The following is a 72,089-nucleotide window of genomic DNA, read 5'->3' on the forward strand; positions in this document are numbered from 1 at the left end:
CCAATGAGTTTCTCTAGATTCCTTCAAGATGGAAACTGCAGTCTCTCTTGGAGAGGATTGACCACATTCCAGAGACACTGATTCACGCCACTCTTGTGCTGAATATCTATAAATTTAGGCACTCCATGAAGACAAACTTTACATGGACAAATATGTGATATCATATGTACTGCAATTTTATAAATTCTCTAGTTTTCTTTTTTCTTTAGTTGCATTCTTAAAGTAGAATACCAGATTGTCATACCAGATTTTAAATTCCTTGGAAACAGGAACTGTTTCTAATTCATCTTTGCATTGCTTATACAACCAAATACAGTATCTTACACATAATAGACACTAAATATAAATGTGAAAGAATTGAATTGTGTAACATTCCTTGGCATGGGGGTAGGAAGCAGGAAGTGACCACTTCCCAATGACTTGAGGTGGCTATTATGATAGTCTTTCCCTTATGCCATGTTGCCCACAGTAGTATACATAACAACACATTTGCCCACAATGGAAAGAACACTACTTTTGGAGTCACAAAAAACTGGATTCAAATCCCATATTTGATGCTTACTAGCAGGCCTCTTTAACTCCTTGAGTCCCTTATCTTTAAAAATGATAGAGTTGAAAAAGATGATCTCTTTAATTCCTTCTTTCTCTAATTAAAAAGTAGATAATGAACAGTATTTATTGATCTTGCATTCTAAGTTGATAGTTTCTCCAGTTAGAATTAAAATACTATAAGGAACAAAGCCTAGAGATTCTGCAAGAGACTACCATGTTGATGAGCCATCTGTGTCACCAAGATTTACAAAATGAGTAGCAACAAACAAAGGATAATAAAGGGGTAGGGTTATTATAATTTTTTTTAAATTAGAAGTTACTTGAATTTTAGGTATTTCATCAATAGAATAAATTCAATCCATTCTAATAGAATTAAACTGCTTAAAGTGAAGAATTCTAAACAAACACAATTCTAAAGGAAAGATTTTCTTTTTAAAAGTCTCACACAGGGTTTGTTTGTTTTGTTTTGTTTTGTTTTGTATTTCAAAAGAAAATACCAGTCATTTTTGTGCAGACCAGGATGAAAGATATTTGCTTCAGTGTGACCACTAACTCAGAGAGAATCAGAAGAGACTATTACCCAATCTGCAACCATCTCTCATGTGGCCAAGTCATGGGATCATAGAATCATAGATTCAGAGCAGGAAGAAATCTGAGAGATTATCCTCTCCAATTTTGCTCAGAAAGCTGAAGAAACTGTTCCCCAAAGTTGTAGTTATGTTCTGCTAGGAATGGTCCAACATAGACCCAGTAACTGAAACTGAGTCTGAGGCCAGATCTTCCTGACTGGAGTGCAGTGCACTGGCCCAAGCTACAGACTCCACAAAACCATAGATTAGGTTTTATTAGGGAAGATGATTCCTTCAAGACTTGTACTACAAGCTATTATTGCAGTAATAGGTCAAAAAAGATAAAAAGCCTATGGTTTTCATCTACAAATCATTTGCTCCCAAGGGACTCAAGCTGGTTGGTGGCAGAGGATGAAGGAGCTCCCTGAGGAAACTTCTAGGGAAGGAGTGCCTAGGAAGTACAGGGCAGAGTTGTGATGGACCTGGAACAAGGGACTGGGATACTGATGCAGATTTCCCTACCTGGTGGGTTTCCAGAGATAAGATAGATCACCTTATAATGTGACTAAAGACTGGGGTGGATGTAAGTAGTAGCACCTGGAATTGATATCCTGGAGAGATTTTTCAACCCTCTGGAAATAAAGTCTTATGATTAGGAATGTGCCCGGAGAATGTCTTCATTGCCCACCTTGCTGCATTCATTGTGCTCTTCTGACACCTTTTGGAGAAAGTCAAGGAGAAAGAGAAGGAGGAAGAATAGAAGGAGGAGGAGGAGGAAGAGGAAGAAAAGGAAGAGGAGGAGGAGGAGGAGGGTTCCAGAAGCATAGAGAAAAGTTGGAGTGGAGCTGGGGCAAGGGACTGGTATGCTCCAATAGGGGTCCCAACCCAGCAGAGCTCCAAAGGTAGGACTGAACAAATTGGCATCCATTTTCGCTGCATTCTAGGCAAACCTAAGGACTAGGCTGGAGATAGTTGCTGCTCTGGAAAAGGGTGCAAGAGAAGAGCTCTTGACCTGATATTTGAAGATTTGAAGATAATTGAACAAAAAGAAGGGGTTGAACCAAAAGTTTGGGACACAATGTTTCTTTTTCTGAATACAGAGAAGATACTGAACATAGAAAGCTGCCCCCAGCTGAGATTTGGAGTGTCACAAAGGGGAGCTTTTTTTTTTTTTTTTTTTTTTTTCCTTAAGACCTGTTCTTTGGGTTTCCTGACTTGCAGGATATTGTGTCCTTTGTTCCTTGTGGTGGAAAGTTGAGGGAACAATGTCCCATGGAAAAGATTGGGAAAAAGTTTCTGTTATAATTCCACCTGCCCCTTTTCTCTTCCTTGTTCTAACACAGTTGGCTCTGGACACAATATCAGATTAGGCCATTTTTCCTTTCCACCTTGTCCTGTATCCTTTAGGTGGATCAGGAGAAAATTTTGATTCTTGAATGAAATCGAATAGAATGGATATGTAGTTATACACATATGTTGACATATACATATTTTACTATATTACATATAGTTTTAGTTGTAGTGCGTTCTCATATCACTCTTCAGCTACTTCTGTTTATGAAATCTGCAGTTTGCATAGACTTAAGAATACTGTACAGGTCAGAATCTGTTGTCAGATTGATTCAGCCAAATCAGAATCAGAAAATATACCCCCTTCATCAAAACCACTAACTAATAATAAATGACATTGATGATCATGGATGTTTTGAAGGTATTAGTCTGTATAATAGCTTTCTTATTGAGTCTAGTTGCTAACCTAAATTATACACTCTTCCAGCTATTTCTACTCCATGGAACAATTTGCTGTGAATTGAATGGCAGTGTAGGTTCCATGGTCTTACAGTTTTGTTTTGGTTTGGATTTTGACTGTATCTGTTGATTTTGCCTATGATAGAATTTCCAATTGGGAATTTTTTCCTATAAGTGCAGATAGTCAGCCTGCACTGAAACCTAGTTAGACTTAGATAATTGCCCCAGCTACTGAAGTTAAATAGCTTGCCCAAGATCACACAGTATGTGAAAGAGACACACTGGAACATAGGTCTTCCTGATTTCCAGTTCAGCTGTCTCTCCACAGTGGGCCAGGCTAATCTTGAAGTTGTTTCCCCTTTCTAGGTCTGAAAAACGAGATTCCTTTCATGATCTAGGACCTCCTCATGACTTTTCAGCCATCTTCCAGGAGTCCTCAAACTACGGCCCGTGGGCCAGATGCAGCAGCTGAGGACGTTTATCCCCCTCACCCAGAGATATGGAGTTTCTTTATTTAAAGGCCCACAAAACAAAGTTTTTGTTTTTACTATAGTCCAGCCCTCCAACAGCCTGAGGGACAATGAACTGGCCCCCTATTTAAAAAGTTTGAGGACCCCTGAATTAAATGACTCTCCACCTCCATATTCTTTTCAATCTCGCATCACTATTCTTTCTGTTCTTTAAAAAAAAGATGTTCCATCTCTTGGATCCAGGTATGTTCTCTGGCTATTCCCCATTCCTGGAAATGCGCTCCCTTCTCACTCCTGACTCCTAGCTTCCCAGGCTTCCAAAATCCCACCCTCTATAAGAACCTTTTCCCAATTCCTCTTATTCTAGTTATTTTCCTCTGTTAATTACTTCCCATTTGCCCTGTAAACATCCTGTGGTTTATATTTATTTGCTTGTGGTTTCCTCCACATGATTATGAATTCCTCAAGGCAGGATAGTCTTTTGCCTTTCTACCAGCAATTGGCAGAGTGCTTGGCACAAAGTAAGGACTTAATAAATATTTATTGACTGACTATTATCTGGTAAAATTGGCAGGATAGACTCATGGGGAACATAGAATCATAATACTGAAATCTGGAAGGGATCTTTTAAAATGGTCTAGTAATACGGTCATGGATTTAGATCAATAAAGAACTTTAGGGGGCAGCTAGATGGCTTAGTGGATAAAACACCGGCCCTGGAGTCTTGGAAGTCTTGAGTTCAAATTGGACCATTTTACATTTTCTAGCTGTTTGACCCTGGGCAAGCCACTTAACCCCAATTGCCTCACACACCAAAAAAATTCAAAAAAAAAAACTTTAGACATCAAGAAGCCTATGACATCAGCCCAAGGTCAGCCAAAAAAAAAAAAAAAAAGTAATGAAGCTGATATTGGACTCTCTGATTTCAATTCTGATGCTTGGATTATTTCTTATAAATCAAGTGCAAGATCAGTCAATCTAAAAGTACTTATTAACCATTTAGTCTATGCTAAGCATTTTGTTCAGCTCTGACAGTACAAATAAAGATACAAACAGTCCTTACCTTCAAAGCGCATGCATTCACTTTTTGATGTTCACATAGTTTATTAATTTCGGAGCTCTAAGGCAGATTTTTGTCTCTAAATCCAGTGTTTCTCTCTCTGTACTTTGTTGATTCCAGGAGGAAAAGCACCTAGCAAATGGGATATCTCTTCAATCTAAGGTAGAAATATATATATATATATATTTTTTCCTTAGAGGAACCCTTATATTATAAGAGTCCACTTTTAGGGTTTAGAAAAAGGAGCAGCATTTTTAATCCCAATAATAGATAGTTTCAAACTGGGTTACTGAATTATCAGATCTACAATTGTGGTTAATTTTGTTTGCATCACTCTCTACCATCAAGCATTAAAATGGGCAACAGTTCTTGGAGCTTGAAGGGAACTCAGAAGCTATTTAGTTATGCACATTCATTTTACAGATGAGAATACCAAGGCACTGGGAGAAGAAGTGATTTTTCTAAGAAGACACACATAATAAATGACAGGAAGAATTTGAGTAGAGGTCTGCTAATGACAAAGTTGGTTCTCTTTCTTTTTGGCTTGATTATATAAATGTGTGTGCATATACATACATACACATATATACATACATACAAATATATATATATATATGAACACACATACACACATATCTATACTTTTTTAAAATTTGCATATTTTTTCTCCCTCTCTTCCTCCTATTATATTGTAAGCTTGTTGAGGACAGGAATTATCTTTTGCCTTTTTTTGTATCCTTAACAATTAGCATAGTGTCTAGCACATAGTAGGAATTTAATTATTAACAATTTCCATTGTACTATATGGCCTCTCAGATAGATATGCTACCTGCTTCCTTTCTCAATATACCTTAAATAGCCAGGTTTTAAAATGTGTCTCTTGGAAGACATATGAGGGCTTCTTTTCACTATTACCATTTAAAATCAACACTCTAGGGAAGATAAGGGTTCTTTCAAATAACCTAACTGATAGCACAAAATAGGCCCTTAATAAATGTTTATTGACTCATCTCAGGAAGTCAAATTTGTTAGGCTCACAGTTCCCTTATTTTCCCATGTTTCTTCCCCCACACTCATCCTAGCTCAAGTAGTTTTCTTCCTCTTGTACCTCCTTTGCCCCTCTGCCCAAGCTTTGCCAGCCTATGAACTTACAAACATGCACATAAATTCAAACACTAGCCTTTGAGTGGGCTGGAGGGCCACACCCTTCAAAGACATATGATACTGGATGTTGATAAACTGTCTGTGAATGACTGATAGTCAGGCACAATGTCAAATGATTTCTGTACTGATGGACAAAGATTGTCCCAGTATTTTGTCATACTGCATACTGGTGCTACTGAGAAAGTTCATGGCCTGAGAGGTAGAAAAGAAATGAAAAAGATGCACCCAAAACAATGATTTACACAGAGAGCTACAAGTTGAAAACTGTGCAAAAAATGGCGGATCAAATACTTCATACTCCAATGACTCCAGAATTCAATTTGATTCCTGATTTAGAGTTGTTTCTTCAAGTATCTATTATGTTCTACTGTATGGAGAATTTTGTCCTCAGTGACACTTATAAAGTTTAATTAAGACACAATTCCCTATTATTATTCTGTAAGAAATGACCAGCAGGATGAATAAGAGAGGCTTGGAGAGATTTACATGAACTGATGCTAAGTGAAATGAGCAGAACCAGGAGATCATTATATACTTCAACAACAATACTATATGAGGATCAATTCTGATGGAAGTGGCTATCTTCAGCAATGAGAGGATCCAAATCAGTTCCAATTGATCAGTAATGAACAGAACCAACTACACCCAGTGAAAGAACACTGGGAAATGAGTATGGAACACAACATAGCATTTGTACGCTTGCATTTTTATCTTCCCAGGTTATTTTTACCTTCTTTATAAATCCGATTTTTCTTGTGCAACAAAATAACTGTATAAATATACATATATTGTTTTTAACATATACTTTAACATATTTAACATGTACGAGACTACCTACCATCTAGGGGAGGGGTTGGAGGGAAGGAAGGGAAAAGTTGGAACAGAAGTTTTTGCAAGCGTCAATGTTGAAAAGTTACCCATGCAAATGTTTTGTCAATAAAAAGCTATAATAAAAAAAGACACAATTCTTCTCTTCATTTGGCATATATGTTACCAGGATACATTTTTGTTAAGAGAAAGAGATGTAAAAAGTGTCTTGTATAGTAGGAAAAGTAATACATTTATTAGCAATAAATAAATTAGTTATAAGGCTTAAGTTCATATATAAGCTCAGTTATTTACTACTCATGTGCTATAAGTAAGTCACTTAGCCTCACTGAGCTTCAGTTTGCCTTTAATAAAATGGGGATGATAATACTTCTACTAGCTTTCCCCAACAGAATTATTGAGAATACCAGATTAGAGAATGCTTGTAAAAACAATAGCAAATGTGAGTCCTTATAAGATTCAGAAGAATGGAAAGCTAGACTATAATAAGCAAATGACTTCCCAATCTCAATTTTCTCATCTGTTCAGTGGGTATAATAATACTTCTCTCATGAGGTTGTTTTGTGGAAAGCACTTTTATGCTGAAAAGCCCTCTATAAATATGAGCTATGATAATGTAACAGAGTTAACCTAGAGACCTATGAGTGCCCTAAGACAGTCTTCTTTGACTATGTCTCTTGGGACCTAGAACCCCGTGTTCTAGATTATGCCCCATGAGTCATTCTCTCTTGGAATTATGAACAAGCTGATAACTGTTTACCAAGTTATTTATTTGTCAGCTGGTATTCAATTTCCAAAGGGCTATCAGTGCTTTGTCATTGCCTGTTAAAATTGCTATCACTCATTTTTTTTTGTCACAGATTGAGTTATTTTCACTTTGAACCAGTGACATTTCTGGAATTAACCTCCCAAAACAATTAGGGAGAACTTTGCTTTGCTAAATAGCTAAAAACTTGGACCTTGTCTTTGAAAATGCATGCCTTAATTGTTCTTGTTTCTTAAGGTAACACTCCCAATGAGTGAATTTATGAAAGTATTATAATTTATGAAAGTTTTATAATTCTGCCATGGTGGATATGGTTCTTGCTTTTTTTTCTTCCAACTTACCACCACTCCCCTCCCAGTGTCTTATGGGATCACATCTCTTCCCAGAAGAACTTTCTAACCAGAGCAGAGGCAGGTTCCTCTACCTGCTACCATACCCTGTCCCATTCTCTCCCATACTCACTCTAGCTTTCCCCAAATAATTTTTTTTTCCTTTTCTTTCTCTTTCCACAGTATCCTCTGAGAACCTTTTTGTGTTTAGTATATTTGAAAGATCACTGGATTTGGAGTTAGAGGTCTTGAGTTCAAATTCCTATGTTACCACTTACTACCTATTAAACCTTGGCAAAACTCCTTACCTATTTGGGCCACAGCTTCCACATATGCTGTTTGATTAAATGACCTCTAGGCCTTTTTCCAATTCTTAATTTGTGATCCTAGGAACTTTGCTATTTCTTCTCATATTCCTTTCATCATATATTGCTTCCTAAAAGCCCTCTTTCCTAGCATAATTTTGCAAAAAGTATCAGATTTGTTCTCAGAGGATCTGGCTTTTCATTTCATCTCTGCCACCAAACTACCTGACTGAGCTTAGGTAAGTCACAACTTCCCAGGATGTCAGTTTCTTTATCTATCAAACGAAGGGGTTGAACTATATATCCTCGGAAACTGAGTCTATGATCCTTAAGGTGTGCTATCTTTTGAGACCTTTTCCAAAGTTGGCACTCTTCTCACACACCCTGATAATTAACCAAAAAGAGAATTTAGCATATCCTTTGCTCTTGATTATTATTTTCAGAATCCATCTGTTACTCAGCAACCAGTTCTCCCTCTTTAAAGTTCACTTCATCTCATCCATATTCTTATTGTCATCTGTGAGTGTCTAGGTCATAGATGACAGTAATTTACCCAATAAGTTGAGGGCACTTCGTACAGTTTTCTCTGCTCCAACCTGTGCCTCCTAAAATCTTAACCTAAATTTCCAAGTTCTCTTTCTCCAGTTCACTTCAATTATGTACATAAGATTAACCCTCTATGACCACACCATTCCCAGTGAATTTTTGTCTCAAGTGTTTGAATGTCTACATGCAGTTATGAATAAAGCTAAGAACTATGAATTCATAGATCTTATTACACAATGTTGAACTTCATCTCTTTAAAACTTTTAAAGATATTAGGCTATCACACTTACAAAGGTGACTATTAGATTTTTATAATTTAACCAGCTTGGGAAATTTACATATATTTGTATGTTTGCATATTTGCATGTTTGCATATTTGTATATTTGCAGTTCTATTTTAGGTATCAATATTTCAATTCATCTTTCACAGTTAAAAAATAAATAGGACAATTTCAAGCACCCCCTTCTTTCTAGCTGTCTCTCTGTCTCTGTTTCTGTCTCTTGTGTGTCTCTGTTTGTCTCTGTCTCTCTCTCTCTCTCTCTCTCTCTCTCTCTCTCTCTCTCTCCCCTTACCTCCCTTTTTCTCTTTCTCTCCCTTCCCCTCTTGGATTTCTTTCTTTCTCTATTTTGCTTTCTTTCTTCCTTTTACCTTCCTTATCGCTCTCTGCTCTCCTTTCATCTCTCTTTCTTTCTCTTTCTCCCTCTTTTTCTCCACTCTCTTTTTCTACCTCTCTATTTGCTATGACAGGAAATGCATTTCTGACACTTTTAAAATGAGCAATCATATGTATAATCAACTTGGTCAAAACTTCCTTCCTGGTAACTGCAGCACTTCCTCTGCATCTGGATTTGAAAAGAGACCTAGAAAAACAGAAGAGAGACACTGAAATTGTTGAAGAAGAAGGAAAAAAAATGCCCTGGCTTTAAAAACCAAACAAGTGATTCTTCAGTATCATAGCTGCAGCCTTTTTTAAAGAGGTAACATTTCCTTCATTTTTTTTTTTGTCTTTTGAATGTCTAATTTAATGTTTATATTCCTCACCTAGAGTATTTTTAGGAAGAACCATTGCCAGCTCATGAGATAATGTTTCCTTTGAGTTTCATTGCATGTTTTGTCCTCTCTCTCTCTCTCTTTTTTTTTAACATCTGCAAGTTCTGACAATAGTTCAGCAGGTGCATTAGGAAGGTCATTGTTGGGGCAAGGCAGGGTGAGGGGGAGGAAGGAGGCAAGAGAGATGTTTCAATGGGAGCAGAGGAGGTGAGAGAGAGCGTAACCTTTCATTCACAAAGCGTTCATCATTTCTTCCCTTCAAAGTTGAGAGCAACACATCAAATAATTTTGAAGATTTCACTAAAGGAAAACTTGTGAGTATTTAAATCAGCCTGCTTTCTTTGGAAATTAATTTCTTATTTGATTATTGCATAGAAATCAGAGAGAATTTGGTGTTCTTTTTTTTTCCTTGCTCAAAGTTAGGAAGATTTTTAAAAATTCTATATTAGTGTAAGTATTGATATAGCTTTCAAGTTTTATGCTGTTTTGTTTGCTCAGTATACGCCAAAGAGCTAAATAGAGAATGATTTAAGATGCATGCATTTCTAGGGGTCTGTTTATTGAAAACAGAGTTGTTAAAAAGAATAGCTTAGATTTATTCCAATGAAGTCACCCTTACTTATGTTTTAGAGGAATGTAAATAGAAGCAATAAGTCAAATATTTGAAAATTATTTATAATACAATGGAGCATGGTATCATGATATTCAAAATTAATTTTCTTGTAATGAATGATGGAATCCTTTATTTATTATATATGCAAGGAAGAATAAGTCATGGTTATCTCTTTTGGTAGAATTGATAATATTAATCACTTAAGAATAATAAGTCATGCTTCAATTTTTATTTCAATAATTAATGTTTGCAATTGCCCAGCAATATTGATGTTAATAATTAATGGAAGTTTTAGTCATGTTACATTGTTAATACAAAATATTTTATAATCTCTAATAACTGAATTCACCAACATTTTAAGCACCTTCTATGTTCAAAGGGCTTTGTTACTAGAAGTACAAAGATGAAAAAAAAAAAAAAAAAAGAGCTCCTGCCTCCAAAACACTTTCCTTTTTGGCGAAGTGGAGGAGGTAAGCAATATATACTCAATAAGTCTGATACCAATTAGGATATAAGTACAAAGGATAAATTAGAGGAAAGTAAGATATTTATGGAGTTATTTCTTTCAGCTGGAGGGAGCAGGAAAGACTTAACAAAAAAAGTACCAACATCTGTTTCTACTGTGGCAGAGATTAATTAGATGAATTGCTCACAAAGTTACTTTGCACCAGTTTGTCATTGTTTAATTTTTATATTGTGCAAAGCAATGTTAAATAGCAAATATTGATAGATTTTAAAGAAAGTGAAATATTTCCTAGATGATTGTTCATATATTAATTTGAGTGACAAATACTTAAGATGGATATAACTGGGATATGTAGAAATAGCAAGACATGGAGCTGGAAGGGATCAGAAAACATCTAATCTATTCACTAAAAAAAGGAAACTGAGGACATAAGAGATTAAATAATTTGCCTAAAGTCATGGGTACTAAGTGTCACATCTGGAATTTGTACCCAGGTCTTTCTTCCAACTCCAATGCCAATGCCCTTTTCACTAAAACATATGTGTTTAATTTATTTATCTGCTAGATGTAGCTTTTTTTTTTTTTTTACCAATTCTTTTACAGCTTGGATTTATAGTCATTTCCCACCCCCACCCCCCCTTTATTGGTATTGTTAACCAGAAAAGAGAGGCAGAAAAATTATGACCAAATCACAAAAGTAATTTCAGCCAAGAGTGAGTTAGACTGCATAATTAAGTTGAGATATAGACGATTTAGAAACAGAGAACATACTGACAAGTTCAGATAGCGTGTCTAAATCCCAAGGAGAAGTATGGCATGGAGAAAGGGGAAATAAATTGATGGGCTGCCTTCAAAATAAAATATTTTAATTTCTACTCCATCTTGGAGGATTATTGGACATAATCCCTAAACTGAGCATTTTGCTGATTTTGAGAAGTGTTTCTTGCCCTTTAATGGACCAGTTTTGTCTTCTAAGCACAAGATTTCCTGAACTTTGGCTGCTACATTTCATAGGTATTTGGCAAAGGAAAAAAAAATGTCATTTTGTGATTAAAATCTCTTCCTTCTTTTACTTACTGTTTACCTAGGGCATGGATTTGGAGGACCATGATCCTGTGATTCTGAGAGAAGATAACAGGGGGAGAAGGCGGAAAATGAAACCACAAAGTGCTGGTATGAACTTATCATCAATGGAATTCATTCCTATAGAATTTGTCCTGCCCACCACCCACCCACTCACCAAAGTCGCTGAAACAGTGATCCTGGAAGCAGCTGGAAATTGCAGTGTGGAGCAGGTGAAGGCACAGGTCTGGATGCAGGCCGTGGAGACTAGTATGACCATGGAATTCTATCACCAATCATCCCCAGAACAATTTCTCCTGCTGTACCAGAAAAAGGAACAGTGGTATGAGATCTATGACAAGTACCAATTGATAGAGACATTGGACTGTGTGAAGTACTGGAAAGCCTTCCATAAGAACATGGGTCAGATTCATGTGGTCCAGAGGCAGCCACCCACAGAGGAAACATGGGCATTCCAGAAGCAGCTAAATGATCTGATTGACTATGATGTCACTGATATGAGCAATGTGCACGATGATGAGTTGGAATTCACCCGGCGCCGGCTTGTCACTCCACGGATCATGGAGGTGGCCAGCCGAGACCCCAAACTCTATGCCATGCATCCCTGGATCACTTCCAAGCCACTCCCCACATATTTGTTGAAAAAGATTGTCAATAATTGCATTTTGATTGTCATCCACCGAAGTACCACAAGTCAGACAATCAAGGTCTCTGCAGATGACACCCCAGGTACAATCTTACAGAGCTTCTTCACCAAGATGGCTAAGAAGAAGTCACTAATGGACATCCCTGAAAGTCAAAATGAGCTGGATTTTGTGCTTCGGGTCTGTGGCCGGGATGAGTACATTGTGGGTGAAACGCCAATCAAGAATTTCCAGTGGATCAGGCATTGTCTCAAGAATGGGGAGGAGATTCACCTTGTGCTGGATACTCCTCCTGACCCAGGGCAGGATGAAGTGAGGAAGGAGGATTGGCCACTTGTAGATGACTGTACAGGAGTCACAGGCTACCATGAGCAGCTCACAATAAATGGCAAGAATCATGAGAGAGTGTTTACTCTTTCCCTATGGGACTGTGATCGAAGGTTTAGGGTCAAGATCAGGGGCATTGACATCCCTGTGCTCCCACGGAACACGGAGCTAACGGTCTTTGTGGAAGCAAACATCCAACATGGACAGCAGGTCCTTTGCCAAAGGCGAACCACCTCTAAACCTTTCACAGAGGAGGTGCTCTGGAATGTGTGGCTTGAGTTTGATATCAAAATCAAGGACCTGCCCAAAGGGGCTTTACTGAACCTTCAGATTTACTGTGGGAAAGCACCATCCCAGTCTTCCAAGGCTGCTGGATCTCATGAGATTTCTAGCTTTGAAGCCAAAGGCAAAACTCAATTACTCTATTATGTGAATCTACTGTTAATAGACCACCGATATCTCTTGAGGCATGGAGAATATGTCCTTCACATGTGGAAGATATCAGGGAAGGGAGAGAACCAAGGAAGCATGAATGCCGATAAGCTTACATCAGCAACCAACCCTGATAAGGAGAATTCTATGTCAATCTCCATTCTGCTGGACAATTATTGCCACCCCATAGCCTTGCCTAAGCACAGGCCCACGCCTGACCCTGAAGGGGACAGGGTACGGGGAGAAATGCCAAATCAGCTTCGAAAACAGCTAGAAGAGATCATAGCCACTGACCCACTTAACCCACTGACTGCAAAGGACAAAGAATTACTATGGCATTTTAGGTATGAAAGCCTTAAGCATCCCAAAGCGTATCCTAAGCTATTTAGCTCAGTGAAGTGGGGGCAACAAGAAATTGTGGCCAAAACATACCAGTTGTTAGCCAGAAGAGAAGCTTGGGATCAAAGTGATTTGGATGTTGGGTTAACAATGCAACTCCTGGACTGCAACTTTTCAGATGAAAATGTAAGAGCCATTGCAGTTCAAAAGCTAGAAAGCTTGGAGGATGATGATGTCTTGCATTACCTGCTGCAACTAGTTCAGGTAAAAATATGTTTGAATTATTAAAGGAAACAGTCTCAAAAACTTTATTTGCATGCACACAGGCACCTCATTCATCAGTTATGAAAATGCCTGTTGTAGGACTGGGAGGGAAGCAGCATGTTGTTATGGAACGGGCAGGACAAGTTTTGATTCTTCAAAGAACTTATTCTGTCATCTAGAACCAGACCCTTGACATCTCTGTCCCTTAATTTATTCTTGTGCAAAATGAGGAGGTTGAACTAGATCAGGAATTCTTAACCTTTTTTTTAATGCCCTGAACGCTTTGACAATCTAGGGAAGCCTCTCAGAATAATGTTTTTAAATGTGTAAAATCAGTGTCATTAAAAAGGAAACTAGTAAGATTGAACTACAGAGTAGTTCTATTATCATGGGATCACAGATTTAGAGTTCAGAGAGACATGCTATCTAGTCCACTCTATTCTATAAATGAACAAGTGAATCCCAGAGAAGTTGATTTGTGTAAGGTCACCAGCAGATTCAAATCCAAGGTTCTGGCTCTAAATCCATTAGTCTCTCTACTGTACACCCTGTAACTATAGTGAAATCAACTCACCAAATAATAAATTATTCTGTTTGTTTCTTACTGCTCAAGAGAAGATGGGGTGAGTTTAGGTGAGGATTAAAAGATGATGCCTTTATAACTGTAAATTGCTATATAAATGTGAGCTATTATTATTATAGAGTAAATGGGGCCATCACCTTCTAGGGGAATTAGATTGATAGTAATTCTTCACTTTGATTCACCCAGAATATCAGTGTGGGATAGAAATAGAATGCAAGAGCAGCTCTCTTGGTTCTTCTACCTAGCTATTTCATTTTAGCTCAGTTTTCTTATCTGTAAAAGTTACATTAAATGCTTGTCTATAACCCGATATCAGACTTTATTTGGCAATGAGTTCTTCCAGAGATGTATAAGGTACTTAAGATTTAGGAGAGGTGCAGCTAGGATGGACAGTGGATAGAGCAATAGCCCTGTCAAAAGGACCTGGAGTTCAAATCTAATCTGAGACACCACCTGTATGACTCTAGGCAAGACATTATTGCTTCAACAATAATAACAACAAACATCTAGGGAATATTGTAGGGCAGCAGAAAAGACCACTAGACTGAAAACCAGAAGTCTTGCATTCAGATCCTAGTTCTAATATTTACCAGCTGTGTAGCTGTAGGAAAGTCCCATAATCTCTTGGTGTCCTTATATATAAAATGTAGAGTTGATTTCTAATGTCTCTTTCAACTCTGATATTCTATAGCTATGATTCTAAATAAATGCTGTACTCAGGTCAGTGTTAATAAGTTTTCAGGGATGGAGAAGTGGGAGTAGGGGAAGGGATATTCTTTGTAAGTGAGAACAAGAGATAAAAAAAACTGCCATTTGATGGCATTCATCACAAACACAAATTGTCTATACCAAATAACAAATTACATTTATTAATAAATTATTTTATTAACAATATCATATCTTATAGCCAGAAGATTCATTGGCATAAAAATTTTTCGATCAGAAAAATCTTTAGAGACCATCTAGTCCTTATCCCTTATTTTAGAGGTGAGAAAAGAAGGCAAAGTTAGGTGGAAGAGTGATTTGTCTAAAGTCAGGCTTCAAGAAGTTCATCTGAGTTAATCCCCTACTTACAGGCAAGTATGCTGTTATCATCCCCATTGCAAAGATATGATAAGCACTCAGGCCCAGGGAGTTTAAGTAACCTCCCCTAGTTAACATAACTTGGTCAGTGATACAGGTGGAATTTGAACTCAGTTCTTCTCCTTTCCTGATGCATTTATCTTTTCCACTATGCTATACTTCTTGGCCAAGTACTTATTAGGGAGGAAATGGAAGGACTAATGCAGAAATTAGTTAATCTATATGTTAGGCAGTGAGTTGCCAAATCATCCATTTTTGCAAGTTGTTGCTAAAGTTTCCAGCCAAGCATAGTAATAACAGTCACATTTATATTGTACTTTAGGATTTACAATGTACTCCTTTTAAGTCAGTATTATAAGTATTGTTATTCCCATTTAACAGGTAAGAGGTTGAGTGATTTGTCTGGACTCATACACCAAAGCTAGTGTCAGAGGCAAGACTTTTAACTCCAAGTCAGATTTTTTGTTTCTGTCACATCACCTTGCCAGCAATTAAGGGGTTCTCATTTTTGGCTATTATATTTCTATCTTTTCATTATCTTAAAAACATTTCTGTAAAACATTTTTACATATCATCTAAGAGCATCCAATGTTATTTTTTTATTTCCCTCCATCCAACAATTATTTAATTGCAGAATGTTAATAGCACAACAAAAATATCTTCTTATTTTGCTGTGCTATACAGAATTATCTAAACTCTAAATTTTTTTCAATTCTGTTCCATGTCCAGGGGCCAACTTTCTCGCATTAGCTGTTTTGTGAATAAACCTTGCAGAACTGGGAATTTTATGGTTTTTTTTTTTCAATTTTGCCTGCTTGGAAATTAAAGAAATCAAGAAATAATGATGTGAAAAATTCAAATTAGTAGGCACAATTTAAATGTGACTTTGACCATTAAAAAAAAAGTGCTGCACTATATTTTCAAGTGTGTTTAAATTCCTATTACCTGAATAAAATCCTCTCCAAGTTGAGGTTTACATACTGACTTCATAAAAATGTAGTATCAACTGTCACATTCAACCAAGAAAGATTTTTTAAATACCAGAATGAATGTACACACTATTGGAATGAATGACTTATTACATTCTTAGAGCCAGCAACTTCATTGCAGTTAAATTTGCATGTAATTGACCACACCCATGAAAAGGTTGAGGCTTTGTTGTTTTGTTTTAAAGAAATTTTGGCACAACAGAAACATGTTTAATAAACCACTTTTAATCATTTACAATGTGGGAGGAAACAATTGCACCAGAAACCCAACCAAATTTTTGGTGCCTTCTTATGGACCCTCCATACCTGTGAAAAATAGGGGATGGTGAGTTGGTATGATGTAGGTGCTTTCTATTCTCTTTCTTTTTGAATAGAAAAATTGAATAATCTAAGGATATTTATAGAGAAACCCTTCAAGAGATTAAAAATTAATAATATATTCATGCAACAAGGTAGCACTGGATGTGGAACCTCAGACACTAAATGTGTAACATTGGACAAATCACAAACATTGGACTCTCTCAATTGCAACTTCTCCAATTGTAAAATAGGAATAATAATATCAGTTATAACATAAAGTCTTTGTGAGGATCAAATAAGATAACATAAGTAAATTACTTTGCAAACCTTAAAGCACTCTAAAAATTATATTATTTTTATTATTTTATGATTATGATTAAATTTCCTTGGTTCTCTATATGTGGTAGAGATAGATATGTATGTGTTTACAACCCAGATAGCACTTATCTCTTTTTTTTCTTTTTTTGGATCTTTTAGCCACATTTATCTTTTCTCTTCCCTCTACTCTCTCTTTTGTTCTTTAAGTCAATGATAACATTTATATAGTGTTTATGAGTTTTAGAAAATATCTTCCTCAAGAGAATCATTGTGAAGAAGTATCATTATACTGCAGAATTCGAGGTAGGTAGTACAGGTGTTATACCCATTTTACAAATGGGGAAATCAAGATTTTGAGATATGAATTTTATATCATATAGCTTGTAAGAGTACGAAGATAGATTTGAGGTCAATTCTCCTGATTTCATGTCTAATACTTTAGTGTTTCATACAGCCTTTCAATCATAAGAGTCAACAATTCCCTTAGTCAAACTGGCTCTTTACTGTTAGAGGAGAAACTTTCTTTTTTGGCATGGTGTGACACTTACTTGAAGTCAGCAGATGCAGGTGCTATTACCAGCTCTTCTGGTAATAAGCCAATTGCTTGACCATAACCAATTTACATCAACTCTTAGGGTCTTATTTCTCTTATTTTTAAATGAAATGGGACATATTGAATGCTGTCAGGTATCCTTTAGCTTTAAAATTCTTTGATTTTATTCTCTATAGAACAAAATATAATTTCTCTACTTTTTATTGTCTCCTTTGGAATATTACATGGTTTACATTTAAGAGTTACAAAGTTTCTTTCTTACAACAATCCTGTAAAGTACTTGTGCTGAGATGCCTGAAACTTCAGAGTAGAAAGAATATGTAAAGTATGTATATGAGCCAGGACTCAAAGTCCTGTCCCATTTTCCACCGCTCCTTCTCTCCTTCTTTGTGTCATAGTCTTTCACAAGATCACCGTGATTATTGAAAAAAGACCCAAAAAATGAACAAAACACAGAGAACTCACAATAGCACATAATCAATAATTTCTCCTTAAATATAAATAATATATTTATAAATAACCAATAAATAATTTCTCCTTCCTGGAATCAAAATATCAGTGTCTGGGATGTGGACTTCCTTTGGAAGGAGAGACGTCCTCAGCTTCTTTCTCTCACACATGTTCCCCTCTTATCCAATCTAAATCTTGCTGATTCCAGTATCCTTTCCATTACATGAAAAATTCCATAAAGGCAACTTTCTAAGATTCCTGTATCCATGGAGCTTCTAGGTTAGTAAAATTATGCAGTCTATACAGAAATAACTATGATATAGTTTAACAAAGTTTCTCATGAGTTCTGAGGAACAAAAGATCATTACCACTTTGAGGATCTGAGAAGGCATTTTGGGGGAAGTTGAATTTGTCCTGACCTTTAAAGGATACAGAGGATTCCAGGTATATGCATCAGAAGGAGCAAAGACAGAAAGACAAAAAAAAAGCATTGCACTTTGATCTCTTCCCATATCTTTATTAATCTATCAACACAGTTATTGAGCATTTTTTTTGTGTCTGGTAGTTTGCAAGGCACTAATGATGAAAGTACAAAAATGAGGAAGTTCCTGCCCTCAGTAAATCCATTCTTGGACTGTTGGGGCATGAAAATAATCAAAACTTTTTAGCTCCTTGCCCATCCTCCCTGGACCTGCCTGTGGTTGCATAGTGTTCACATGCACATCCCACATCTCCAAGAAAGAAGTGAACTGAGAGTAAATGAAGAATGTCTTGAAATAAGCTGAAGACAAAGCAGGAGCAGACAGTTCAGCTTTTTTCTTGCCTGAAAATGAAATCTATGAACTTAACTTTGTAGTGAGCCTTTAGAGACAACTGATTGGTAGCTCTTGATCCCATGTCCTCGTGGTGTGGAGACAGGGACAATAGACTTCAGTGAGGAAAAAGACCTGAGAGACGCAAGTATGTAATTCTTATACTTGTGGGACAATCAGGCACTAGTCCCAGGGAAGAAGGTCACTCTGAGAATTTATAATAAACAGTATTTTCTCAGTTCTTACCCCCACCTCACTTTTCTGTTCCTCTTGCAAAGCAGAAGCCTACATCAAAGCCTCAATGAGTCAAATTTTGCCTCTCTCTCATTTGCTCACCTAGAATCCTACAGTCCCAACTTGAACAAATTGAAGTGACCCCAGAACAAAAAGGAAATGACCCTTTTCTGTCTTTCTGTTAGCATTTGTTAGAGATGCAGGATGAAGCCTTTACCACTTGTCCTGGCTTTTAGAAGCCTAGACCTCCTTTTGGTTTTTAGTTATTTCTTAACAAGAGGTAAAGGAATCTGTGTAGTTGGATGCATTGACATATGCCTTTATATATCATGAATAAATGCATAAATGTGTTTTATCTTTAGGCTGTGAAATTTGAACCATACCATGACAGTGCTCTTGCCAGATTTCTGCTGAAACGTGGTTTGAGAGTAAGTATTCTTGTTCTGCTAACAGTAGAGACTTTTTTTTAAAAAAAACTGGTTTTCTTTTAACCAAGACAGCAACACAAGAATAGTATGCTATCACTTTACAATTTAACTTTAACTGTTTTCCTTTAACTGAGGTAGCATGATCTACTACAGAGCTTCTTGATTTTTTTGCATGAGAAATTTTTATGTGACTCCTGGCATATGATATATGAAAAAGGTTTAAAAGCCAAACATTTCCTGATAATAAATCATAATTTCATGACCTCCACATTCAGTCACAAGACCCCATATGAGGTAAACTACAGTTTGAGAAGTTGAAATAGTATCCTACTATCTTAGAAGTATCTACTAAAGCCTTCCTTGAAGCCAGAGATAACTGAGTTTAGGTCACATAGACTATGAGCAAGTCATTTCCCCTCAGGACTTTCAATCTATAAAATGCAGAGAATATGATGACCTATGTTGGTAAAGGGAATTTCCTCACCTGGGAGTTCCCTACACCAATGAGATCCTGTGTCTAACCCTTATCTCTTTCATTTAATGACAGACCCCAAATGTCACTCATATTAATCATCTTCAACAACTTTTTTCCCACTCTCAGAACAAGAGAATCGGTCATTTCTTGTTTTGGTTTCTAAGAAGTGAGATTGCTCAGTCCAGACATTACCAGCAACGATTTGCAGTGATCCTCGAAGCCTATCTGAGGGGCTGCGGCATGGCCATGTTAGAGGATTTCACAAAACAAGTTCAAGTAATCAGGTTGCTACAAAAAGTCACTATTGAGATTAAGTCACTGTCTGCTGAAAAGTACGATGTCACTTCCCAAGGTACAATTTCCATGCTTTTGTTTCTCTTTTCAAGTATTCCAAGAGGGATCCTCTGTCACCTTCCTTATTCTTAAAAGTATACCTCTTCTTAATACAAAAGAGAAAAAAAAAGTTTTTTCTAAATTCTGTCTACATGGTAGGGAGGGAGAGAGAAAAAGGAAAAATATTTCAGATTTTTGAGCAAAGTTAATATCTATGAAATGGCTTTCAAAAAATGTTCTACCAATATAATACTCAAAACATAATCCTTAAAAGAACAACTGCATACAAAAGGAACACACATTATTACTTACTTTTTCACATTTTCTTTCCTATATTTAAATAGGTATTTATTTTAACTCCTCCACATCCCAATTTTCTGGCCTTTTTTTAAAAGTAAAAATTTGAGAATTTTTCTTAGTCTTTAGTTTCATACACTAGATCTATGTATTCAGAACTTCCAGATTCATGCTGCGATTCCTGGTGAACCTATTTCTGATATTCACTCCTCTTCCAAATTATTTATGACTGAGGAGCATCAATCCAATTTATCATGACTTCTCATCTATTTGATATTGAGACTTTGACTTTGGATTGATTTCTCTAAGTGCTAAAAGCAAACAAAAACAACATCATAGCAATGTTAAGTCATCCTCTAACTCCCACCCCCCCCACTCACCACAATTTCCTCTTTTTTAAATTGTTTACATCAGTCATACAAGTTTGCATTTGATAAAATCCTATCTGTTTTCCTATCAGTTCTTAAGCCTCCAACTACCTTATCTCTTACTTTTGGCCTACTCCCACCTCTCAATCACAAAATAGAAAAAAAAAAAAAAAAAAAAGCTGCTGTAGGTCATCTTTTAGCCTCCTTCCTTCACTGTGATTTAACTGTTTATAGACCTATGTGATGAGAGGCAAGAGGGTTTAGTAGAGAGCTATCTTTGGACTCAGGGAGACCTGGATTCAAAGGGGACTCACATACTAGTTGTGCAACCCTGGGCTACTCTTAATGCAGCAACTAACCTCTGAATGTCTTAGAAAATAATTCTTCAAAACTATACCTAGCAGAGAAGGTATCAATAAAAATGGGTAGAAAGAACTTCCTTTTCATTTGGGAGAGAACTCCCAATGAAACGTGGTGTAGACTCATTAAAATATGTATGCATTCCTTCAAGGGAGAGAGACCATGTTTTTGGTCTTTCTTTGCATTCACAATACTTAATATATTGCCTGACACAGCAAGTCCTTAATAAATACTTGTTGACTTGAATTGTTGAAATTGCAGGTTCCATTCTTTATCCTTATAGACCTATATACGTACTTACTTGAATGTGTATTCTAACTATAAAAATACTTTGTGTTTTTCCTCATTCCCACCTAAAAAGCAAATTCTTGCAACCCTTTTACTTTCTCTTCTCCTTTGTCCTTTACAAGCTCAAAACAGATCTTCCCCCACCCCCATCACCTTGTATTTTTGTCACTTTACATTTATTGCTATTGAACTTCATCTTAATAGATCAACCTCACTGCTCTAGCCTTTTGATATCTTTTTGGATCCTCTCTTTCCCATTTTTGAGTCATCTAAAAATCTGATAATCTGTATTCTCTGATTTTGCCTTAGTCATTGATAAAAGTTCACAAAGTAAGCTTAGTAAAAAATTTTCATGTTATTGAGTGCTGGTAATGTTGATGAATTCTTTTTTATTTCTCATGTGTCAACTGCAGTTATTTCGCAACTTAAACAAAAGCTTGAAAACCTTCAGAATTCTAATCTTCCAAAAAGTTTTAGAGTTCCCTATGATCCTGGCCTGAGAGCTGGAATACTCATGGTAAGTGTCCCATTGGAGTCTGTCACTTTGAAGTTATCTGTGTTATGTCTTGTTTTGGTCCATCAGTTCACATGACTGACACATATCTGAGAGGGGTGAAAAGCAGTAAGAGTGTTGACTTTAATCTACTTTAATCACTGGTCAATGAGAAGCATTAGTCTCCATGCATACTATAAATGTGGTATCATGTAATAGTTTTTTTTCATACATACAATTTCAGTGAAGGCTTACTCTAGAGTTTAACCCCAACATGCAAGGAACTCCAACCACTCTGGGAGGCATGAAAAAACAGATCTAGCTAGACTGGGTCTGTCACCTGAGGACCAGCCTGGTTAAAGATGCAGAGGCTTATTCTCAGAAAGATGGCCACTGGGGGATAAATTCTTTCAGTCACAGACCTCATAAAGATCTCCTGAGAGGGCAGAAACATAGACCTAGATATTGAAAGGAGAAGTACCTACGCTGATGAATGCACAGTTCCTTAGGAATATAGTACTATGGCACAACTGTGGCTACAAAAACTGCACTCTCAAGTTTTTCAGCTTGAAAGGATAATAACAGGTCTTCTGTTCCTCAGGAAACATGGATATTATGAAAATGACTGGGTTCTCTTTCAAAAGATCTGGATTTACGTTTCAAGTCCTCTACATAATAACTCACTTAATTCCTTTGAGTCCATCTCTTTTGTAAAATGGGAATGATAATTCTTATGAATTATAAGAACATAGAGTTTGAGTACTACAAGTACAAATTATTTAGGCCTATGCCTTCCTTTATAGATAGAATTTTGAAATTCAGCAAAGTGAAGTTGCTTGCCAATAGTCTTGCAGATAGTAATACCTATGTCACTGTTTTGCCTCTCTTAACAACCCAAGATTGCACTGGCTTTTCAATACGCATATAATTGAACTTTGGGACCCCTAAAGCTTCAAGATCTTTTTTTTTCAGGCAAAATATTCCTAATCATTTCTCTCCCATTTTATATTTGTGAAGTTGATTTTTGAACACCACAAGGTTTTACATTTGCATTAATTGAAATCAAACTACAAAAGTTTAATTAGAGAGTAAGAAAAGTAAGTCAAGACACTGATTGTAGATTACCTACTCAAAGATATTAGCCTTGAAAAGAGTTGTTGTTTGTCCTTCATTCTCAGAGGACCATGACATCAGGGAGGTAATGCCATGGAGAATCAGAGATGGAAGGGACACTTTGCTAAAGAATATAAGATCAAATGAGATAAGTAATTTAGGTAGAGATGTTTATCTTGGCAAGAATTAATCATCTCCTCATGTGAGACAGAGGTAGAAAAGAAGATAGGTGTGTGTGGGGGGACATCTGAGTAATGTGAGATTAAGGGGGGGAAGAGGAAAGAGCTCTTGGAAAACAGCTTCGGTTTTTTTTCAATATTCACCATGATTCTCAGCTGAGAGGATGTGGTGATGGGGAGTGATGGGAAGTTTGAGGAGAGATTAAAAGATTTGGAAAAGTTGCTGTGGTCAATTTGATTATGAATTGATTAGGGAGATATAAAAATATTGTCTGATTACAATAAGGGCCCAGTTGAGATTGTACAGGAATACTAATTAATAATTTAGCCTTTATTAAAAATCAGACAACCTCATTCACATTAGGTAGCACTTTGAATGTCAGAAGGACATGAGAAGTCATAACTAACTGAATAATTCTTTTTTTTTAATGAAAATTAAAAGCTGTTTTTTTTTTCCCAAGAGCATCCTGCTCATCTAATTCCAGAGAACAATAATATTCCATCAAAGATTGTGTTTCCCCCCATTTATTCTCTCTCCTTTTACCCTGTCTTTCCTCAAAAGTGTATTGTTACTGATCACTCCTTGCCCTAATATGCCCTCTCTTATCACTCTCCCTCCGCCATATACCATTCCCCTCCTATTTTCCTGCAGAGTAAGATAGATTTCTATACTCCTATTGAACATATATGTTATTTCTTATATGAATCAATTATGATGAGAATAAGGTTCACTCACTCCGCCTGTCCTCCCTCTCTTCTCCTCCTCGTTTTCCCCTCCACTTTGCCTCTTTTTTTTAATGGCAGATAATTTGTTCCATTCCACTTCTCTTTTTCCCTTCTCCAATATGTTCTTCTCCATCCCTTAATTTTATCATTAAAAAAATATTATCCCTTCATATTCAATTCACACCCATACTCTCTGTCCATATATATATATATATGCCTTCTAACTGCCATATGAGAACGTTCTAATGAGTTACAAGTATCACCCTCCCAAATAAGAATGTAAACAGATAAACCTTTATAGGTCCCTAATGATATCAATTTCCTGATTATGAGGAATTCTTTCCATGACAGACAGGAACTATGTGGAGCTCTTCTAACAATAATAGGTAAACAAGAATCTATCAAGAATAATGAGCTGCTTTTTAATGAAAAAATGTATTTTCTAAAGGGGTGGTTTTCATGCTAGAATAGACTATCCATGAGAGTTTTGGCTCTTTCTTCTCTGAGCCATAGGCTTGCAAAGGGAAAAACTCCTGTTTTATATTCATAGAAGTGGGAAACAAAAGAGACTCTTTGAGACTTTCCATTGAATCTATAAGAATTCCCTGTTGGCCTCTAGCAGATGGACCTACTTATTGGCATTAGGGTACTTTGGAAACTCACAGCCAGATATTGAGACAAAATATCATTGGAAAAGCAAAGTGTTCAATGCTAGGAATCAGCGTAAAGGCAGCAGGTAAAGAAGGTAATAGCAGCATGTGAGATCCTTTAGGAAAAGTGTATGAATGAAGAACAAAAGAAATTGGCCTAGAGCCCTAAAGAATGTCCTCAACCCATCAGAGACAAGAAGTGAAAAATACTTTAGGAAAAGAAAAAAAAGTGGAGGAATCATTAGAGAGATTGAAAGTAAACATCCCATTTTAAAATTTCATCATATTGTTTCACAAACATTCAATTTTTTTCCCACTCTGTACTAACATACAAGGTAATTTGGGCACAATAAAATCATAGTCAAATCTAGTACATGATGAGTTATCATCATAGATAAATAATTTGAAGAAGATAAGGTGAGAATGGAAATTAGATGAGTGCATTCTTTTCCCTCTTATGCAAGAAATATGAAATTAAAAGACTATCAAAATGGTTTTATTTAATGCTTGAAAACAATTTGATTGTTGAAGTAGATGTAGCTATTCATTATTCAAGGTAAGTGCCCCTTCATTTTAATTGCTAATGTAAGAGAAAATCTCAGCTCTGTGTCCTGAGTAATTACCACAAATTCTAAAGGCTTAAGGTCCAAATTAATAAGATTTAACTGTAAAATTTTCTCTTGACTTACCTCTTTGCTGTCCTTGTTAATCTGTTATAAAGATAATGTAGTGTAATAGAAAGAATCCAGTGGAGTCTAGAGAGCCCTACATTTGAATCCTACTAGAGCAAGGACACATATTCAAACAAGCAATCAAGCAAATAACAAGTATTTATTAAACACTTGCTATATGCCAGAGCTGGAGCTAAGCACTGAAGATACAAAGAAAATACAAAATAAGTCCCTGCCCTCAAGGAACTTATATTCTAGTATGGGAAATACCAAGAACATACAAAAATAGCTTATAAGATTTATACAAAACACATGGAAGATGACCTTAACTAGAAGAATAATATTAATTTGGGGCACTAGGCCTGATGTTGGAACTGAGTATTTCAAGCTATAAGTTTCAGCTTCTTCATGTGAAAAATGAGAAAAAAATATCTGTAGTATTTATATCACAGATCATTGTGAGAATCTAGTGCTGAGGTAGGAGAAAAACCCAAGTTCAAATCCAGTTTCAGACACTTATTAGTCATGTGACCTTAGGCAAGTAAAATCTTTTTGTCTCAGTTTCATAAAATGGGTGTCATAACAGCCCTACCTCCCAGAGGTTGTGGTGAGCATCAAATGAGATAGTGCTTAGCACATCTGGCACATAGCAGGTTCTTACTAAATGTTTCTTTCCTTCTTTCTTACTTCTGTAAAATTTAAACATACTATTTACACATCAATTATCATTGGTTATCCCTTCTCAAATGCAGTCTTTTCTTTAAGAATTCTATTTGAAAATGACCAAAACCTACAAATATAGCATGGATGTTTATAGGGGTTCTTTTTAGAAGGAAAAAAAAAAAGGATTTGAAGATATATAGAGAGAAAACACACATTGTGTTTATATTCCAAGATTCCATTTTGTGTATGGAAAACATGTGAACTCTTGTTACAGATTGAAAAGTGCAAAGTAATGGCGTCCAAGAAGAAGCCTTTATGGCTTGAATTTAAATGTGCTGATCCCACAGCCCAGTCCAATGAAACAATAGGAATTATTTTTAAACATGGAGATGATTTGCGTCAAGACATGCTTATTTTACAAGTAAGTTATTTTATATTTGTTGTTGGGGAAGGTCAAAGGACTCTAAGACTAGCACAGTTCAAGTAATTAAGTATTGGTGAATTTTTTTTTTTGATAATGACTTTGTAAACTATACAACGAGGCCCTTGGCCTTCTCAGAGTGTAATTTAGTAAAGGACTTATTTTTATTCATATTAGAGATTCGTTTCTCAACTGTGATTCCCAAATAATGAATCATACCATCCTCTCCACACCCTTGTGCTGATTTTTTAAACACCTAGTTCACAAAAGCACATATAGATAAACACACATGTATCACTCCTAACACCTACCCTCAACCGTATCTCAACTGTATAGCTATTCCACATTCATCTGTGTTCATGTACATCACCTACATCTTCTCCCCCATGACTGATATTCCCCTTTTTATACACACACACACACACACACACACACACACACACTCATACTCATATATGAGTAGGTGTGGAAGTTAAAGCTTTTTAGAAGTCAGTGGATTGATAAATGAAAGAGAGAAAAAGGGTGAATAGGGACATGAATGATTAAATAGGCAGATAATAGAGGAAATGGAAGATCAGAAGGAAGACGATTATTAGTCGGTGAGGTAGTCACAAATATGAGAATTGTCTTAAATATTTCTATTTAAAGGAATACCCCTTCAAGCTTTTAAAAGTTATTAAATCTAAAAACACAATCTTTTGAATCTTTGAAAAATGACAAAAACATGATTGTTTTTCTTATTCCAATTACTTTTTAAAATTAATATTAAAGGGAGCAGCTAGATGGCACAGTAGATAGTGAGGAGGACCTGAGTTCAAATTCAACCCTCAGATACCTAAAAATTACTGTGTGACTCTAGACAAATCACTTAACCTCAGTTGCTTCACCAAAAATTAATTAATTGAGATTGAAAATGAATGAAGTACATACATTTATCCAATATATACTGATGCAACTTAGTAAATTGGAGAGGGTGAGAACCTCAAAGACAAGACCTGGGTTCAAATTCTATCTCTGATTTATAGTAGCTATGTAACCCCTACAACAACCCATAGTAGATATGTGACCCTCTCAGTGCCTACAGAACCTGTTAAAATTATAAGTTGCCAATCTACAGTTGTAGAGAAGGTTTCCTAATTGAATAGTTATATAGACTAAAAGTTCTCCAAATGTGATCCTAAAATTCTGGGGGACCCCAAGACCCATTCAGGGAGCTCAAGAGGTTAAAACTATTTTCATATCTAAGATGTTTTAATTTTTGCATTATAAATATTGATAGATATAATCCATATAAATACAGTTTCTCTGGGAGAATCCTCAATAATTTTTTTAAGAGTGTAAAGGGTTCCTCAAAATGTCTAAGCACCACTGCATTAGACCAATGAAATCATGGATCCCAATAATAATAAAAGATTATTGGTTTCTTTGGTCATCCAGAGGATGAGTGTCTGACCTTTAAAAACTGAAGCAATCATTGTTTTTTGATGTTGTGGTTACACTTAGAATTAAATAGAACTAGGAGAGAGTATTTTACATAGATTTAAAAATGAATAATTTCTAGGATTTTCAAAAATAACATAACAGGAGTTCAGGCAGCCTATTCTGCAAGACTATTTCAAAATTTATATTTGATGAATAATGTAGAAAGATTTGACCTTAAGTACAATGTAACAGTTTAACTTTGTGTCATTTTTTTTCTGCCATATACCAGGTTTGACAATGTGATTTTTTTTTTTTAAAGGAAAGGCAAACAACGCAAATAAGTATGCATTGTATAACACTTGTGTTTTCATCCCTAGATTCTTCGAATTATGGGATCTATTTGGGAAGCAGAATCTTTGGACTTGTGCCTGCAGCCATATGGTTGCATTTCAACTGGAGACAAAATAGGTATGCAGAGCCTTCGGGAGCTAAACCCATCATGCAGCCTGGGGGGAACAAGTTATGGCATTTTCCAAATTATCACATAGAAACTTAATAATGGGGGTGGGGAAGTGGTGTAAGATAATATTTATTCACGAGACCATGAAGAAATTAACATGGTTAATTGACATAACTTCATGATATGGATATGGATATATCAAATATGCTTGAAGAAAAAAATTGAAATGATCCAAAACTTTGTGACCCTACATGAAGATGTTAGTAAAATTTACTCCCTCTTTTTTTTAATCTCACCTCTCCCAAATTTTTACTCAGATTCTACTGTAAATTAAAATTTTCTCTTTCCCTTAATATTTAAAAAGAACAGAAAATATTTGCTATTTATTACTGTTATCTCAAGTTCAGATTATCAGAGAGCTATTTATTACTCACTTTACTTTTATGTGCTTTTGGAGATCCTTTTAAAAATTTTTTAGGTCCAATAAAATTTATTTTTATTCTAGCTTCATAATACCTCTATTTAGTCCATATAGGAATGTCACTTTTTAACCAACCTTTATTACACACCTGCTGTTGATAGAGTTTCGAGTCAGCTGTGTGAAGAATGTTCGCTATTACTCAGTAATAAATAGCCCTCTGCCTCTAATACAGCCAAGATGCTAGTAATCAGTGGAAAAGCAGCATTGGAAACCTGTCTTTGGGTATTTGCGATGCATAATAATGCATTAATGCAAATGAGGCAGTCAGGATGTTGTCCATGGGACATAAGTCAGATCCCAGATCACTGAGAAGCCAGAGATTACATCTGGAAATTTGGAATATGGATCCCTGAGGAGTTTGGAAATATGGAAAGAGATTTGTGACAAAGTTGAGACTAAGCTAGTGTTATGAGCCCTAAAATCTGAAACCTAGTACCAGTTCCCAGCATGGGAGCCCAGCAGGAGACCAGGATGACAAAACCCTGACAAATCAGGTGAACTCTGATTGCTTACAGGATCATAAATTTCAAGCCAGAAGAGATAGCCAATGAGCCCACCCCATCCTTTTTGGCTTACAAATAAGAAACTGAGCCTCAAAGAATTTAAGTAACTTGCCCAATGTTACCAACTAGTAATTATCTATTGGAGAGTTTGAACCCTGGGGCTTCCTGACCCCAAGTCCAGCATGCTATCTACTATGGCACACTGCCTTCTCACTGCAGAAGTAATTTACACCACTTCTGAGAGCTCTGGGGAGGTATAAGTAAATTCTAAACTGGAACATGAGAAAGTTCAGATCAACTGTGTTTAAAGCATTCAGTGGGGCAGGGAAAATGGTACCAAATCCATTGAGAAGTGAACCTTGCCCTCATGGAGCTTATATTTTACTGGAGAGCATGACACACATTTAAATGCAATACATAATAAAAATATTATGAAATCTAAGAGCTTGAGGAGGTAGGAAATTAATACTGAGTAAGAAAAAAACAGAAAGGCTTCCTGGAGAATATGGTAATGTTTGAATCAAGCTTTAAAGCTTTAAAGCTAGAAATTCAGCATGGCTGTTTGGGTGTTATTATAAGAGTTCAAATAGAAGGTATCAACGTTTTCTTGAAGAGCTGTAACAGTGGAAATATAGATGAAGGGATAGATAATGATTATAAGATGAATCAACACTTTTTATGGGGCTTTAATTTTCACAAAATATATTCATAATTTCATCTGACCCTAACAATAATCCTGCAAAGTACGTATTATTATATCTGTTTTATACATGAGGAAACTTATACATGTGGAAATATGAGAAACCCAGGAGATGAAGTGACATAAATAGGAAACATCAGAATGGGATTTGAAACAACTCTTCTCAGTTTCATGTCTAGAAACACCCTATCTATCATCCATTCTTCAATTATAGAATTGACAAAGGTTGAATAAACAGAATATAAATTTTCTAAGAGACTGGGCATGAGAGATGAGGAAGAATGAATAGTCAAAGGCAATACCAAGGTTTTGAACGTGGCATAGAAGATAAATGATGATGTCTCTGACTGAAATAGTGAAACCAGAAGAAGAGCAGTTTTATCAGGAAACATGAAACTGTCTTTCAACCTAAGTATGAATTTTAGCTCTCAAGATAAAGTTTTCTTATAAAAATCTGGAAAATTCCATTCCAAATGGAATTCCATTTTGAAAGAGGTTGAAAAGTTATCTCAGAAAAGATATAATATTTGAAGCCACAGGCTTTAAAGGAAATGACTGAGGGACAAGTATGGAGTAAAAAATCTTAGGTTTCTGGTTTGAAAATGGTACAAAGTGATCTTCTCTTTTAAATATTTTTTTTAAATAAAAGAGAAAGAAAATGTCCATTGGCTAAAAGAGGAAGGATGTTCTCACCATGGTAGGATAGACAAATTCTACTTCTCACCATTCACAAATAAAACATTATGCTCAATGTATATTTTTCATTCAGAGATCTTGTAACAAAGTTCTTCACAACTTCCTTCCTATCCCCCTTTTAAAAAATGAAAGAAAAGAAAACCACAAAACCTAATGACTTGGCAAATAACCCCGTGGCAAAGCATCATTGAGATAGTGTACTGGACTTGACATTGGATGGCTGACTTGGAGTCTTGGTTCTGTCATTTAGCAGTTGTCTGAGTTGACAAATCACTTAACTTTTATGGACCTCAGTTCCCAATTTTGTAAAATGAGGATAATATTTGCATAACTTTCCTCTTTGGGTTGTTCTAAGGATCAAGAGGAAGGAAATAAACTTTTATTGAACATTTACTATGTGTAGGATATTGTGTTAAACCCTTTACAAATGCCTCCTTTGATCTTCAAAACAGCCCTGGAATGTAGGTACAATCATTATTTTTATTTTACCCATGGAGGAAACTGAGGTAAACCCAGAATCATATAGCTATTAAGTTATTAAGGAACTCAATTGTTCCTGCTTCCTGGTCTGATCTTCTATCCATTGTGTCACCCAGCTGCTTCTAAAAGACATAATAAAGATGGAATTTGTTTCTTACTTTAAAATTTAAGTGATAATTATTATTCTTAAACTATGTTCCTGTCACATAGGAATGATTGAAATTGTGAAGGATGCTATAACAATTGCCAAAATTCAGCAGAGCACAGTGGGCAATACTGGAGCATTCAAGGATGAGGTGCTAAATCATTGGCTCAAAGAAAAATGCCCAATTGAAGAAAAGGTGAGTTAATTTCTCTTTCCTCACTCTAAGGATTCCTTATACAGATACTTACTTTTTAATGTAGCAATTTTATTCTTTCATAGTAATCTATAAATATCATGGTATCCAGTATCTCTGAGAAAAGTTACAAATAAGGTGACTGATGTATGCAGATCTGTGTACATTGGCTCTCAGTAGTTCTGAATAAAAGATAATGAGCTCAGGATTTCTAGGTGGTTTTTTTTTTCTTTTTTAAGTATTTGCCTCTCCTTTGACTAGCAGGCCATGTTTTGTATAAAATTAGACCATGCAAAACATTTGGTTAGTCATTGTGTGTGTGTGTATGTGTGTGTGTGTGTAACTTTTGCTGTCCACTAGAAATGTTCATTCATATATGTAAATTATATTCTATCTGATAAAGAACCAAATATTTTATAAAGTGATTTATAATTTACAATTCTGCTCTAATCTAAACAATAAATTATGGATACCGAAAATGTCAGTTCCAGCATGATTTTGAAGTGCATATGCTGAGTCCTTTGCAAGCTGTGTAGTAAGGTTGTTTGGCTGTCATTTAAAGTTCTGCTTCTTGGGATTAGTGAGCCTCATTTGCATGGTTACTAGTTCTTTGTTGGGAGAAATGTAATTAGTGACATTTAATAGTCCTATTATACATGATGGCTTTGTGAAGGCTCACATCCCATTAGTGATCAAAAGCAAAGCAAGGGTTATACAGTGTAGGAGAAAATTACTTTGGGTTCCTGTTAAGGGTTGGGCACTGATGCATGACTATGTAGTGAACCCTTTTGATTTAATTACAATTGCTTTTGACATTTATTCCTCAATCAAGTCATAAAGAGTCTTTGTGTAGTAGCTAAAAACCTACCAATCTCCAACCTACCTTTCTCAATTTATTACACATTTGTTGTTGTTCAATCATTTTACTCATGTCCAACTCTTTGTGACCCCATTTGGGTTTTTTTGGAGGTAGGACATAGATACTGGAGTGGTTTGTGATTTCCTTTTCTCACTCATTTTACTGTTGAGGAAACTGGGGCAAAGAAGGTTAAATAATTTGCCCATGGTTATGCAGCTAGAGAGTGTCTATGCCAGATTTGAAGTCAGGAAGATGTGTTTCTGATTTCCTAGCACTTTAACCACGTTAGCCCCGTTAGCTATCCCAGAATGAAAGTGAGTTATAATTAATATCTATAGCTCAAATGAAAACCTTTATAATTTGCTGTTTGAATGCAGTTTCCAGAAAGGAGTTTTAGGAAGTAACCTTTATTAGGTAGATGTGCTACTTGGCAGGAAGTAGAGGAGCAATATCAAATAACTTTTGGGAATTTTTGCATTAATAGTTCCAGGCAGCAGTGGAGAAATTTGTGTATTCATGTGCCGGCTATTGTGTGGCAACTTTTGTTCTTGGTATAGGAGACAGACACAATGACAACATTATGATCACAGAGACAGGTGAGTTTATTCCTGCTCCATTAATCTTTAAATGAAATTAAGATATATTAAAGTTTATGGGAATGAGCATTATGTCTTTTCTGATCCTCAACCCAAACTTGCATCTAATGTCTAAATATCATGCTATGTGAAATATAAAAATATTCCCACCCCAATTATACACAATTTTTCATACCTCAAAAATCTGCACACATATGTGTGTATTCATGTGTGTCCAAATGCTTATATACACACATATAGCAAGCTGACCAGGCACAGTTAGAAATACAAAAAGCAAAAGACTAAGTGATCCAAACTTAAAATCAAAGAACTTTTTAGAGACTTTCGATTTTCATCAGTTTGGTTTATCTTAAGCTAAGCAGAATTGACAAAATTATGTAATTGCTTTTCTTTTCTTTGTAAAGCGAAGTTCTCAAAGCCTGATGATCTCACAAAGGCATTCTAATGAGCTCATTTTTCTTGTTTATTTTGAGCTGAAAGTCATCTCTGGCATTTTGCCTAGATTCTCTTGTATTTGTCACATTTTCCATTGTATTGAAGCTATTTGTATAAGTACCTTGAGGACAGAGACTAAATTCATTTTTGCAATACTCTCAGCACCCAGGACATTGCCTGGAATTTAAATGCTTGCTAGCTAATTTTTCTATGTGTGTCAGACATATTAGAATTTATCATACCTATCTTTGTATCACTAGTCCCTAGAATGGGACCTTACACATAGTGTTTCATGAAATAAAACCCACACTCTTTGTTTAGGAGGCAATATTGTTCAAAGATTTTATTTAAAAGACGGGAGAGCAGGATGGAAATCACTTTTTAAGGAGTAGTTCCTTTAAGGCCCAACATGTCCTACTTATATCACTGAACAGTGAGATGAAAATTAACTGCAAAGAGGACAGAGTATTTGTTCAGCTCAGACTTTCTCAAGATGTTTAAACTGAAGCACACTACAAATGAAAAAAATGCAAGAAATTACTGAGACAAAAGAATGAACTTAGGAGTTTTCTAGGAGTCATTTTTATGAGGTAGATTTCAACAGAGGGACATCATCTTCTGGGACACAGGAGGGTAGAGCTTGAGGTTACAGAAGGGTTTGGTGAGGGGTGATTGGAATATGTGCTTCCTTTCTTTAAGCCTCATGAAAAAGAGTTTTCAAAATGGAAGTATTCAAACTAAGCTGGCTACTACAATAGATATTTTTTTAAGGAATTAAATGGAAGGTACATTTTCTGAGTTCATTCTATGCTACAAGAGTAAGGTTCCAGACTTTAAATTATAAGCACCTGTGAGGCAATTTGAATGAATTTTTGAACTACCATACTCCTAGCTTAGTTTAGATCTGTCAAATCACAGATCAAGCTATAGTTCACAGCCTATGTAGCATTCACAGATCAACAGAGCCATTAAATGAAGAAATCCCTCTAGAATCTGAAATTTAGAAAAATCAGAAAGTACTGATTACTCTTTATATGCCCCCTCCAAAATTATAACCTTACCATACACTCCCAAACACAAATACATTTAGCAAAATATGTCAAATGATATTAAGAATGTTTGTATTCAAATAAAATTCCAGCAGAAGGGATAACTGCATACAAAGCAGTATTTACCGTCTGCTTTGGAACCAGGAACCTGATTTGTACAACACACACATTTGTTATTGATTGCAAATGTAGTGCAAGCCAAACATTTGCTTTATGTAAAACAATAAAACCAATCAACAAAACCGTGTGTGCTTCTGTATGCTGTAGTAATAGGCTTTCATTTTAATGAGTTTTAAATGCAACAGCAATTTTTATGTGCTGTCAAACTGGTGAAAATATTACTGCAAGTCAATTTCTTTTATTTTCATAAAACTATTAGCTCCATATTTGTCTTTCTTTTTAACTGTACCCATGCTTCTTTACATAGAAGAGCATGGCTCATCCTCAGTTACCCATCATCTCTATTTTCTCAGAAAAGTATAATGCCATTTGAAAGCAATGACTACAGTACTTTGGCCTGAGGCACTTACATAATTTTCACCAAAACGGCCATTTTTTAAAGTGAAGACTTCATACTGCTGCACTTATAATGAATATAAAATGCATGTTTTCCTGATGACATTTCAGATGGAAAGTCATTTGTAGTTCATTCCTGCCTGGGCATTTAAAAATATTATTGTAATAAAGTTGTCTTATAACTAATCATTAAAAATCTACCCTAAAAATGGCAGGAGGATAGAAAAAAAAGAAGAAAAGAAGGAGAAAAATGAGGAGGAGAAAAAGAAAGAAGGGGAAGAGAGAAGAAAGAGAAGCCAAGCCAACCAAGCAAAACTAACCACACATTGTGTTTGTCAGTATATTTGTTAGTATATTTAGAATAGTTTCATGCCCTTTCCAAGTGAAAGAAGAAAGATGAATTTTCTCATCTCTTCTTCAGGAAAAGTTTGATTAGTAAAACTGCCTAATTTTGGTTTCATTTTTTTAATATGGACATTTTTATGAACCTAGAGCACTGGTTTAAGAGGTAAAGCACTAGTAAATGTGATACTTCTCCAAAGAATTGTTCTATCATGTATATAATTCTGTATAGATACTTTTTAAATCTTTAGAGAGATTATATAGTTTACCACCACAAATTTTCATAAGCAATATCAATATTTGTCATGTCCTCCTCTAAGCTCTTGCCACTATTACCCTTCCGATTAGCACTGACAATAAATTCTCTTTAAAGGTTTTTATGAAAATTGAAAATACCTTTAAGAGAGTTGGGTTTAGGGGGAATAGCCAACTGCTAACTGATAAACTCAAAACCATTTCTGTAATATATAGAACTTAAATTAACCTGTGGCCTTATGTAAAGTTGGCTATAGTTACCAATGAGTTCTGATATAAATTGCTAACGATAATTCTATGATTGACTAGAATTCAGTAATAGCATTTGGTTGTGACTTAAAGAATATTAAAATAATGTCAGATGTACATTTGATTTGTATTTTACTCTTATTTTTTCACATCTTACAAAAAATCATAGCATCTATAACTTCCTTTAAAAGTACCATCTCCTAATCTCTAATGCTATTTTATATAGAATGTAAGCTTCTCAAGGGCTGCAACCATGTTTATCCCCAAGTAACAAGGATAGTACTGGCACATATAGATAGCTAAATAATTAAAACTTTATTAAACTATAAACATTGGGGATATAAATACATCCAAGAAAGACCATCCCTCCTCTCAAGGAGCCTATATTTAAATGGAAGATGACAACAAATAAAAGAAAGCAGACAGATAGAAAAGAAGGAAGTGGAAAGCCAGTATTTCCTGGAGTGGAGCCCAAGGTTTTAAGGGGGAAAAATGAAGATAATAGTCAAAGTGTAGGTACTATAGTATGAAAGTAAATGTGTAATAAATATTTTGATTTTATATTTACTTTATGTATTCATGTTTCTTTCCCCAAAAGAAAGTGCATTAAGGTGCTTGAGGAATTGCTTGGTTTTTGTCTTTGTGCCCCTGGTGCCTGGCATATACCAAGTTGATTGAAGTTAATTGAATTAAAAATGATGGAAATTGTTAAAAAATTGCCTATCTCCAGATAGTTGGCTTTAGGGCAGCTTAAGACCTTCTAAAAAGTCAACATTAACCCATCAGGCAGGTTATTCACCATAATGATTTCTGATGTTTCTTTCCCTTAAGGAAATCTATTTCATATTGACTTTGGTCACATTCTTGGGAATTACAAAAGTTTTCTGGGTATCAACAAAGAGAGAGTTCCATTTGTGCTAACCCCAGACTTCCTCTTCGTGATGGGAACTTCTGGAAAGAAAACAAGCCTGCACTTCCAGAAATTTCAGGTAATGTCTTATTCTTAAATGACAATAGGGAGCTATAAACAACCACACAAAAGTCCTACTCTGGTGTGTCATCACAAGCTATGAAAGTAAATTTCAAGTTTGGTTGGGCCAAACTAGAAAGGCTTCAAGTGTGAGTCCAACCATAAATATATCACCTTTGGACCAATCTAAGTGGAAAGATACTCAAAGAGCGCTAGATCATGAGTAAAAGGACCTGGTTTCAAATCCTGGGTTCAAATCCTAACCTAAACTTGCCTTTATGGCCTTAGGCAAGCTAATTGAATTGAATATCTGTAAAATGAGAGGGTTCATAGATTGAATTTCAAATAATAGGGTTTATAGATTACCTAATAAATGTTAATAACTGGCTTTCTCCCTCAAAAAGTATATATAGAACACTGTTAATTTTAATCTTGCATTCTTTAAGGTTTATTGAGCAGCTTCCTCACTACAAACCTATGAAGAAGATAGAATGAGTAGTTATCCCATTTGCAGATAAGGAAACTGAGGCTTAAAGATCCTAAATAATATAAGATCATGTGAATTAAGACCTGATTGTTTACCTTAATATTCACCAAAGTTTTCATTTAAGGACCTATCTCCTTTGATGCATCTTTGATTTTATTAATTTTTTAAATGATTTATGCATTGGTTTATGCATATGATTTCCAGAACCATAATTTTTGTGTCACTCCCTTTGTGGTCTAGAACCTAGTTCATGACCCCATAAGTAGATGTCACAAAATTATGATTTATCATCAGTAAATGCTTGATTTGTATGCCTATATACCAAAGGTAATGTAAAAATTTCTCAGGGAAAAAGGGGCTGTGAGTGGAAAAAGATTAAGAAGCTGTGGTCTAGAGCAGCATCACTATGATCCAAGGACTATAGAAATCCTCCAAACTTTTTCAGGGGATTTATATGATCAAAGTTAATTTAATAGTAATTGATTAATTTAATATTTAAGATATTTTCATTTCTATAATTATATTAACTATATAAATATAAGTATAATCCATATAAACAAAAATTCTTTGGAGGATCATCAATTGTTTTTAAGAGTGTCAAGGGACCCTAGGATCAAAAAAAATGGAGAACTTCTACTCTAAGCCTCTAGGAAGATAATGCAGGCCTTGCAGGACCATAAAAATCACAATATTTAGAGCTAGAACCCTGCAAGCTATCTAGTTCAATTCTCTCATTTTACAGATGAGGAAACTGATTTCAAAGCACTTCATTGACTTACCCAAAGTCATACAAATAGTAACATAGAGAGGTCTTTAGCCCACCAATGCTCTTCATTGCCATGTTTCTTAAAAAGAAGCTCAGAGGTCATTCAATCCAAATCCCTAACCCAATCATGGATCCTGACCACTTCATTTTGAAACTCTTGTTTATTCCTGCTTGTCTTTGATGTGCCTGATGTTCACTTCAGTGGTTACAAGGTTTGCTTCTCTCAGAACTCAGTGCCATGGTCAGTGTGACCAAGACTTTCCTGTGGCCAGATGGTCTGAGGATGGTTGTTTTGTTTTTCCATTTGTACTTCTCTGTATTGTCTCAGTTGGGATCCAGACCTTTTCTTGGTGACTTTTTCAAAGGTGTGGGATTTTTTTTGTTGTTGCTTTTTAAGGGGTTTGACATGTTTTAGCCCTGTTTTTCTTCCAAGTTAAATCACACATTTTGACAATTTCCTGGAGGGGAAAAAAGTAGAAAAAAATTTGGCAGAAATTCATCTTTTAAGGAAACAAAAACCACTCCATCAGTTCTTTTCTACTACATACATGGGATTTATCTCACTGGATTTGTCCAAACATAGCAAAAACACTGACATTTAAAGAAGTAGATAAATGCAGAGAATCTGGCTCTATACTCATTTCTCTTCATTAATACTCATAAAATTGTTGGGAGGAAAGCATTTGGTAAAAATTATAGATTGCTATATAAATATGCCTTATTGTTGCTACTGTTATTATGTTTCGGTGATGCTTTTGAAAAAATGAATCATATGCTTAATTTATCTCCTTTTTCTCTCATTAGTATTATGAACTTCACTTAGGATAATGATCAACATTATCTTCCTCCATCATAACCAGTAACATCTTTCTAGGTACCCCACCCACCATTTTGACACCATCTTTTGTTCTCGATCTTTCACATTCAAATGTAGTCAACTTTCAGATTGCACCATTTCCTTAAGTGTCCATCCTATATCCTTAAAGTCATGATTCCTACTCATTTCTCAAAATTTGGCCTTCTTTCTACTAGGTCTAATTTTCTGCTGCTTAGTTAGGGCATAACTGGGCCTAGAACTGGCATCCTGATATCAAATCCAGCATAATACTATAATATATGTTTCTATATGCATAAATTGTAAGCATTGTAAGCAAATTGTCATGCCAAACTCTTCATTCCCCCAAGAACCACAGCATTCTGCCCTCCTTCTGTACTTCACTATCTCTTGAAGTCAGTCCAAGCTTACTGTCTATGGGATTTTCTTGGAAAAGATACTGCAGTGATTTGCCATTTCCTTCTTCAAAATTCATTGTTCACATATATAGAATAAATAGGAAGGCAAAAGAATAGAATTAGTAGCTAACTGGTTAATGATGAGTGGACTTTGAGATTTATTGACAGTATTGTAGAACAGAATCAAACTGTGACTCTGTGGACCAATCATTGTGAATAATTGTTGTCCTAGAGATCAGCCAAAATTTTGCTTACAATGTTGATTTCTCATTCTTCCAACATCTAATTAGTACTTTTAGTCAGTTTGATGAGTTAGAAGGAGACTCAGAAAGTAATGACTTGTAGCTCACATGAACAATATCAACTCTCTCAGGAAAAATTTCAGTATTGTGCCAGTATATGCAGTTATCTACTTCTTTTTGTTAGTCAAATTTATATTTATCTATCTTGACTTCCCGTTAGGCGTTAAATTCCTTTGAACCAGGAATCATGACCTTTCAAAACACTGTCAAGATTCTTCAGTACTTTGTAGCAAAAGTTATCAATATTTGAGTTGATCTGGTAACAATCTGATACTGTATACATTTGCACTGTGTATATGAACATACATTTGATACTGTATGTTTAAGAGGCTCTAGTTTTATGTAGATCTGGAAAAAATAATTCCTCTAATAAACTTGATGAATGTATTGAGTAAATAAACAAAGGGAACGTATATAGAAAGAGTGGGAAGGTTGGGCTTTCACTACCTACTAACACATGGCTGCATTTGTGGACGATTGTTAAAGTCCCACAGAAAAAGAAAAAGAATACAATAATAAATAATGAGCCTCTTCACAGATTTAGTATATCAACTTAGTGGCAGGTAGGTGACACAATGTTTAGAGTCCAAGAATTGGAGTCAGGAAAACATGAGCTTATTCTATCCCAGTAATTTTTGAGCTATATGACCTTGGGCAAATAACTTAACTTCTCTCAGCCTCAGTTTTCTCATCTGTAATATAGGAATCATAATAATACCTAACACGCAAGATTGTTGTGAAAATCAAATGATATAGTATTTGTAAAACAATTTGCAAATGTTAAAGAAATTTAGAAATGTCATCTATTACTATTAATATTAGCCTCAATCTAAAGTAGATTGACCTGAACAGAGCAAAGGAACAGCCTACTCTACCTTTCCCCTCACTCCTTCTACAGGTGACTGATTCAATATGGAGCTACTTTCTTTGAACTATTCCCTAAAAATAGATACTTAGGAGGTCAGCTTCAGTCAGGAAGGAAGAAAAAAAAACTTCTGAAACCAAGGACATCTGGCCACCTTATGGTATAGTAGCATGCACACAGTGGGCGCTCAATAAATATTTTTGATGGTGATGATCATAATGAATTAATTCTCCCTCATGAAATATGTTCCTAAACTATTAAAGAAATTGTTCTTTTGCTTATTGATAATTAATTTAAGAGCATAATTTAAATCTAAAGAAATTACTCCAAACATTTAGCCTGCTGTGTTCAAAATTTCAAGACCTTTAGCAGTTGAAATTCTCTTTCTTTTGAAACACATTATCAACATCCAAGAAAATCTTCAGATGTGGAGGGAAAAACATATTATCCACGGTAGAAGGGTTTGTGGGCGCCTCTGTTTTATGTTTTTATTCATTTTAATATCCTATTAAGGAGTTAAAGAAAAGTAAATGAGTCTTTGGCTAAAAGATTAAAAGAAATCAATATTATAGAAAAGATTCCTGTTTTGAGTGAAATTCTGGTTAGACTAGAAGCTCCTTATGTTCTTTCCAAATCCAAGATTTTATGAGTCTGTAAAATAATAGTAAATACTGCCATCTGATGATAAAATGAAATAATTTATGGATTATTCCGTTTATAGATTCAATCTTGTTACCTTCAAAAAATAACAAACCTTAGACATGAAACAAAAAATAAAAAATTCTTTGGCTTGGAAGAAATCTTCTAGGTCATAAATACTTCACTAAATATAACATGCTACTAAATGACACTTTCAATCATTATAATTAATATACACAGCTTTTGTGGGTTTGTTTTTTTTTTTTTTTTGCTCATGAGCATTAGATATAATTCTTCCAATTAGAAAAAGAGTATTACTAACTGAATAATGAGATGTACACTAATGCTTGTAATTAACAATGTTAATATGGGACAGTTGTCAAGGAAGAAAAATACTAGGTGTCCCAAATATATTAACTTAAAACTATACCAACAACTTCAGGATATCCTGTATGTAAAGCTGACAACCTTGCCTGGTGCAAACAAATATTGTAAGACCAGTTCTGAACATCGTAGGTACTCAATAATTACCTGAATAATGAAATTTAGAAATATAGGTGAATATTAGCTTTTACAAATATATGAACTTTGCTTTCAGTTAAAGAGTAGATTTAAAAGGCAGTCACCCCTAGATGTCACTCTTAAGAAGCAGTTTTGCACAAGTTAGCTACAGGTTACATGAATTTATAATCGGTGTTTCTGGAGACTTTCTTTTCCCAAGACCTTTGCTGGCTGGGAGAGTAATTTCTCACATACTGGCTGCCATTTCCATGTACACACACCCACATTTTTTTTTTGGGGGGGCAATCCTGCTTCATTTGAATTTAAAGCACAAATTCTTTTATTTATATTGAAAAGAATGAACTTTCAGCAAATAGGACTAATGGGGGAGTCACCTTTCAGAAGTAGATGTGTATTTTAAACTCAGGCAAAATTATAGGATTTGATTGTTTGCTATCTGACTTTTCCCAATCCCCTTTTAAATTTCCTTAACCCTGTTCCCTCTAGCTCTTACAGCTCTCCAGATAATAACCTACATCTATTCCATAACTCATTGCATATGAGAAAATATTTTCGTAGTGAATAAAGATCTATCTTCAAAGTCAGCTGGGTGTGTGCTATCTCTGTCACATCCTATACATGTAAACCTGTGCAAGTCCTTTCATTTTGCAGTTTTCTAGGCCAGAGAAGTCAAAAAACAGTTAGGAAATAGTTATCAAAATGAATTAAATTACAATAGAGCATATATAATGTTAGTGTGTGGTTTTCTTTTATTTATTTATTTATTTGTTTGTTTGTTTGTTTATTTATTTATTTATTTTGGTTTTCTTAGTTAATATTTGGCCCAAAGGGATTCTTGTGAATGGATTAGTGATCCCATTTTTTATTTGAGTTTGACACTGCTCTAGGTAGCTTCCTAAGACTATATGTTGCAGAGAAAGTACCAGTCTGCATTGGTAAACATTTTCACATTTGGGGGTTTCCTGTACAAATAAAATCACAGGTCTCTAGACCTTATTTCAACACCAATGATTCTTGGAGCTAAAGAGACTTGGGTGCAAGTCCTTGCTTCTGATAAAAATGAAATGTGTGACTGTGTTCTCTTAACTACTTAGTTAAGGCAATTCTCTAAGACTATAAATGATATTGATCTGCACTAGCAGAGGCATTTTCTTCAGTAGAAGCTCCCCACAAAAATGAAATCACGAGTCTGTTTTAAACAAAGCAGAACAGCCTCAACATATCTTTTTTCCTTTGACCTCACAACTTCCTATTAATGCACTTGACATTGTTATCCCCATTTTACAGAGGAAGAAACTATAGCTGAGAAAGATTAGGGTCAACTAGTTAATAAAGAGTCTGAAGTAGGGTCTGAGCCTAAGTCCCTGTTGCCTCTCTCTTGTTCAATCATCATCAGTTATGTCTGATTCTTCATGGTTCCATTTGGGGTTTTCTTGCTAAAGATAATGGTTGCCATTAGATTCTGGAGCTCCTTTTTACAAATGAGGAAACTGAGGCAAATAGAATTAAGCTACTTATCCAGGGTCACACAACTAGTAAATGTCAGAGGTCAAATTTAAATTTAGGTTTTCCTTACTTGAGGCACTGTGCTTCTCTGATCACTCCCTAACTCAAAAATTTTCTGGAATGCCATTTATACTTAGCATAAATGTCACCCCAGAATTTCCTTTCTAATTTTAAAAGAAAAAGGTTTTTGTTAAAGGTATTTCAGACATCTCTAAGGATTCAAGCAGCTGGTCCCAGAGTTCAAATCCGATCCTAAGTACAAATCCAAACTCTGCCATTTTCTTCTTCTGTGATATTGGGTAGATTATTTTACCTCTTTGGGTCTCAGTTTTCCCATTTGTAAAATGAAAGAGTAGACTAGCTAATCTCTAAATTTTCTTCCAGTTCCAAATTCTATGATCCTATGAGAGTGTACATATGCAGGGTAGAAGAGGGAGTATACTGTAAACAGAGAATACATCCTAAGTCTCAAAAAGCAAAGCTAATGAGTAGCCTCCTATTTTTCCTAGATGTAAGTCAAGATTCATAATTAATTTTAAAATTCTTTACTCTTCAATAATTGAATTGATTTTTGTTCCAGGGTATTTTAAAGGAACTTTTGAAGACTGATTAACTTAAGGACCATGACTTTAAAAGAAAATATCTTGATAATTGTATTTCAATATAACTGATTTCCTTTGTAATCCTATATACTTTATTTTATGTTTTTAAAAAAAACAATGTTCTGAGAAAAACCTTCCCCAGAAAGTTTTAAAGAGTCTGTGACACAAAATCTCCATTTTATTTTTTTTTATTAAAGCTTTTTATTTTTCAAAACATATGCATGGACAATTCTTCAACATTAGCCCTTGAAAAACCTTGTTCCAATTCCCCCCTCCTCCTTCCCCCATGCCCTCCCCTAGATAAAACTTTCATTTTAGAAGGACTCAGGATAGATCACTAAGCTTATTATTCAGTTATTACTAGAGAGAGATGTGAACCTACCTCTGCAAAAATGAAATTAGATTCATTCTTTAGCTTATCAATGAAGAGGAAGAGGTTCCCCAATGTTTGGGAGACTGGTTTACTATTACTCCCATTTGCTAAATCAAGATAACTTTTCTCCAAGAATTTTCTCACTTGCTTACTATTAGAAAATCCGAGCTGAATGTATACTAGCATAATTGTAGCCTTTCAGCTTCTAATGAGTTTCTAGTTAAATATTTGCAAAGAAAGTAAGTGTAGGTTTTCTACTAAAGATAGAACTAGTTGGAGAATCATTTTTAAAAAAATCTATCAAGGTCCAAGTTATAATTCAAAGGTTGTAAATAAAAGGTTCTGTTGAGATGCTTAATATTCTTTCTGATTAGCCATACTTTCCTTTCCAACAAAAAAAATAATCTAAAACCTCCATTGTCTTGTTAGAGGAATATTTAAAACACTGGCCAATAAATTAAACATTATCAATTTCTAATTGAGACATAAAGTCCTACTTCCCTATTTTAGCTTTTTTTCCCCTTTTTCTGACAAGTACAAGAAAAAGATAGATCTGAGTTCAACTCTGACATCAGACAATAATTGGCTATGTGACAATGCAAGTCATTTAACTTTCGTGAGCTTCATATTCCTCATCTTCAAAATAAGGAAAATAATAGTATCTACCTCTGGACTTATTCTGAATTTATATTTGTAAAACACTTTGCAAACCTTAAAGTGCTCCAAAAATAGAAGTAGTAGTAGTAGAACTATTGGTACTACTACAAATAATAATAATAATGGTAATTATTATTATCATTATTATTATTATTAGATTAGATTTATGGGTTTGCTTTTCATTTTCTAGTTCCTTTTCATTTTTAAATAATCTTTGGATTTTTTTCTCTCTCCTTCTACCTTTAGCCACACTTCTATAATTTTTCATCCTGTTCCTTGACTCTCTCTATGTCCCTCTTTCTATGTCTCTTTGTCTCTTTTTCCATCTGTGTGTGTGTGTGTGTGTGTACGTGCACGTGCACACTCATATGCCTCTGTCTCTTACTATACTGAGAAGGTTGCTTCGCTTTTTTGAGCACAGGGGCAACAGTATTTCACTTCCTCTTAACTCCTGTGTAAGCACCAGCAGGGGAAGTGGAAAGTTCTCTTTTGGATGAAAAATAGACCTAGTCATTATGACCCAGAGCAATCTGCTATTCATCAACTATTAGCAATTTAGTACATTGTGTCTAAAATCTTTATTGTTTTCAATGTAGTAGTCTCTTTATTTTGCTGATAAGTTAGGGGCCAGAGAAGTGATGATTTATGCTCACATTTATTTATATTTCCAAGGTTTGTGGTTGATTTTTTTAAAATGCCTTTTCAATATGTTATGAGACCCTAATAAAGGCAATTAAATAAAATAAAAGCTTGAGGACATAAATGTCAATAAGAGAATTATCTCTTAATTTGATAATTATTGATGAACTTTCATTTCAGATCAACGAGCATTTATTAAAGCTCTTACTCTGAGTGAGACACTGGGAATACAAACATTAAAGGGACATTTATGTCCCTCATTGAGGGACACACAGGGGAAAGGATATGGTATGTATTCAAATAAATATGATGCCATTTTATAAGTCAAAAAGAAATGTCCAGAAAAATGCTCCAGGAAAAAAATTAAGGAAAGAGAACTCACAGTTGATCAGCATTAACCTCACTATATAATGATTTTGAATGCACTCAGTAGCAAATTGATTTAACCACATTCTAGAAATTGGCTTCTGCTTCTAAGGCATGTCTTGTCTTCTCCACTTGAAAATAAAAAACTTCAAGAAGGAATTAAGGGAAAAGAAAGATTTTTTTTATATTAAAACATAATTTTCAAAGATAAGTTTGAGTCTAACACAGTGGTCCCTGGAAATTGATAAATGTATGTAAAGTACTTCTTGGTTTTTGTATTACACTCCTGGAAACAGAGCCCCACATTTCCTCAACCCACCTGGCTTTTAGAGTTGAACTAAAGGGGACTGAGAAGCAAGAGAGTGAAAAGTAAAGATTTCCACATTCGCCATAATCCACCATTGATCAGAGTGCAAAGAATGAACTGACCACATCAGTATAAAGAGGTATGAGAAGAACAAAGGACAAAGCAGCTACTGTCCTGTTTTCCCTTGGAAATACAGACAGCTTTACATATAATTATTGTCATTCTTCTTTTTAAAATCAAGAAAGGTTGGGACTAGAAGGTACTGTGGTACCTCTGTGGAGGTCATGGATTCCATCCCATATCTGAGCAAGATTATTCTCTCTAAAATATCCCCTAGTGATCACCTAGTCCTGAGATTGGAATTCTCCAGTGATGGGGAAATCATCTCCTATTATTGGTAGAAGGACCTTCTTTTTGGGCAAGTTATCAGCATTGATTAAAATTCCTCTATGTTAGTATAATAGAGATCTTCTTTAACGCATATGAGCCAACAGCAACAACCCACTCTAGTAATCAAACACAGAATCTGGGCTTGTCAGAGTATACAAGCTTTGAACCCTTGAAATTTCCAGATGAGGATTCTAGTCATTAGATCTGGCCAGCCTTTTATGTCAATCTAATGAGCTTATGGCAAATTATAACACTCTGAAAAAAGATTTTTCTCCCAGAGAAGAATTTCAGGGCCAGCGGAACAATTCAGAACTAGAAAATGACTATTGGATTATTTCTCCAAGGTAGATTTTGTAATAGGTGATCCCCTGAATAGATAGGACTGACTCTATTCATCAGAGATGTGAGAGATGAGATACTTGTTAGGTTATAAATTGGATTTAGTGGCCTCTAAGACATTTACCTGTGAGGAGGTTGTATATTTATTTAGTAGAGCACATTATAAGAGTTATAGTCAAAAAGGATTTTAGAGATATTGTAGTCTAACCTCCTCATTTTATAGATTAAGAAACTAAAGCCCAGAAAAATTAAATGAGTTGCTCAATACTTAACACAGTGCTTAGCATATATGTCTACATAAGTATATATCCATATGTTTCTCTGTATGTATATATGCATATATATAGGGTTTTGGTTGTTCAGTTGTTTTAGTCATTTCTGACTTCATAACCTCAGTTGGGGTTTTCTTGGCAAAGACAATGAAGTGGTTTGCCGTTTCCCTCTTCAACTTATTTTGCAGATAAGGAAACTAAGGAAATAAGGTTAAATGACTTGCTCAGGGTCACACAGCTAGTGTCTGAGATCAGATTTGAACTCAGGGAGATGAGTCTTCCTGACTCCAGATTTAGCACTCTATCCATTGAAACCTAGCTACCATGATGTTATGATTAGGGGAAGTGGTAACAGAAGTGAAGTTTGGATTCAAACATTCTGTGTCTAAATCCAGCACATTGCCTATTACCCTACATAGTCTTTCCTTTCCACATTCTTGTTCTGTCTTCATTTGGTGATAATGGGTGTGATCACATCAGATGCTATGGCAAGGGCAGTGTAGCTTAGTAGTTACAAGGCTAAACTTGGAGTCAAAAAGATATGGATAATCTATGTTATTCATAGATATGGATATATCTATGGCTAATATGGTAATATATTTTACATGACTTTACATGTAAAATTGATATCAGTTTGCTTGCCTTCTCAAAAAGGGAGCCAAAGCAAGAGGGAGAGAATTTGGAAGTTTTAAAATGTGATTGTCAAAATTTTTTTACATGTGATTGTAAAATACTTAATGGCATAAATATTTTTTAAAAAATAAAGAAAATGTGGATTCAGATCTTACATCTCATAATCATGGTCAAAAGTAACCTCCCTCAGCCTTATCTCTAAAATAGGGATAATAATACTTGTATTACCTATCTCAGAGGGTTTTTTTTTTGAGGATCAAATGAAATAATGTATGTGAACTACTTTGCAAAATTTAAGCATTATAGAAAATGCCAGTCAACTCATTAGGGAGCATTCACTGATTGGCATCACAATAATGCATTAATTTGTAGATAGACATTTTCTACTAACACTAGGAGCTTAAGCTCAATAGTTAGCCCCCACTTTCAGGATGTTTATTTGGCATATGCCTTTTCTCCAAAACCACAATGACTTAAAATAATTATTAATCAGAATATACAGTAATTCTGAATCAAGAGAAAGTCATATCCATCATCTTGTGAAAAATTATACAAGTTGCCAAATTAATGTGAATATTGCCTTTGGTAAGGTCTGTACTTAGCCAATGCAATTACTAAGAAGAAATGAAAGCCAGTTCAATGGGGTATATGCATGGACAAAAGAAAATGATTTCTTAATATAAATGGAGTCATTAAGAATGCAAGAGCCCTAATGCACTGAGGCAGTCTTCCAGGAGGCAAAGGATTTTGCACAGTCATGAACAGAAAAACTCCAAGGTACTTTGAGGGTTTTAGATCCATCAGCAAATGGAAAATGGAAGAACTGGAACTAAGGAGTCAAACAAATATTTCTACTCTTTTGAAAAGATGCAGGGACAAATGTGGTATTGGATTTTGACTCTAACTTATCAATCATTAGGGGGAAAGTCTGGAAGAAAGAAGATGAGAACCCTAAATTAATGGTTAAAAACCAAAAAATTTTGGGGAGTGGGCTATAGTTAAAGCTATATTGGGGAAGAAAGAAGGAGGTATTCCACGATTGGAAAGAAAAAGGTATAAGGTATATCTTTTCAGACTAGGCCAAAGTATTACTTTGGTTTATCTAATTTTACTTCTTTTTCAAAGCAGAGTTTTGTTGGGGACTGAGAGACAGTATTGGAGAAGTACCAATGATTAAATAAAATCAGTAATACATTTTAACTTTTTTTTTTTTTAAACAAGTCAGTTGAAATTGAGTAGATGTCCATCAGTGGGAGAATAGCTCAATAAATTATGGTATATGAATGTAATGGAATACTATTGTTCTATGAGAAATGATGAGCAAGCTTGTAGTGTGCTTTCTAGAGCCCACCAAAAAAATACTATGCTTTCTAGAGTCCTACGCTGGTGTGCCAAAATATGCCATGCAGACTAGCTCTCTGGAGGATCTCGGGACCAGCCTGAGTCCTTGGTCTTAGTGGAGGAATGAAGAAGGCAGGGGACCCATAAGGATGGTCAAAGATAGAGTTTGTTTATTTCAAATCCTCTCAGCCCTTAAATACCTTAGTACAATTCATCACTGCAGCACACTGAGCATGTGCCACCTATAGAACCATTACATCACCACATCATCATAGCATACTGCATATGTGCTAACTATAAGCACCCTGCTATTGATATGTAAATTCCTCTTACTGTAAGTATCTCTTGCTTCAAGTAGAATACAGAGGCTCATGCCTTCCCTGACTACTCAGGAAGGCCGAGAGCCCTTAGGGAAGAAGAAGAGCCAAACCAGACATTGTTAGCAGGTTCCCTCTGGGCTGAAGGGTCTTATACCTTACCCAGAGTTCCCCCACTATCTGTGGCCCTTTATACAGGCTGATTTCAGAAAACCTTGGAAAGACTTATATGAACTGATGCTAAGTGAATATGAGCAGAACTAAGAGATCATTATATATAATAAATCATTGTATACAGTAACAAGAAGATAATGTGATGAATAACTGTTATGGATTTGGCTCTTTTCAATGATGAGGTGATCCAAAACAATTCCAATAGACTTGTGATAGAAAGTGTCATTCACATCCAGAGAGAGAACTATGAAGACTTTGAATCAAAGCATAGTATTTTCACCATTTTGTTGTTGTTGATTTACTTGTTTTTTTCTTTCTTGTGATTTTTTTACCTTTTGGTCAGATTTCTTTTGTGCAGCATGATGAATATGGAAATATGTTTAGAAGAATTGCACATGTTTAACCTATATTAGATTGCTTGCTGTTTTGGGGAGAAGGGAGGGGGAGAAAAAATTGGAACACAAGGTTTTGTAAAGGTGAATGTTGAAAACTATCTTTTCATTTATTGGAAAAATACAATACTATAAAAAAAACAAGTCAGTCTTTCCATAAAAAGGAAAAAGAATATAATCTGGACACCGTAGGCAAATGTGTTTGACTTTACTTTCTTCCAAAAAGATGAGCATAAACATTTAAAAAAATAAAATAAAAAAGTGCCTCCCAAAGAGAGTCATCATGATTGCATTAATAGAAACCATACCAAGATAACCTTATTTTCCTTTTTATAAGGTTATTTTGTAGATTTTAACAAATGTAGGTAAGTAAGCAAAAATGTCTCTCATAAAAGTATGTGTGATAGACAATTGTATAATTTGATGAATTCAAGAGTATTGTGGATGGTTAAAAGTCAACCATAGGGGACACTCCAGAAATCTACACTTGGCTTTGTGCTATTTAACATTTGAGCAACTTGGATAAAGGCCTGTAGATGATAAAAACTGAGAGGGATAGCTAATACACTGAATGACAGTCAGAATCTAAAAAGATCTTGATGATTTAGGAACTGGGCCAAATAAAAGGTGAAAGGATTTAATGGGGACAAACATTGTCTTCTATGTGGGTTCAGTAAATCAGTTTCACAAGAAATTTGGAGTCAGGGGATCTGGGTTTGAATCCTTCCATTGCTTCACATCACTTTTATGATATTGAATAAGTAATTTCCTGTCTTTGTTTCTTCATCTGCAAAATTAGGACATTGAATTGAATTACCTATAAGATACCTTTCAACTATAGTCCACAATCCCAAATATATAATGAATGTGTCTAGACAGCAGTTTGCCTGAAAAAAAAAATCTTAAAATGAAATTTTAGTGAACTCAGTATGAGTCAATAAGACACAAGGGAGAAAAAAAAGACAAATGTATTCTTGGGCTACATTAAGAGCATAATATCTAACATAAGAAAGGAGTCAATAGTGCCCACTACTCTATCCTCTGAGACTATTTCTGAATTATTGTGTTTAGTTTTGACACAACAGTTAAAAAGGATGCTAAGAAGCTAGAATGTCCAAGGGAAGCAAGTAGAACTTTGAGTTCGTGGCATATGAAAGGCTTGGGTAAAGCCATTAGAATGTTAACCTCAAAGAAGAGCAGAATCAAGAGCGGAATATGATTGTTGATTTCTATTATGAAAAGTTGTCACGTAGAAGAGAGATTAGATTTGTTCTCTTTGATCTTAGAGTACAATGGGTAGAAATTACAAAAAGGCAAATTTAGATTTAGTAAGGGAAAAAATTACCTTCTTGGAGATATATTGGATTTTCCTCAGCAGAAAACTAGGTCTATTGTTTCACGTCTCTTCTTGGCTTTATATAAATTTTCATTATCAGTATCTATATGGGAGAAACATAATCTATAGGGCAAGAATATAAGATGAAAGATAATTAATGAGGTATTAATAGTTATTAAGCTTCCCTAGAGTTTAGGCAAACAAGGCATTTTACAATTTACAAAAAAAAAGTTTTGTTTTTTACATGTTTATAATCTGTGAATATAAACCCTTTAGGAGTCAGAATTTCTATTGCATATTTTATGCAAGTCAAATTAAGGTCTTGAAACTTGTTCTTTGAATATCTCATTTTAACAATAACAATGATCCTCCTTCTCTTTTTCCAGGACATTTGTGCCAAGGCTTACCTAGCTCTTCGAAAACACACTAACCTGCTGATCATCCTGTTTTCCATGATGTTGATGACTGGAATGCCACAGTTAACTAGCAAGGAAGATATTGAGTATATCCGGGATGCCTTGACAGTGGGGAAAAATGAAGAAGAGGCCAAAAAGTATTTCCTTGATCAGATAGAAGTTTGTAGAGACAAAGGTTGGACTGTACAGTTCAATTGGTTCTTACATCTTGTTCTTGGTATCAAACAAGGAGAAAAACACTCTGCCTAGTGTTTAGAACAAGATTTGAAGGCAAGAAAAACCATTAGAAGAGTTTGAAATAAAATGTCAGTTATTGAACTTGAACTCAAAATGGAATTGGACTTTCTGGCAGTGGGCTCTTCAGAAATACGACTGTTTTTTGCTGACTTTTTTTAAAATAGAAAAACTGTTATCATTGCAGATTATTTGAACAGCTACTGTATAATACTGAGCAGATTTCTAGGTTTTCCCAACAGTGCTTGGGAAGAGAATTGTAAATTTAAGCAGATTAATACCATTATTGTTATGTTAAAAGGTATGATTGAGTTATTAGGTGTTTCTGAAAATACTTTTAGAAAGAAATTATAACATCTATTTTCATCTGTGTATCAAAGATTGCCCTTGATGACCCCCACCCCCACACACAAACACAGACTTTATTTCTATCCTTTTATCCTTCAAGCTTCTTTACAGGGAAAAAAAAATGTAGTTACTTTAACCTCATTCCTTAAAAGGTCCTTTCAAAACATCCTCTCATATCTTTAGATACCAATGATATGCCAAGAGCAAAGAAGGAGATTAGTTTTTTTTTTCACAATGCTATTTGCAATTATGTATTTTAAAATGAACAAATGAGCATAGAAAGGCACATGGAGAACTTAAAATGGAAAATCCACACCTTTTTGCCCTTATTCTTTTCTGCTGGTCTGGTTCCAAGACTTTGAATGTGCCTAATACAAATGATTGCATCTGTTAGTGCTCTCCATGTAAGAAAAAATAATTCAGTGTAATTAAAGGTCCTTTCTGGAGCATGGAAACAGGAAATCATTGTTACAGGCACTCATCTCATCTAAAGATTTTCCTCCCTCTTTGCCTCCTTTCTTGCTTTCCATTCTCCCTACCATTTACAAACACAAACACATGCCCACACAGGATTGTGAAATCTTCAAGGGCACTTTTGTCCCACAATTGAGAAAAATTACTTGGAAAGAAAGTCTCCTTTTAGAACTTCTAACATTTTTCATCTTTATACAAAACAAATTTCATATTTTTGAAATATATTTTGAAGGATAATTCAGAAGATACAAATTAGTAAACAAATGATTTCTGTTGAATTTAGCCTAAAAGGAGTTTTTTAAGGAAGATAATTGTTCTGGGGCAGTTAGATGGCACAGTAGATAAGGCACTGGCCCTGAAGTCAGATCAAAAGATATTTAACACTTCATACCTGTGTGACCCTGGACAAGTCCCCAATTGCCTGGGGGCAGGAAGGGGGGATAATTGTTCCTCTAAGAAAATTTCCCTTTTGAGAAGAATGCCAGTTTCTCCAATTATTTTAAAGCTCATAAACTTCAAAACTGTTAGACATTTTCCAGGTAGCCTATAATAAATGATGGAAATATATTAAACTATTTGATATAACATATATTTTGCTATTTATGAGGTTCTTGTGAAATAAAAAGTTCTCTGAAATGAAATCATTAGACATTTATTTGTGAGCTCTTAGAAACAATCTATACATAGAATTGTACATTGAACTAATCTACAAAGGAAGGGGAAATTGCTATACTAAAGCAACTTCACTGTCCTTTGGGAACTGGAAAAAGATTTCACTCTGCTGAAGGCTCTAAGTTATGTGAGGAGAAAACAAATTCTCTCTCCCTAGAAGGATAACTCAGAGGCTGTGGAGATTCTCAAGATAATTTGTTTGCCACAAGTCCTTTTAGGAAGAAAAGAAAGATCCTGGCTTTAGACAAGTATGTTTTCATTATTCTTGTAAGAAACAATTACTTTCAAATGAAAAAATAACCAGATCAGACATTGTATAATTATTTTTCTTTCTAATGGAGTTATTGATAGTCTTCTTACCTTATGATTAAAGATAACAAAAGAAAGAAAATGTTTTATATCTTACTAAGTAATTGCTTTCTTTTTCAGAATTTATAGTAGATAAGATAGTTTAGCTGATTTTTTTCATTCCTGTTTCATGATGTGGAATTGATCTTCTGAAGGACTTAATTGTCCCCTATTCTGAGGGCAAAATAAAATTTCAACTCTGGGGTTATGTTCATAAGTACAAGTAAATCATCTACTGGGTTCCAATTTGATCCTTCTGCCCCCATTGAAACCTATGAAATTGGTCTTCTTTATTCCTGAAATTGTGGGAGAATCAAGTTCTCTGAGTTACAGGAGAGGTCTGGAGACTCTAGAATAGCATAGTGGCATGAAAAGAGCTAGAGTTGGAAGGTCTGAGTTCTGGACCAAGATTTCTTGTTATCTACTCTCCTGTGGAAGTCACTGAACATTTCTAAGCATTTATATCCTTATCTAAAAACTGAGAGGTATTAGGTTAAATAATCTTTAAGGTTTCTTATGGCTCTGAGATTTGGGCGTAGCCCATTAGGGTCATGTTAAAACAAAGAAGAGCATTCAGATTAAACAGATTTCTTTTTAAATATATAATATGTATTTTAATATATTTCTTAATATATATCTTAATATTTCCTTTTATAAATAAGTTTATCTTAATTATTATTAATATATACATATATACACCCACAGTAAAATGTAACTTTCGTTATAGCTATTTTTATATCCCCAGTGCCTAACAGTCTGGCATAGATTAGGCAGTTAATAAATGCTTGCTGATTGGTTGAAAAATTACTTCAACCACTGTTTAATACATGTAGTTTATTTTTACATGAGCATAGCAGAAAAAAATAAGAACAAAACATTTTTCTGCTCTGTTTACTATCCTTCATCCATATGGTTATATAAAAACACCAGAAAATACGGGTCACATGCTTGTGCACTATTAGAATAGCCCCAAGGGTATGAAATGGATCCAATGTTTCAAACTAGTGCTATTTAGCTTCATTAGATCTGGTTCTTTTAAGTCATTTGAGGATTTGCCTTAACTTAGACAAAACCCATATTTTTAGGAATTTTTTTAAAAGAAATTTCCTTTTTTTAAAATGAAAGAGTTGCTTTCCAAATAAGTAGTTGTAGTATTAAAAAATTAATCCAGGTTAAGGAAAAGTTCCTCCCTGAAAAAGGAATGAAATTCATTTAGAAAGGAAGCTTGTGGAGAATATGCTTCTTCACTTGGTATTCCAGGCTCTATTGTCAATGTTCATGAGATGAATTGTTTCTCTTACATTGTATTTAAAAATATTTTCTTGTATATGTGCTTCATTTGGGGGACAAGGGATGGTCTATTATTTTGTTTCCTGTTAACAAGAGAAAACAGGTGATTGATACAATAAATTCAGTGCCAGCCTGCGAACTTAACTGCAAAAACCTCATTTTGGAGGCTGTTTTAAAAAATACAATTTAAAACTTTCAGTACAACAGAGTCACATATTCTTTTCTTGATATAAGCCAGAATTTTAATGGTGAGCTAGATTCTTCATTTCAAATAAAAGGGTGCTAAATAAAGCTCTTTATCTTTTCTTAGATATAGGAAGGAAGGAAGGAAAGAAACATTTATAAATGGTCCTCTCTTTAAATCTAGCCTCACACACACTAATAGCTGTGTGACCCTGGACAAGTCCCTTAACTCTATTTGCCTAGGTCTCCTCATCTGTAAAATGAGCTGAACAAGAAAATGACAAATCATCTTAGTATTTTTGCCAAGAAAACCTTAATGAGAAGGCATGACTGAAAAACAACAATAGCCTTTTCTTAGTCCTCATCCTTATTGACTTTTCTGCAGCCTTTAGCAATACTCTCTTTGCCTGGATACTCTTTTCCTCACTTGATTTTCATGGCATTTCTCTCTTCCGACTCTCTTTCTATCTGTCTGACCTGTCCTTCTCTATTTCCTTTGCTATATTTTCACCCAAGTCATACTCACTGACCTTGGCTGTCTGCAAAGGCTATCTTTTCCGATTCCTCTTTTCTCTATGTTTTGCTTGGTGATCTCATCAGTTCCCCTGGATTCAATTACCAACTTTTTGAAGAGGAATTCCATCTCCATCTCCATTCCCTGATCTCTCTCCTAAGTCCCAGTCTCATTATACCAATTTCTTTTTGAACATTTAAATTAAATGTCCCAAAGATATCTCAACATCAATATGTCCAAAAGAGAATTCATCATCTTTCTCCAAAAATCCTTCCTCTCTTTCCTATTACTTTTTCCTATTGCTCCTCAACTTTCCTATTACTGTCAAGAATTCTACCATACTCCCAGTCATCTAGTCTAGCAACTTATATGTGATCCTTCAAGTCTCACTGGCACTCACCCTACCCATCCTTTCTGTTGGCAACTATTCCCACTTTATCTTGTAGAGAACTTGTTTGTACATAGTTGTCAGCATGTTTTCTCCCCCCATTGGATTGTGGGTTCCTGGAGAATAATTGTACCTTTTTCTGTATACTCTGCATCCTACTATGTGCATAATTAATTACTTTAAAAGTCTTAAAAACATGACTGTTGCTGCACTATCTGTCTCAGAGTCTTAGTTCTACTTGAAGGTGTTAACAACTTCATTTTCAACTACTGTCCAATGTCTAATCTCTGTCCAAGCACCAGTTCATTCACATGATTAAGTTCTACTATGTGATGTTTTAGTAATACTTTTTTTTTACTTTCCCTGAGTGGAAGTCTTAGAACCTTTTGCAATGTACTGGTGAGGGCCTTAGGGTTTCTCTAACTAATCATCAGTAAGCATTTTTAAGGATATTCTATGTGCTAGATACATTTCTAGGTGCTGAATATACAGAGATAAAACCTAAACACAGTCTATCCTCAGTGTATCTCATATTGCAATCATTTGTTTTATAGGCAAGTATACTTGAGTGGTTTGCCATTTCTTTCTCCAGCTCATTTTACAGATGAGAAAATTGAGGTAAATAGGGTTAAGTGACTTGGTCAAAGTCACACAACTAGTAAGTGCCAGAGGCCAGAATTGAACTCAGGAAAATGAGTTTTCCTGACTTCAGACTTGGCATTCTCTTCACTGCACCACCTAGCTGACCCAGAATCTTAGAGATGTAATAGTAATAACATAATAGAATTAGTATTTATATGCTTTTAGATGTATAAAAATGCATTACAAGTGTGATCTCATTTCATCCTCATGACAATCCATGGAAATACATGTAATTATTACCTCCATTTGACCCCAAAGTAGTGTCATTTTGGTCCTCTTCAAGAACAAAGGACAACCAATCAATTTCCATTTTATAGATAAAGAAAATTAAGGCAGATAGAGTTTATGTGACTTGCCCAAATTCACAAGATAGTAAGGATTTGAATTCAAGTCTTCCTGACTTCAAGTTCAATGCTCTTTCAGGTGCGTCAGTTAACTATCTTGGTAGTAGAAATAATATTAGCTAAGGTTGTAATAATAAATAATAAATGGGATAACATACTTATTATTTCTTTTGTCCTATCTGCTGCTTGAGTTGTGTGGAACATGCTTTTCACTAAGCCTAGAAAAGAAGATCTCACTTTAAAGAATACAAAAGGATACTTTTATTCAAATATAAAAAGCAGTTATTTTGTCTGTGTAATTGTGTACAAAACATTGTTGTTGTTTGTCCTTTGTTTTCAAAGGGGACCAATGTCTCAGTATGTCTCAACTTAGAAGTACATTGATTTAAATGAGGTGGAGCTTTGCAAAATCCTTACCTTCACTCTCTCCTCCAGGGTCATCTGAGTCCAGTGGCAAGACATCCGTCAGAACAACTAAAAATGACTCCTGCAGAACATTACACATAAAAAAAAATATTAGAATAGTGCCTTATTCCTGGATGATTTATCTAAACTCCATCAATAAAGATGAGAAAGGGTTGAATAACAATAATAAACAAATAATTATAATATGCTTTCAGGATGGCAAGTGGAAAAGAATGTCAGTTGCCCAGATTATAACAAGGATTTGGAGAGACAATTTATAGAGCTTGTCCATCCATTTGACTTTGGGGCATATGGGCCAAATAAACAATGAGTTGAGTCCAAAGATGAAGAAAAGGAAAAGGTAGGTTGGATCACTTTCAGGAAATTGCCAGTAACTCTCTTTTAATGCTAACAATCTATCAGCATTGATCCATGGAAAACCAGACACAAAAAAGCAAAGATCTCTAGCAAATGGGTTAACCCCATATATATCTATAGATATTGGATAGGAGGATATAGGTAAGTGTCTTGTAGGATGGATGGTCATGGATGGGTTGCAAGTTGCATTATTACAGGAAACTTACACATCAATGAGATCACAAATTTTGGGAGAGTTTTAAGATCTATAAGGTGTTTTACATGTATTACCAGCACTGGAACCATTATTACGGTAACATTAAAAAGTTTACTAAAAGTATGGAAAAGTTAAAAGTTAAACAACAATAACCAGTTTTAATAATAAATACAGACAAATAGATCTATGTTTCATTGATGTGAGGACCTTAGTAGGCTACACTTTCTCATCTTGCACAGTTCTTGCACCTGTCGAAAGACAACTCTTTCAATAGGCTAGAGTGGGCTCCCTCTTTTTATCTTAATAACAACTTCAAGCTCACCACTTGTTATCACATACTTACTCCATAAGTAACCTGTCTCCTTTTCTGTTCATATACTGTCTACTTCATAAAACAGATAATTTCCTTATCACTGGAAGTCTTAAGAAGAGAGCCCAGATGATCTCTTAGCTGAAGCCCTCTCTCCCAAATTACCTTGTATTTAACTACTTTATATCTATTTGTATTTATTGCTTTTGTACTTATTCCATGTGTCTTTGTATTTGTTGTCTATGCCAAGCTTCTTATGAATAGAGATTATTCATTCTTTGTAGTTGTATCCCCAGAGCCTAGGCAGTATCTTAAACATAGCCTGTGCTTAATTGTTGATTGATTAGTTGATGTTGCATGCATTATCATAGTGAAGCATTAAGACTTTTTGAATCAAACTTTGTTATTGATTCAACAATATTAGTACTAGACCTAAACCCACAAAGAAATCAAAGAAAGACAATAAGTTCCATTTGTAAAAAAAATTAAATTAGTCCATTTTGTAATAGAAAAAAATAGAAAAATTCCTCTTCTATTGAGGAATAGCTGAACAAATTATGATTTATAAATGTAACAGAATATTATCCCACTATTAGAAATGTCTAAATGAATAGTGTTAGAGAAAACTGGGAAGATATATATGCAAGTGAAATGAGAAGAATCAGGAGAACAATTAGTTTACATGATAATGACATTGTAAAGACAAACAATTTTGGAATACTTATACTCTCTAAATGACAAATCATAATTGTAGGAAATGATGACAAAAACATATTACCCACTGATGACAAAAACATATTACCCACCTCCATGCAGGAAGCTTAGGGAATCAAAATGCGAAATGCAACATACATTTTTGGAAAAGGGCAGTGTGGGAGTTTCTTATGCCTTACTATGCACATTTATTATAAGAACTTTGATTTATTTCTTTGTTTTGTTCAGTAGGACAAAGGGAAGGGAAAGAAACTAAATGCATTTTGTTCATTGAGTGTCATACATTAAAGACATTTGTCATCTACAGAAAGTATACAGAGGAGAGCAAAGAGAATGGTGAATGTCTTTTAATCTATGTCATGAAAATTTGTTAAAAGAATTGGAATTATTTGAACTGGAGAAGACAAGACTCAGGGGGTTATGATAGCTTTCTTTTTTTGTAGAACTGTCATATTCTATTTTTTGTAGGTATTTGTATTTGTAGAACTGTCATAGGGAGTTAGGTTTGCCCTGTTTGGATCAAGAGAGCATGTCCAAAAATAATGAATGAATATTGTGAAGAGATAAATTTGTCGGGAAAAATATCCCAGCTACTAGAGGTATCTCAGAGTGGAATGTGCTGCCTCAAGAGCTGGTGAGTACCCCCTCCTTACCCATTTTCAAGTAAAAGTTTGATGATTTGTCTGACATGTTATGGTTGAGATAATTTCCATGTACAATTTGAATTAGCTGCTGAATTTGCTTTCAACTCAAATTCTGTGATTCTGTTTCTGATTCTATGATATAAGGTTCTACTGTTGTTGATGTCTTAAGATGGTGATTAAAGTCTCTGACTTTTAGAAAAGTTGCTCAAATAGCCTTAGGAATGCCAAGTTGATAGGATGCTCATAATAGAGCTCTGTTTTCAGTCAATGGAAGCTACCCTACACTAATTCTTCTGCTGGCTTATGATGTATGGCATCCTAGGACTATTTCCTACAAAGATACATCACTGTAATGAAAATAGTGGTCCAAAGTATCATAGCCCAACAATTATAAACCATTGCTACTTGGGCTCAGGAAGTTGGTGTGATTACCTGCTCCTGCTTACATCTGGATTTATGCACATTCATCCTGGGGAAGCCTAGCCAGCTAAAAGAACTCAGGTTCTTATTCTGGATCTTAGTGGGTCTTTGTATTTCTATCCTGGAGCCCTGGGCAAATTACTTTAGATTTTAGTGCATGCATAGCATCTCCCTAGAATGGGAAGTAGAAAGATAATGTTTTTAGGTATAAGAGAGCTATTTTATTTCCTCTACACAACAAAAATGCTTAACATGCTAGACCCACAAGATCACATTGACAGAAAATATCAAATAAGGAGCAATGATGTATAACTATTATTATATTCTCTTTCTAGAGAGATTGACACATATTCATCATAACATGAAACTAAGTGGGGAACTTTGTTTTTTTTTTTAATAGCCTTTTATTTACAGGATATATACATGGGTAACTTTACAGCATTAACAATTGCCAAACCTCTTGTTCCAATTTTTCACCTCTTACCCCCCCACCCCCTCCTCCTAGATGGCAGGATGACCAGTAGATGTTAAATATATTAAAATATAAATTAGATACACAATAAGTATACATGACCAAAACGTTATTTTGCTGTACAAAAAGAATCAGACTCTGAAATATTGTACAATTAGCTTGTGAAGGAAATCAAAAATGCAGGTGTGCATAAATATAGGGATTGGGAATTCAATGTAATGGTTTTTAGTCATCTCCCAGAGTTCTTTTTCTGGGCATAGCTAGTTCAGTTCATTACTGCTCCATTAGAAATGATTTGGTTGATCTCATTGCTGACGATGGCCTGGTCCATCAGAACTGGTCATCATATAGTATTGTTGTTGAAGTATATAATGATCTCCTGGTCCTAGTGGGGAACTTTGAATAAGCCTTTCCCATTTCAACTTGTCTAAGTAATTCCCTGAGCCTGGGTAAGGGATGAGCTCTTCCTACCATCTGTCATCACCTTCTCCTTTGGGAAGTCCTGAAGGAGGGGCAGCTAGGTGGCACAGTGGATACAATAAAGACTCTGGAGTTGGGAGGATCTGAATTCAAATTTGAAATCAGAAACAGCCCCACATGTCCATAGAAGTTTTTTGAGGCAGTCCCATAAGTGGTCCAAGAGATATAATCCGGATACATCAGAAATGCTAATGACTTCTAAACCCCCTGAAATGTGAGGTATATCTGCAATTACCTATTTCCTTAGGAAATAGTGTTTGTTGGCAGGAGATGTTCAGGTGTAACTAATTTAGGAGAGATTGGAAAGTGGAACTAGGAGCAAAGTTTTGGTGAAGGCATTTGAATCTGGTAGTGACCCTACTTCCTGATTATGACCCACTTTCCCACTTGTAGCATTGTTCAATGCCTCGCCGATTTTTTACCATATTACCAATTGTCAATTGTAATTTTTACTTAATAAATCTGAAGCTCCAGTTCTTTCCATGAAAGGGAAAAACATGGGTTAGGTTTTTTTCCCCACTCTCTAGACTCAGACTCCCATTCTGTATTTTGTAGTGGAGAAAATAGGATGACAAAGCTTGCCATTGCTTGCCAACTTCTAACCCAAGATCAAGCTGATGCTGCTGAACTCGTTTATATTGCTATTAAATTAGTCATGTGTGATTCTTTAAGATCCCATAGACCATAGTATGTCAAGTCTTCTATCTTCCATTATCTTCCAAAGTCTTTCGAAGCTCATATTATTTGCTTCTATGACACTGTCTAGCTCATCCTCTGCTGTATCCTTCTCCTTTTGCCTTCAATATTTCCCAGCATCTGCACCTTTTCCAATAAGCCTTTTTCTTATTATATGGCTAAAGTATTTATATAGTACAAGATTAAATAATACACTGAACTCAAATGATGTCTGGCACATTGGGAGCATTTTTAAATATTTGCTACTTGGTTGTTTGAAATTATGGCTGAATAAACTCCAGTTTCACTATTATCTGATCCCTGATTCAGCACTTGATGCAAAAGAGCCCAGGCATCCAGCAACAGAGGAATATCTCAGACAGGTCTAGCGAACTGTCAAATGTACATGTTTATACTGTGAACTATAAGGATTGCACTTATCTCAGAGTCTCACTAAGAGCCTGAGAATTCAATAAGCAAAAAAAATCCAAGATTTCCATGATGAAAATGCCTTGTTAGAATCACTCCCTTCCACTAATCTAGAGACTCATGCAGACTGTTATTTTAGCTACAAACGCAGGCTCCACTTTTGTGGTTCTGATCCCTGTTTGGTCCTTCCCCACTAAGGGCAGCCATCCCCAAAACATGCCACAATACTCATATTCATCTATCTCCCCACCAGATTTTCATCTCTAGTTCTCCAACATATATTGTATAATATTGTAAATAAGTACATGACTTATTTGCTTGTTTTTTTATCCCTATGGTTTAGCATGCTTTTAAATTCATTCATTCATTGTCTCTAAGGGGACACTTCCAAGAGACTTAGCACTGTGAGTCTAAGGCTTGGAAAGTGTTTCAAATTTTTTGGATTTGAAGCTGACCAGTGAGAGAAGGTGCTTCTCTGTCAAGCAGGTGAGTTTAAGGATAGCAAAAACATGGTTGAGTCCAGTGACCCAGTAAACATAATCATAATGGGAATATGGCACAAATCTCATCCTGAATATAACCTGATCTTTTATATTGTCATGGTATTGCCTGGATGTTTCTTGGGAGTCAACAGCAGTTAGATGGTGTAGTAGAACAAATGCTGGTCCTGGTTTCAGAAACTTGCCATCTGTGTGATCCTAAGCCAGTCACTATTTGCCTCAGTTTCCCCATATGTAAAATAAGCTGAACAAGAAAATGGCAAATCATTCCAGTATCTTTGCCAAGAAAACTCCAACTGGGTTCACAAATAATCAATTAGAAGTAAAAATCAACAAGAAGAACAATCCTGTTCTGCTCTTAATATTACTATCAAAATGCCAGGCACTTGGATGCAGAGGTAGGGTTGGGGAATTGTGACCATATCTTGGGCATCCTCTCCAAAGCCAGACATCACACTTTTATTTCAGCATTATCAATTCTGAACCTTATTCAGTACCCTATAGTAAGAAATCTTGCTTCTAAACAGACTGGGTGATTGCACAAATTAGTTGGATCACCTCCATTCTCATAAACCAGACTCGGGAAAGAACCATTCTTGAAAAAAACTGTGGATAAAAGATTCATCTATCTTTTCACTTTTTTTAAACTTGTTTTATTTGTGAAGAAAACAATCAAGAAACAAAGATTCTCTTGTGATTATTGATTCTCAAAATCATCATGGGGAGGTGATCATGGATCTTGAGCTGGAAGTAAACTTAGAAAACATCTTGTCCAACTTGATCTTAGAAATGAGGAAGCAGAGGTTCATGGGGTATTAAAGGGATTGCCCAATAACATCCAAGGATTCAGTTTCTAATATGGAACATGACTCCAGGTCCTCTAACTTTAAAATTAATGCTCCTTTCTCAGCCACATTTTATACCCCATGTCTGGACTGTTCATATCCACTATAAGATTAGAGATGGGCAGCTGGAAATCATTTCAGAGATCATGGGGTACAATCTCTTCCTTTGAATGCAGGTCTTTCAAAGTGCTCCCTTCTGAACCTACATATTTGGGTCTCTGATAGAGGACACATGGAAAATGGCATTTCAGGAACAAATCGAGTACCAAATACCAACTTTATTTGGTATATCAGGTGATATAATGCCCACACAATTTTGTAGTGGCTGGTGAACCCATTTTTTTCTGATCTTCCAGATTGAGAGTTAGTGGTGTATCTCAATGCCATTTGAAGACCTTAACTAGCATATCCCCTTGAGATTGTTTTCCAGTGCTGAAGCCATCTGTTGGCATAGCTAAAAAGAAATGCCAGTCTAAGAAGGGGAAACTGAACTTCCTAGTGATTTTTAACAGGTTACCAGGGGGTAAAGTACAGATGGAGCCACAAAATAATAACAGTATTTATATAGTACTTTTAGTTTGTTGAGTACTAAATATAGTTTATCTCATTTGATGCTCAGCAACTATTGCAAATAATATTATTTCTATTTTGTAGATAAGAAAACTTGGACTCAGAAAATTAAAGTTAACTTGCCTATGATCATAATTGATGTCAAAGGTAGAATTTGAACCCAAGTGTCTCCTGAGTCTTGGTTCAATAACTCTTTATGAGTTCATAGCACCTCTAATTTATTAGTTCCAGTCTCATGTATCTCCTATGCAAGCAGAAGGAATTCCATTTCCCCAATCTAAATGAGTAGGGAATGGTTTCCAATAGGCTGTTTTATTTCCTATGCATGGATGTACAGTAGTCTCTCTTCAGAGATACCTACTGGAGCAGAGTTGAAGCTTTGTCACAATGGGTGTCAGAGTAAGGATATTTAAACTCAAGGATTTTCAAGTTATTCCAACACCATTCCAGTGATCCCATCACCAGTATACTGTTATATTTGTCCCCGAGAGTGCTGGGTCTCAGAAACACACCTCATGGGATAAACCTCCAGGCTTTTGCAACTTTTATCAACACATCATTGACCATGCATGGTTAGCAGTTGACTCTGGGTTTTATCAAAGAGCTGCCATTGCCCCATCCTCATGGTAGAACATTCCTACAAAGATTCCTTACTTCATTCCTTATAACAGTTGTGTGCCTCACACTATATACATTTATTCCTCAGTTAAGATTTTCATCTATATAGTCTCCCATTACACTCCATGTTGGATTAGTGCCACCAATTTACATTGAATTCTGAGTTCACTCATTAATTCTCCTTCTCTGTTTCCCCTTACACCCTTAATTGATCAATCAATGAAAACTGACTAAGTAGGACTTCACTTCTACTCCTATACGTCCTATCATTTGGATTAGTGAATTCTCCTATTTACTATGGAATTCTTTTGCAACTATATCATTTATTCTGCCAACTCAAATGTTCCATCCCATTCTTCCCTGGGCTTTGTTTTTTCCTCATGCTTAATTGTCTTCTTCCTTGCTTCCTAAGCTGCCATCCTATGAGTGGATGACTACTTAGAAGAAATGAAAGTAATTGAAAGCCATTCTACCTAAGACATAGCAAATGGACAAAGATGCCAACAATGGCAACAAGGCTCTAGGGGAGCCTTTATATCTAAAGGACTAAGTAAGACTAAATGTCCAAAATTTCTATAAGGATGAGACATCAGAGATGCCTAAACCAATGTCACCTCCTCTTTGAAGGCTTCCTTGATCAACCCAATCCCCCATTAGTAACAAGACTTCTCTCTAAGACCTTATATCACATTTTTTGTAATGTTCATTCCTTTATCATGTCATATTATCCTAAGTATAACTATCTGTTGTTAGTGTCTTATTTCCCTACAAGATTGTAAGCTCCTTGAGGAAAGGGATCTTGTTTTATCTAATCTTCATATCTCTCTTGAAATATTTAACATAGTGTTTTGCCCACAATAAGAATTTCGTAAATGGAATTTTGGGGCTATTGTTTTTATTTGTATTTAACAAACTAAACATAGAACCCATTGTCCAGATAGATAATAGAATATGATGACCAATTACAACTTCCTTCTAAAAGGAACCAGGTTTCCAGGAATTAGACCAAAGAAGCTTGTCTGTTTAGACATTTGATTTGCCCTATTAGCCTGACACAGAGGTGGCTTTTACTTACTCATTCGCCATCTTTCTTCCTCCCTCCCCCCAATCCACATACTTTTTTAGTAGTGATTTCTTAGTTGCATGAGCTTCTACAAAGGTGGCCTACTTGGCATTTTGCTACCAGTTATCAAAGAACATCAATGGAAGTTCATAAGATAAACTAGGTCGTTAGTGTGGGTTTGAAAAGAAGCAGGGTTTTTTTTTTTTTTATCAATATCTTTGAGTTTTTTTTGGTAGATTTTTTTACATTACAGTTATTTCCTGAAATACCTCCCACCTCTCCCCATTTAACCTTCCTGAAACAAAAACAACCAAGCAAAACCACAACCACATTTGACACATCAAGTAACATTCTGTACCAAAAGTACTTTTCTGCAGAGAGGAAAGATTTGTACTATATACAATGTCTCATTAATTGCAATTAATCCAGATGTAGCTGCTGTTTTATGTTGTTTTCATTTATTTTATTGAAGTCATTGTGTATCTTTTTCTCTTGGTTCTGTTTTCTTTGATCTGCACCATTTCATACAAATGCTTCTCCACATTCTTTATACATATCATTTCCTATGACACAATAATATTTAATTAATTCACATACCACAATTTGTTCAGTCATGCCCCAATCATTAGGCATTAGGTTTTCCCCTTGGTTCTTTGCTATATCGATGGCTAATTTTGGTATATATGGGGCTTTTCATCATCTACTCATCTTCTCTATCTCCTGCCCTCCTTCCCAGCCTCTGTATGTGTGTGTGTGTGTGTATACCAAAGGTCTCCCTCATCTTTCTTCTCTTTTCTTTTTATGCTTTTTGTCTTGGTGACCATATCATCTTTATTCTTTCATGCAACCTCCACCCAAATTCTGATGCTCACCCCCTTCTCTCCTGAGACTGTTGTAATTCATTTAATTGGTCCCTTTGCCTCTGGATCTCTTTTCTTTTTTCTTCCCTCCAACATACCCTGCACCCATGTGCTAAATGAATATTCTGAAAGCACAGATATGATCATGTAACTCCGCAGCTCAGAAACTAAAGTGGATTCCTACTGTCTCTAGAATAAAATACAAACTCTGAAACTAAACTGAAACTGAACAAAGCCTCTAGGTGTTAATTGGAATGATAACCCAGTGTAAATGCCTAACAAAGATGAGGATTATAGTCTATATTACTGATAAAACAAGGTAATTGAATTAAAAGAGCACCGTATACTTTAAGGAATTTTCTCCTGTAAGATTAAAACACAAGTACACACCAAATTTGATTGAGTAAAGGATTTGGTGCAAAGCCGACACCTGGGTTCAATTTTATTTATTTTAGATTTATTGTATTGGCTAAATTAGATTGACCTTGATTCCAGTTTGCGCAGTTCACTTGATCTCAAAAGATAAAAGTACTTGCCCAATCTGTCCAGGCCAGGATGATTTAGGTTAAAGTTAGGCAAATTGCCTATATGCTGTTCTACTGTGTTCGAAAGTTACTCATTCAGTTTGTCTAGGTTAGCATGCCACTGAGTCATTTTTCTTCAAATTTCCTTCTTTTAAAAAATGCTCATTTCCTTATCTACAACCGAAGCCTCCTAAATATAACCACCAATAAAATATATATAAACACCTTAAATACTATGTATGGGAGTGTTTTATTCTGTATAAGTCAAACCTGCTTTGGGAGAGCAAGATATCAAGGCACATGTTTTATTCTGTAAGTCCTCTTCCAAAAACCATCCTGGAAGTCTTCTTGGGAAAGCCTTCCATCTTCACATCTGCTTTTCCAGCTGGCCAGCTGTGGTTGATTTGTGTTCTATAAATAGAATAGACATTTTGACTTGCCTGAGGGAACCTGCCCTGTGACTGGGATGGCAATGTGGCTTTAACAGGAGATGGAGCCCAGTATTCCATATGGGGCAACCAACCAAAAAAAAATCTGACTAGAGCATAACTATAATCATGTGACCATGTATGGACCCACTATGCTTGGAGGAGTAGGAAGTGAGACAAGGCTTAAATGGCAAGGGGCCAGGACCCAAGTTCACATTAAGTAGGAACATCTGTATTACTGGGGAAGGTCAAGAATGGCCAGTTTTGACTGAGATGTAATAAATTCCTAAAGGAGGATCATTTGGGTATTGTGGTAAAGATCTTCTAGGAGCTCAACTACACAAGAAATAGAGTAGAGCCCGTTCATTTCTGAAAGGTTACATAGGAATGTATGAGACATAGGTCAGAACCGGAAATACCACAGAATTTTTCCAGTTTTCATTGTTTTTTCTCACTACATTCAGACTTACATTTATTTTCTAAATCGCCCAGAGTAGATGGAATAAATCTGAAAGGGATAAGCACTAACTATTGGGCACTCAGGAAAAGCCTTCTGCAGATGGTGGGATTTGAAAAAAAGGGAGAAAGAGAAGGTGGGTTTTGATCTGAGTCTTGTTAGGCCTTGGCCATTTTTAAGCCCATGCCTTCCTCTTTGGAGATTCCTAATAAATACTAAACAGTATTATTTTATGATAATAATGACATTATTATTAGTAATATTTTTTCTCAGAATGACTATCCTCAGAATGTTGGGGAGCTGGATAGTTTCATAAATAGAGGGTTGTTCTTGATATCAGGAAGACAGATTCAAATCCTCCCTCAGTTACACACTAAGTGAATGACCATAAGCATGTAATTTGAACTCTCCATACCAAAGAACACACTCTAATACTCTAAAGTACCAAGGATTTGCATCATGGAAGATGTGTTCTCCCTCAACTAATGAAAGTACAAATCCAAACAAGAAACAAGAAACAGGAGATGCAATTTATTTAATAAGATGATAGAAAATGCAATTAGTGAAACCCTATATAAATTATTCCCTCCTATCCTTCACCTTCCCACACACACACAAACAACCAACCCCAGGTTCTTTTGGCTGCCTGAACTGCTGGCTCTTAGCAAGGGGAAAACATGAAAAAATCTCTTTGGCTTTGAGGGGGTATTTTAGGCAACTACTTTCCTTCAACAGCTCCTGACTTCAAATAAGAACTCTGGGCAATCATTAGCGTTGGGTACTTAATATATTTAAGTAAAAGAATATTTCAAGTATTGGTTTCCTTGGAAACATTTTCAAAAGCACCTACATACTCCACATTACCAAGAGCAGGCCCTCAGGACAAAGATTTGCCCTGAAATTTGGACTCCTTCCCTGACTCTGTCACTTCTGCTGGCTGAACTTTTCACCTCATCTTGCAGACCCTGTAGCTTCTTTCAAACTCCTCTCCATGGTCTAGAATCAGGATTCTCCTTTCTCATTGCCCCCTTTATGTGTGGTCTTTCCTAATAGGGATATAAGCTCATTAGAGCAGAGGTTGGCTTCATTGTTTGCAGTTGTATCCTCAGTGATTGGCACAGTGCTTGGCACAAAGCAAGTGTTTAAAAATGTTGTCTCATCTATCTTTCTATACATCTATCTGTCTATCCACCTGCTTATCCATCTATCCATTTATTTATCCACCTAATTGCCCATCTACTTATCTATCCACCTGTCTCTATCTATTTATGCAGCTGTTTATCTATCTGTCTGTCTGTCTATCCAACAATCCATCTATCTATCTATTTATCTATCTATCCACATGTTCTTCTATTCATCCATCTATACATTTATTCACCTACCTAATCATTTATCTGAGTCTGTCTGTCTAGCCACCTATCAATTCATTTATCTATCTATCTATCTATTCACCTGCTTATCCATCCATCTATCCACTAGCTATCTATTCACCTGTCTCTCTATCTATGCATCTGTCTATACATCTTTTTTTTTTATTTAATAGCCTTTTATTTACAAGATATATACATGGGTAACTTTACAGCATTAACAATTGCCAAACCTCTTGTTCCAATTTTTCACCTCTTACCCCCCCACCCCCTCCCCTAGATGGCAGGATTACCAGTAGATGTTAAATATATTAAAATATAAATTATATACACAATAAGTATACCTGACCAAAATGTTATTTTGCTGTACAAAAAGAATCAGACTCTGAAATATTGTACAATTAGCTTGTGAAGGAAATCAAAAATGCAGGTGTGCATAAATATAGGGATTGGGAATTCAATGTAATGGTTTTTAGTCATCTCCCAGAGTTCTTTTTCTGGGCATAGCTAGTTCAGTTCATTACTGCTCCATTAGAAATGATTTGGTTGATCTCGTTTCTGAGGATGGCCTGGTCCATCAGAACTGGTCATCATATAGTATTGTTGTTGAAGTATATAATGATCTCCTGGTCCTGCTCATTTCACTCAGCATCAGTTCGTGTAAGTCTCTCCAGGCCTTTCTGAAATCATCCTGTTGGTCATTTCTTACAGAACAGTAATATTCCATAATATTCATATACCACAATTTATTCAGCCATTCTCCAACTGATGGACATCCATTCAGTTTCCAGTTTCTAGCCACTACAAAAAGGGCTGCCACAAACATTCGTGCACATACAGGTCCCTTTCCCTTCTTTATAATCTCTTTGGGATATAATCCCAGTAGTAACACTGCTGGATCAAAGGGTATGCACAGTTTGATAACTTTTTGAGCATAGTTCCAAACTACTCTCCAAAATGGTTGGATTCGTTCACAACTCCACCAACAATGCATCAATGTCCCAGTTTTCCCACATCCCCTCCAACAATCATCATTATTTTTTCCTGTCATCTTAGCCAATCTGACAGGTGTGTAGTGGTATCTTAGAGTTGTCTTAATTTGCATTTCTCTGATTAATAATGACTTGGAGCATCTTTTCATATGACTAGAAATAGTTTCAATTTCTTCATCTGAGAATTGTCTGTTCATATCCTTTGACCATTTTTCAATTGGAGAATGGCTTGATTTTTTATAAATTAGAGTTAATTCTCTATATATTTTGGAAATGAGGCCTTTATCAGAACCTTTGACTGTAAAAATATTTTCCCAGTTTATTGCTTCCCTTCTAATCTTGTCTGCATTAGTTTTGTTTGTACAAAAACTTTTCAGTTTGGTATAATCGAAATTTTCTATTTTGTGATCAGTAATGATCTCTAGTTCTGCTTTGGTCATAAAGACCTTCCCCTTCCACAGGTCTGAGAGGTAAACTATCCTATGTTCCTCTAATTTATTAATAATTTCATTCTTTATGCCTAGGTCATGAACCCATTTTGACCTTATCTTGGTGTACGGCGTTAAGTATGGATCAATGCCTAGTTTCTGCCATATTAGTTTCCAATTTTCCCAGCAATTTTTATCAAACAGTAAGTTCTTATCCCAAAAGCTGGGATCTTTGGGTTTGTCAAAGACTAGGTTGCTATATTTGTTGACTGTTTTATCCCTTGAACCTAATCTATTCCACTGATCAACTAATCTATTCCTTAGCCAATACCAAATAGTTTTGGTAACTGCTGCTCTATAATATAATTTTAGATCTGGTACAGCTAAGCCACCATCATTTGATTTTTTTTTCATTAATTCCTTTGAAATTCTTGACCTTTTGTTTTTCCATATGAACTTTGTTGTTATTTTTTCTAGGTCATTAAAATAGTTTTTTGGGAGTCTGATTGGTATAGCGCTAAATAAATAGATTAGTTTAGGTAATATTGTCATCTTTATTATATTTGCTCGCCCTATCCAAGAACATTTAATATTTTTCCAATTGGTTAGATCAGACTTAATTTGTGTGAAAAGTGGTCTGTAATTTTGCTCATCTATCCAACTGTCCATCAGTCTATCTATCCACCTGTCCATCTATCCATCCATTCATCCATTTTATTCATCTATATAACCATCTATCTGTGTCTGTATAGTCACCTGTCTTTCAATTCATCCATCTACCTATCTACCCATCTATCTATCTCTGTCTATCTCTCTGTCTATTCACCTGTTTATCCATCGTTATATCCCCCTAGCTATCTATATTTCCAGCTGTCTATCTGTCTATCTATCCACCTGTCTGTCAATGAATCTATTTATCCGTCTCTTTATTTCTTTCTATTCACCTATCTATCAATCCACCTGGATATTTATCCATCTATCTATCCATCTGTCTATTTATCCAACTACCTGTCCAACAACCCACCCAACTATCTATCCATCTGTCTATCTATCCATCTATCTGTCTGTTTATCCACCTGTCCCTTAAACCATCTATCTATCTATCTATCTATCTATCTGTCTATCTGTCTCTCTATCTGTCTGTCTCTGTATATCTTGCTACCTATTTATCCCTGTCCATCTTTGTCTCTGTCTATCTTGCTACCTATCTATTCCTGTCCATCTTTGTCTCTGTCTGTCTGCCTCTATTTGAAAGAATCCTTGAAAAAGAACTAATGGCATAGTCCAGAACAGCAGATTCCTTAAGCA

The 72,089-nt window shown here is 35.4% G+C and overlaps 1 protein-coding gene across 2 annotated transcripts; it reads left to right on the top strand.

Annotated features, from left to right (window-relative positions):
- The first annotated feature begins 9,077 nt into the window (after window positions 1-9,077).
- On the top strand, window positions 9,078-53,266 carry PIK3CG (phosphatidylinositol-4,5-bisphosphate 3-kinase catalytic subunit gamma). 2 transcript variants are annotated; one of them, XM_031938754.1, is made up of 12 exons: window positions 9,078-9,316; window positions 9,654-9,703; window positions 11,557-13,557; window positions 19,242-19,307; window positions 19,909-20,134; window positions 21,842-21,945; window positions 26,198-26,344; window positions 28,144-28,234; window positions 31,297-31,427; window positions 32,768-32,879; window positions 36,557-36,714; window positions 51,540-53,266. In XM_031938754.1, exons 3-12 carry the CDS (start codon window positions 11,560-11,562, stop codon window positions 51,816-51,818), a joined length of 3,312 nt encoding a protein of 1,103 aa, XP_031794614.1. In that variant the 5' UTR covers window positions 9,078-9,316; window positions 9,654-9,703; window positions 11,557-11,559; the 3' UTR covers window positions 51,819-53,266. The 2 variants fall into 2 exon arrangements, with proteins under 2 accessions (XP_031794614.1, XP_003771542.2); XM_003771494.4 differs by lacking the exon at window positions 9,654-9,703.
- Window positions 53,267-72,089: the final 18,823 nt, after the last annotated feature.

The sequence above is a fragment of the Sarcophilus harrisii genome, chromosome 5 (genome assembly GCF_902635505.1).
Source record: "Sarcophilus harrisii chromosome 5, mSarHar1.11, whole genome shotgun sequence".
In the NCBI taxonomy this organism is placed as follows: Eukaryota; Metazoa; Chordata; class Mammalia; order Dasyuromorphia; family Dasyuridae; genus Sarcophilus; species Sarcophilus harrisii.

Coding starts and splice junctions, on each gene's coding strand:
- PIK3CG (XM_031938754.1), top strand. CDS start 11,560: ATGGATTTGGAGGACCATGATCCTGTGATTCTGAGAGAAGATAACAGG. Junction 32,880..36,556: donor CATTATGATCACAGAGACAG/GTGAGTTTATTC, acceptor CTTTCCCTTAAG/GAAATCTATTTCATATTGAC. Junction 36,715..51,539: donor TGCACTTCCAGAAATTTCAG/GTAATGTCTTAT, acceptor CTCTTTTTCCAG/GACATTTGTGCCAAGGCTTA.